This window comes from Malania oleifera, chromosome 1 (assembly GCF_029873635.1).
Source record: "Malania oleifera isolate guangnan ecotype guangnan chromosome 1, ASM2987363v1, whole genome shotgun sequence".
Lineage (NCBI taxonomy): Eukaryota > Viridiplantae > Streptophyta > Magnoliopsida > Santalales > Ximeniaceae > Malania > Malania oleifera.
Genome location: NC_080417.1, coordinates 16,252,309 through 16,324,397, shown reverse-complemented (window position 1 = coordinate 16,324,397; position 72,089 = coordinate 16,252,309). Strand labels below are relative to the sequence as shown.

General features: G+C 36.4%; 2 protein-coding genes across 3 annotated transcripts; one reads left to right on the top strand and one right to left on the bottom strand.

Annotated features, from left to right (window-relative positions):
* Window positions 1-37,859: 37,859 nt before the first annotated feature.
* LOC131160731 (protein IN CHLOROPLAST ATPASE BIOGENESIS, chloroplastic-like) lies at window positions 37,860-57,331 on the top strand. The gene is made up of 11 exons (XM_058116610.1): window positions 37,860-38,254; window positions 38,753-38,836; window positions 54,507-54,581; window positions 54,688-54,730; window positions 54,818-54,875; window positions 55,025-55,189; window positions 55,263-55,325; window positions 55,414-55,508; window positions 56,441-56,522; window positions 56,671-56,781; window positions 56,866-57,331. Exons 1-11 carry the CDS (start codon window positions 38,134-38,136, stop codon window positions 57,004-57,006), a joined length of 1,038 nt encoding a protein of 345 aa, XP_057972593.1. The 5' UTR covers window positions 37,860-38,133; the 3' UTR covers window positions 57,007-57,331.
* Window positions 57,332-57,436: 105 nt separating this feature from the next.
* On the bottom strand, window positions 57,437-67,507 carry LOC131160719 (filament-like plant protein 7). 2 transcript variants are annotated; one of them, XM_058116599.1, is made up of 7 exons: window positions 67,340-67,406; window positions 67,054-67,233; window positions 64,032-64,159; window positions 62,006-62,144; window positions 59,324-61,823; window positions 59,118-59,178; window positions 57,437-58,188 (listed from the first exon to the last, which is right to left on the bottom strand). In XM_058116599.1, exons 3-7 carry the CDS (start codon window positions 64,113-64,115, stop codon window positions 57,655-57,657), a joined length of 3,318 nt encoding a protein of 1,105 aa, XP_057972582.1. In that variant the 5' UTR covers window positions 64,116-64,159; window positions 67,054-67,233; window positions 67,340-67,406; the 3' UTR covers window positions 57,437-57,654. The 2 variants fall into 2 exon arrangements, with proteins under 2 accessions (XP_057972582.1, XP_057972572.1); XM_058116589.1 differs by having other exon boundaries at window positions 67,054-67,507.
* Between the last annotated feature and the right edge of the window lie 4,582 nt (window positions 67,508-72,089).

Genomic DNA, 72,089 nt, shown 5'->3' with positions numbered 1-72,089 from the left:
TTCAGTATGTTATGATATAGCCGGTGCAGATGCCGTGATTTACAGTCGGCGTAGATGCCATAATTATGCATGTTATATTAGAAATCCAAAAAATATTATCATGTCAGATTACTTTGAAATATGTAACAATTATGTATCAGTAATATGAAATGTACTATATGTTATCAAAACCCGGATGACTTAGTTTAGATTTTACAGTACGGTATCGTAGCTATCAGATAAAGTTCAAGTTCAAGTACAAGTTCATGTTAATGCTACCACACGTCTTAGATAGAGTGTGGAAGATGACAGTCGATGTGGCTTTAGTGTAGTACAGGTGTCCCCGTGGCAGTCCGGACTAGGTGGGGCAAACCCATCATACTTACAGACTAATGTTTGACTTAGCGTGGTTGGCCAGCCATTACTAGGTCCCGCCTACGGGCCGCACAACCCAATCATGTGGGGGTAATACATGACATCAGCTAACTATTCATCCTTGGTATTATTTTAGTATTGTACAGTTATAGAATATGTTTACATGATTACAGAATTTAGTACGTTATTTATTATGATATAATGAATCATGTTTTACTCAAAATTTATACAACCAGTTTTATCATATATATATATATATATTATGTACAATTCAGGTTTAAGCACGATAATATTCATGTTGTCACACACTGATATTAGTTTATCTCCCTTATTGAGAGTTGTCTCACCCCAACATTACAAGCATTTCAGGAAATCTATATAGAACGACAGATAGAGCTCCGTAGGAGTAGAGATTGATTGAACTACCTTGTCAGAAGGGTAAGTAGTTGAGTTAGGGTCAGATTGGTTTTTGTGTTATGACCCTAGGGTAATTTTTGGTCCTTTTGTGGATGTTTGTATGTATATAATAGATTTAGTAGAACTCTGGTATTGTGTCCGATGATGTATGGCATGGATATAATTTATGTTTTTCGCTGCTTAGATATCAGAGATGTTTGACAGGTATATCTTTGGTACCCACAGGTCCAGGTTGATCATGACTATATCAGTTTAGCAAGATTTCAGAGTTATTAAGAATGTTGTTATGTAGAAAAAATAAATAAATATGAATATATGTATATAGTAAAAATAGGAAAGTCTTTACAGGTAGTATATGTATTGAAGATCTGGAGGCACTACCTGTACAGTGAAAGGTGCGAGATTTTTACCGATCATAAAAGTCTTAAGTACTCTTTCACACAAAAAGAGATGAATATGAGGCAGAAAAGATGTTTGGAGTTGATAAAGGACTACGATTGTATCATTAGTTACCACCTAGGAAAAGCTAATGTGGTAGCTGATGCTCTGAGTTGGAAGTCAGTAGATGCATCAGTGTCAGTAGTGGAAGTTCAATATTAGATTAGTATGGACCTGGAAAGGTTAGGCATGGAGTTGGTGGAAGGAAATCACCAAGCCTTCATTGCTAGCTTGGTTGTGTAACCGACTTTATGGGAAAAGATCAAGACAGCTCAGACGAAAGATACAGAGCTGGTAGAGGTTGTAGAGGGAGTGTAGAACGGGTTGAAACCAGATTTCAACATCTCAGATGATGGGGTGTTGAGATTCCATATCAGGATTTGTGCACCGAATGACGTCGATATTAAGCGGGTCATTCTAGAGGAGGCATATCATTCGCTTTACACGGTACATCCAAGGAGTACGAAGATGTATAGGGATCTGCGAGAATCTTTCTGGTAGTCTAACATGAAAAGAGAGATCGCCCGTTTCGTAGAGCAGTTCCTGACATGCCAGCAGGTGAAGGCCAAGCACCAAGGGCTAGTGAGACCGTTACAACCACTTCTTATTCCTAAATGGAAGTGGGAGCGCATCTCCATGGATTTTGTCACGGGATTGCCATTAGCACTTCACGGACAGAATACGATTTGGGTAGTGGTTGATAGATTAACGAAGACTACCCATTTCATCCCGATTAAAGTCAGTTATTCCATGGGTAAGCTGGCAGAGCTTTATGTTCAGGAGATAGTCAGGTTGCAAGGGGTGCCGGTGTCGATTGTCTCAGATAGAGATTCATGATTTACTTCCCGGTTCTGGAAGAGTCTTCAGGAAGTGTTGGGATCTAAACTTACGTTCAGTACTGGGTTTCACCCATAGATCGATGGTTAGTTAGAGAGGATCATCCAAATTCTAGAGGATATGCTATGGATGCATGTGCTGGATTTTGGAGGCAGTTGGATTAGATATCTGCCATTGGTTGAGTTCGCCTACAACAATAGTTACTAGACTAGTATTGGGATAGCATCGTATGAGGCACTGTAAGGTCGGAGGTGTCAATCTCCATTGTACTGGGATGAGGTTGGTGAGCGACAGATTTTGGGGCCAAAGCTAGTCCAGCAGACCCCATAGAAGGTCAAGCTCATCAGGGAACAGATTAAAGCATCTCAAAATTGGCAGAAGAGTTACGTAGATACATGCCAATAGGAGCTAGAGTTCGAGGTAGGTGATGCTATATTTTTTAGGATTGCTCCTATGAAAGGAGTGATGAGGTTTGGTAGGAAGGACAAGCTGAGTCCTAGGTATGTCAGACCGTTTGAAATTCTGGAGAGAGTCAGTTTGGTGGCGTACAGGATAGCATTACCTCCCGCATTGTCTAGGATTCACGACGTGTTCCATGTGTCCATGCTTAGGAGGTATTGTAACGACCCGTTAATTTTTTTTAAAATATTTAATATTCATGTATACTGAAATTTTACTCTGCTCTAATACCTGTTAATATAAATTTAACTATAACCTAAGAGGCGAGAAGTTGAGTTCACATGAATCCACAACCACATATATATAATACAATACCAGAGTGCTAGACTATTCTCAAAATACACATATACACTGAACAAGGCTATACAAAAATACTCCCCTCCCCAAAAGGACTCACCCTGCTGACAGGGCAACACTATAGCCCTTCTACCTGCGAGCTTGGTCTGTGAGCCTAACTAGATCACCTGAAAAATGTTAATTTATTGGGATGAGACGACGCTCAGTAAGACAAAATACGTTATTGCTAGTGTGTGGCAAGTGAGCTACATGCTTGTAAAATCTGATTTAGAAAAATACCATAAATAACACGACTGAATAAAACCAGTATACTTGCTGCAAAATAAATCATACATAGGTTTCTTAACATAAACTGATTTTTTTGAATATTATTTTCATAATACTGCTAATATCTATAGGTAAGACTATTTTCTGTAAAGCTGATCATACGTATATACAATAACTGAGAAAATTCCCTAGATGGATAACTGAAAGTCATGATTTAACCCCTTATGATATGGTTGTGCGGCTCGAAGGTGGGACCTAACCTGGCTGGCCGACCAGGGTAATTCAATTGAACTCTGACATTCAGATCGGCCCCCTCAACCCATATCTGATGGGGAGCCTGTCCACAACATAGGTACGATCGACTTCTAAATACCATATACTATCTGAGTTTTGGTTGCACTCTGAATTTAATATAGCTACGGTACCATGCTTTGCTGGTTGAATATGGTCCATCAGGGTCTGATACTATATATAAATAACTGATATTTCTAAAATACTGCTTTTACCATGATTTTGTAACAACTGAAATAACCATAACATTATATAAACTGATTTGAATAGACTATAATAACTAAATATCTAAGATATCTGCATAACTGAATAACTGAAGTATTTGATTAACAGTAGTAACTAAATGTTATGGTTCTGTGGTTCGTAATCATAATATTATGAAAATACAGTAAAATACAAGTTTTTGTACGTATACTGAAAATCATGGTATTCTGAAAATTTTATAACCTTGTGCTGATATAATATTAAACTCATGCCACACAACTAAATATTAATATTACAAGGCTCTGAAAACTGTATATATGGTCTGAATAATAATTTTCTAAAACATATGATTTGTACTGAATCATAATAGAATTGCCTAGCATAGCATATTTCCCTTACCTGATTCCTGCTAAAATCCCCTACTGTGACAGGTTGTACACCTGCGGGGTTCCCCACTCAACACCCTGAAAGCAACATTTATCAGAACAAAATATCACTATTTATTCAACTACTACATTTCCTACAACTGCTGGAAAGCCAAATTTTGCATAAAAGACCATACCCTGAATCTGGGATGAAATCCAACTTCGTCCCACCAACGATCGCTCCGGCAGAGTTGGAGAGAACTTTCCCAGAAGTGTCGTGGTGGCCTCAGATGATCGATTCGGTGACTAACGGAGCCAAAATTGAAGAGAGAAGGAAGAACCGTAGAGGAGAGAGAGGGAAGAGATTTTCTGATTTTCTTGCCACGTCACCTCGTTGATGAGGTCAAGAAGGTATCTCGTCGACGAACTCTCCCCCTTGTCGACGAAATTTAGATTTTCCAAAAACATTCTCTCGGTATTTTCTCGTCGACGAAGCGTACACTTGTTGACAAGCCTAAAACACCACGTCGTGAAGTCTGCTGCTGCCTTTATTATTTCCATTTTTTCTCTCTTTTAATTATTTAAATACAATTATTCTTCAGGTCATTATAGGTATGTTCCAGATCCTTCGCATGTGACCAATTATGAGTCTTTGGAGATCGGGGACACATTAGCATATGAGGAGAGACCAGTTTAGATCCTAGATCATAAAGAGCAAGAGCTACGTACGAAGAGAATTCCATTAGTAATTAGAGTCAGAGATGCATCAGAAGTACCCACAGTTGCTCGGAGACGTTCAGAGCTAGACAGGTAAATAGAACGGTAAGTAAGTGGTATGTATGTATAGTGGTTAGAGTAAGTTTGGTTATGATTTAGCGTATAAGTTTGGTTATGATTTAGCGTATGTTTGGTCTTTGGGAGAGTTTTGTTTGGATATTGTAATCTCCTAAGACATTATGTGTTTCCACGGTATTCCCCCGCCATAAGTGAGAGTAGGTAATAAATTTGGGATGGGGCTGCTATGTGGGCGGCCACCAACTCTTCCTAGAGTCAGAGCTATGATAGTTCAGATGATGTGATAGAAAACAGTTAGTAAATTTTGAGGATGAAATTTTTATAAGGAGGGGAGATTGTAGAGACCCAAACCCGGCAATAAAAAAAGTAAATCAGAAAAAGGAAAAAAGGGAATTCAGCAGGCTTCGTCGACGAATCCCCTATTTTCGTCGACGAAGGTCCTTCTGAGGTTCATTGCCGAAATTTAGAGCATCATCAACGAAGAGATCCAGAATGACCGAAAATATCAGGCTTAGGGTTCGTCAATGAAACCCTTGTTTCATCGACGAACGACCTTCTGTATTTCGTCGAAGAAGGCGCCATTTCATCGATGAATTTGACTGGGTCAAGGAGGCTATAAATAGGATTTTGTTTGCTTCTTCATTAAGAAAACTAAATCTCTAAATCTCTCTCTCCCTCTATCTCTCTCTCTCTCTTTCTCTCTCTCTCTCACCCACGCCCATCGTCTCTCTCTACAATTTCTTTCCGATTGTTGTCCGTATCGATGATCGAAAGTTACCACGAGGATCAGGGGGCGAATCTTTACAAGTCTAGCGGAGTGAATTCTTAAACTCGGGAAAAAACTAAGGTTAGGTTTTCGAGCGTAATAGGTAAGGGGATTATATTATGTCAGTTATGTTTATGAGTTCTAACAAAATGGAATGTTAAAATGGTTTTTATATATATAGTTATGACTTTTCTAGGGTTTCCAAGCCCAGGGTTCGTTTAACCGACTTTATTTCCAAAACCAACCGTGTTAACCTAAATATGATATTTTTAAAGTATAGTATCGAACTTTCTGAACGTTTTCACTGGTTAGGAAATTGTTATTTCAAACCATAGGTTTGTTTTAAAATCAACCAAAGACGGTAGGGTTGATTACCTCAATCTTTTTCCATATTTTGCTATATATTTATATTTGGTAAAATAACAGCCTGAAGATATTCATACCCCAGTTTTAGCAGCAATATTTACTTTCACAAGAAGATGATTTATTTATGAATTACCAGATGAAAAATTGTGCGGCATAAGTATAGTTTTAATTGGCATTAAATGAGTAGGTTTTGTGTAATATCGAAATGTGACGGCTATATGTCGAGATATGAGATATAACGGCTAAAAGTCAAGTTTATGATACGCCAATTTTAACCGTGGTAGTATCTGACAGACATTTTACAGAGATACGTATAGTTTATGTTGTATACAACTTTATGAAATGAATTTTGTTTCAGTTTTTTAATGATGTAAATTGCCATATATGCTTTTAGAGCCCTGCGTATATCAGAGATATGTTATGAGCACGGTACCGGGGCCATATGTGGAGAGAGGTGCAGTCACACGTCTTGGTTAAAGTGTGGATATGGAAAGACGATTAGTGAACTAGGTAAAGTACTCCCTAATGCAGTAATTCTGGGGCTTAATCCGATGCAGTAATCCCGGATGACTCTACCCGGGTAGCATCTCCAGGTAAGGGTAGGCACCATCGTACTACTATAGAGATTGACTTAGTTGTAGTCAACTGGCTATATGCTAGGTCCCGCCTTTGGCTCGCACAACCTATCATGGGGGGAAGCATGTCAAAGCAGAGTATGTGAACGCGTGTGATGACGCTAGTTCTACAGACCGGGTTGTATCTTCTAGGCATATATGAGCATATTTACTGTAGAGAGGCTATATTGAGCTAGCTGTAACGACCCCAAGAATAATGATATTTAAATAATAAAAGGAAGGGAAATGGAAACAGGAATAGAAGGAAATTCGTCGACGAGGTTGCATTTTGGAAGGTATAATCCCAAAAAATTTTCAAGGCCTCGTCGACGAACACAGGGGTTTCGTCAATGAGGGTTCTTCAGGGTCTCTTCGACGAAGTTCCATCTCGTCGACGAGAAGATATCGAGAGAGGATTTTTGAAAGTCTGAAATTCGTGGATAAGGTTCAAGTTTGTTGACAAACTTTCTACAGGCATTGTCGACGAGGTGACATGGCTCGTCGATGAATCCCTTAGTATAAATAGCCTAAAACTTTGTCTAAATGCACAAAACTCAGAAATTCTCACGCTCTCACTCTCCTCTACGCCCCTCCTACCTTCTCCCTATGATCTCGGGCCAGATTCTCGCCGGTTCGATGATCTAAAGCCACCACGATGCTCTTGGCGAAGTTCTCTCCAAGTTTACCAGGGCAGATCGTCGGTGGGGCTAAGTTGGAAACCATCCCAAATACAGGGTAATGCTTTCTACTCAGTATTTGATTTCTTGACCGTTATAGAAACCATAATACGCATAGAAATACTGAACTTTAGTTCTAGGGAATGTTGTTTTCAAGGTGTTAAACGGGGAACCCTACGGGTGCGGGGCTATTTGTTTTAAGGCCTTTTCAGGAATCAGGTAAGGGGATAAACTAAGCTAGATGTTTTTATGAAAATGATAAGTATGATTTTATAGCATTTGATTTTAAAGAAATATATATGTGTGTGTGTATATATATATATATATATATATGCATTATGTTGGGAAATACTATTGAAAATGATACTATATTCTGATTATACAAAATACCCAATTTGTGTGGCATGAGTAGAAATTATAATGAAAAACTGTTTTCTGGGAATGTGTTGATAATGCGGATTTTTATAATGAAAAATCGGCGTACGGGCCGAGCTATGGGTATGATTTGCCGGCGTATAGGCCGAGCTATGGATATGTTTTGCCGGCGTACGGGCCGTGCTATGTATATGATTTTCTGGCATACGGGCCGAGCTATGGATATGATTTTTCAGCGTACGAGCTGAGCTATGGATATGATTTGCTGGCGTACGGGTTGAGCTATGGTAAAATGTGAAATATTGGCATACGGGCCGATGATTTTCATGATACACATATATATATGCAAAATGATATAATTGATTTGATAATTATTGATATGAAATATCCATGTATCACAATTTCAGTATATGTTATATGATATCAGAACCTAGTTGGCTTAGTCTAGACTAGCACTTGCATGGTACCGCTGCTATGTGTCCATGGTTATTATGATCATGATATCTGTGTTAACGCCACTGTATAGAGTGGTGTGAGATTGGATGGTCGAAGTGGTTTTTTAGAAATGTGTGAGCGCCCCTGGTGTACGGACCATGTCTGGTAGACCCATCGGACTTACAGACTGTACTTCTGACTTGGCAGTGGTCGGCCAACCATTTTCAGGTCTCGCCTTTAGGCCACACACCCCAGTTATGTGGGGGTAATACATGACAGTAGCCAGCTAACCTACCAGGAATGTTTTTGTATTATATTTTATGAGATGAAATATGGTTATGAAAATGCAGTATGTTCTACCATGCTATGTTGATATATATGTTTTCTTAGATATGACATTACAGTTTACTAAATATGTTTCTATATGGTATATGTATAATACGGAATACTCATGTTGCCACACACTAGTATTAGTTTATTTCCCTTACTGAGAGGTGTCTCACCCCAAAATTTTATAGACATTTTAGGAGCCCCTAATAGGAGAGCGGATAAAGCCCCGCTGATCTAGTATGATTGATTTACCCTTCTAGAAGGGTAAGTGTTTTGATAGGGTCGGATGTATTTTGTGGGATGGCCCTAAGATATCTTTTGGGTTGTGTACTGCGTGTATATAAATACAGTGGATGTAATGACTCTAGTATTATGATGGATGATTTTGTATTTATGATATTATGATTGTATGTTTCCTGCTGCTTAGGCTTCCGTTATGTGTTACTGATGTATCCCTGGTACCCACGGGTCCAAATGGATTATGATCTGTTGATTTTTGTCATATTAGTTATATTTTATAATGGAAAAAAAATATATGTGGAAATTAATCAGGTTGTCACAATTTGGTATCAGAGCCTAGGTTGTTAGGTTCTGTAGACTTTAGAATGTAGTGGAAACAATACCAGAGTATAGGAAATGATTTAAGGTTTTGTTCTACCGACTAGAGGCAGGACTTCAGTGGTAGTTTCTGTGTTTTTCCTGGGGTGATGATTTCAAGAAAACCATAGTAAGCTATTGTCGGGTTGTGTTCCTAGAATGTTGGATGGGGGATTAGAAATAAGTTGGGAATGTTAAGATAAGTGGTGAGGTTAGGTGGGTAAATTATAAGGATAGGATTTCTAAGTTGCGTTTGTTGTTTTCAGGATGGATCTAGGAAGAAATAGTGCCCATGCGAGTGGCAGTGATGGAGTAGGGCCATCAGGTGCAGTTGGGACCGACTCTAACGCAGTATTACGTAGCGTGGTTCAGCAGGTTATGGCTGAGATTGCTAGGAGCTCTAGGGAGCAGGGTGGTCTGTCAGTTGGCCATAGGTGCACTATTGAGAAGTTCACGAAGATGAATCTTCTGGCCTTTTCGGGAGGAGTTGACCCTGCAGCCGCTGAGAATTGGATGCAGGAGGCCGAGAAAGTCTTGGTTGTGTTGTAGTGTACTAAGGAACAGAGGGTCCTCTTTGCCACCTATAAACTGACGGGAGAGGCCGAGAGGTGGTAGAATGCGGTGAGACTGCTGGAGCAATAGAGAGTGATTCTGATAGCCATGACATAGGACCGGTTTAAAGAATTGCTCTTTGATAGATATTTTCCAGCTATTGTCAGGGAGGCTAAAGTGGAAGAGTTCCTGAGTCTGAAGCAGAGACAGTTATCCATCAAGTAGTATGCGGCGCGTTTCATCGAGCTCTCTCGTTTCGCCCCGTACATTGTTTCTGATCAGGTGAAGAAAGCGAAGCAGTTTGGGAAAGGCTTGAGGTGGAGTATATTCAAGCAGGTGGTGGTGCTGCGAATCTAGGACTTAGCTGAGTTAGTTGACAGGGCAGCTTTGGTAGAGATTGGTGAGCGTCTCAATGCAGAGGAGCAGGGACAGAGGAAGAGATCTGCATCTACAGGTTATTAGCAGGGTCATAGACTGGGTCAGTGGAGGAGAGGAAACCATGGCAGAGGGCGGAGATAGGAGATTGGTGGACACGAGGTTCAGGTGGGGCAGGGTCTTCTAGTCTGTCAGATGTGTGGTAGGAGACACTGGGGAGAGTGTCAAGCAGGTGGGGTGGTATGCTATCGCTGCGGTAGACCGGGGCACATGGTGCGAGACTACCTTACACACTTGTTTGTGTATTTAAAGTTATTGCATTATTTGATTCAGGTGCCACACACTCGTTTGTGTCTTCGGAGTGCACTAGACTATGTGGGGCAGAAACACAATTGTTAGATACTGAACTGTTGGTATCTACACCGACTAGGTCGGCAATGAGGTGTAGTAGGGTGCTTCAAGGTTGTCCAGTTGATATTCAAAGGAAAATTCTGTCTGCTGATCTGATAGTGCTAGATATGCATGGATTCTATGTGATCTTCAACATGGATTGGCTAGCAGCTAATTTTGCCAACATAGATTGCCGAGCACGAGAAGTGATATTCAGACCTCCGGGGAAAGCAAAATTCAGGTTTGTAGGATCGCAAGTGCAATCCCCGCCTCGGCTAGTTTCAGCTATCCAGGCTAGTAGACTACTGCTGAGTGGTTGTCAGGGGTTTGTGATTGTTGTAAAGGAGATGTTAAAGAATGAAATGAAACTTGCTAGCATGCCTATAGTAAAAGAATTTACAGATGTTTTCCCAGATAAGTTACCAGGCTTGCCACCCGATCGTGAGGTAGATTTCCTTATTGATTTACTTCCAGGTATAGCGCCGATCTCTAAAGCACCGTATTGAATGGCACCAGCGGAGTTGGCAGAATTGAAGAATCGGTTGCAAGATCTGCTTGATAAGGGCTTCATATGACCCAGTGTATCTCAGTGGGGAGCTCCAGTTATATTCGTGAAGAAGAAAGATGGATCTATGAGGATGTGTATAGATTATAGGGATATTAATAAAGTGACGATCAAGAACAAATATCCTCTACCCCGTAAGGATGATTTGTTTGACCAACTCTAGGGTACATAGGTGTATTCAAAGATTGACCTCAGATCCGGCTACCATCAGGTAAAAGTGAAAGAAGAAGACGTCCCGAAGACAACCTTTAGGACCAGGTACAGGCATTATGAATTTCTTGATATGTCATTTGGTTTGACGAATGCTCCCGCGGTATTTATGGACTTGATGAACTGAGTCTTCCACCAATACCTAGACAAGTTTGTTGTTGTTTTTATTGATGATGTACTGGTCTATTCAAGGAGCTATGAGGAGCATAAGATGCACTTGAGGCACGTTCTGTAGACGATTCGGGAAAAGAAGTTGTACGCCAAGTTCAGTAAATGTGATTTTTGGCTTGAAAAGGTCGTGTTTTTGGGACATGTTATATCTGGAGATGATATTTCTGTGGATCCTAATAAGATTGAGGCGGTTGTGAATTAGGTTAGACCGAGGAATGTCCAGGAGATCAGGAGTTTCTTGGGGCTAGCTGGGTATTACTGTCATTTTGTAGAGGGATTCTCAACGTTATCGGGGCATTTGACACGACTGTCTAAGAAGAATGTTAGATTTGAGTGGAACGACAGCTGCGAGCAGAGTTTTCAAGAATTGAAACAAAGATTAGTCACAACACCAATATTGGTCATCCCGTAAGGGGGTGCGGGTTTGTCATTTATAGTGATGCGTCCTCAAAAGGACTAGGTTGTGTACTGATGCAGCATGGTAGGGTAGTGGCGTATGCGTCCAGACAGTTGAATGAATACGAAAAGAACTACCCTACCCACGACCTTGAGTTGGCTGTAGTGGTACACGCATTGAAAATTTGGAGGCATTACTTGTATGGCGAGCGATGTGAGATCTTTTCCGACCATAAGAGTTTGAAGTACTTTTTCACGTAGAAGGAACTGAATATGAGATAGAGAAGATGGTTGGAACTTATTAAAGACTTTGACTGCACTATCAGTTATCACCCAGGGAAAGCAAATGTGGTAGCAGATGCGTTGAGCAGAAAATCCAGGAAACCAGTATTGGCGGCTATGAAGATCCAGTATCCGATCATGATGGATCTGGAGAGACTCAACATTGAGTTAGTTGGAAGTGGTTCTCAGCTCACATTGCCAGTTTAGTAGTGCAGCCTACTTTACAGGAAAGGATTAAAGCTGCCCAAAAAGAAGACCCGAAATTTGCAGAGGTGATGGATAGAATGCAGAATGGTCAGGGGGAGGAATTCAGTGTTGCAGATGACGACGCTTTGCGGTTCCGTTCAAGATTATGTGTTCCTGCCGATGTGGATATTAGGAGGACTATTCTAGAGGAGGCTCACATATCTTTATATACAGTTCATCCAGGCAGTATGAAGATGTATAGGTATCTGTGAGATTCATACTGGTGGAGTGGTATGAAGAGAGAGATCACCGAGTATGTAGCCCAGTGTCTGACATGTCGGCAGGTAAAGGCTAAGAGCACCAGAGGCCGGTAGAACAGTTGCAGCCGTTATTTATCCCAGAGTGGAAGTGGGATCATATATCTATGGATTTTGTGACAGGACTACCGACGGCGTTACACGGTTAGAATGCCATGTGGGTGATTGTTGACCATTTGACTAAGACTGCCCACTTTTTACCTATCAAGATCAACTACTCCCTTAACCGTTTGGCGGAGATCTACATTTAGGAGATAGTTTGTTCTCATGGGGTGCTAGTATCGATGTGTCAGAGCGAGACCTGCGCTTTACGTTACGATTTTGGAGGAGCTTGCAAGAAGCTCTAGGGTCTCAATTATCATTTAGCACGACATTCCATCCTCAGTCAGATGGGCAGATTGAGAGGACGATACAGATATTAGAAGATATGCTCCGTGTGTACGTGGTTGATTTTGGGGGTAGTTGGACTCAGTTCACGCCGCTGATAGAGTTTACGTATAATAACAGTTATCAGACCAGTATTGACATGGCACCATTTGAGGCGCTATATGGTAGAAGATGCCGCTCTCCTTTATTTTGGGATGAGACAGGTAAGCGGCGAGTTGTGGGACCAGAGCTAGTACAGCAAGCGCGTGATAAAGTTTGACTTATCAAAGATAGAATTGATGTGGGTAATCATGTGTTTTTGAAGATAGCTCCATTAAAAGGGGTTATGAGGTTCGGGAAGAAGGGTAAACTTAGTCCTAGGTTTATCGGTCCATTTGAAATTCTATAGAAAGTGGGGCCGATAGCCTACAGGTTAGCTTTGCCACCTGTGTTGTCTAGGATCCACGACATATTCCTTGTTGCTATGTTGAGGAAATATGTCTCAGATCCTTCTCATATAATCAGTTATGGTAAATTAGAGCTCAGTGATTCACTGGTGTATGAGGAGGTACTAGTACAAATTCTATATAGGAAAGTGCAGGAGTTACGTAACAAGGAGATTCCTCAGGTAAAAGTTTTGTGGAGGAATCATACAGTTGAATAGGCTTCTTAGGAGTCCGAGGAGCAGATGAAGCAGAGGTATCCGTATTTATTCCAATAAGTTTGAACGGGTAAAATGTAAGTAGTTAGGTAGTATTTCCTTTGTAGGTACATGTAAAGGTTTAAATAGTGTAACATTTTAGTTTTGGGAGAATTTTTCTTTTGTATATGTAATCTCCCAGGACTTGAAATGTAACCACGGTATTCCTCCGCCATAAGTGAGGGTAAGTAATAAAATAAGTAGACCCTTTTCTGTTAAGGGATGATGAGTTTCGTGAACAGTAAATTTCAAGGATGAAATTTTTATAAGGAGGGGAGAATGTAACGACCCGAAGAATAATGATATTTAAATAATAAAAGGAATGGAAATGAAAACAGGAAGAGAAGGAAATTCGTCGACGACGTTGCATTTTGGATGGGATAATCCCAAGAAAATTTCCAGGCCTCATCGACGAACACTGGGGTACAAGGGTTCTTCAGGATCTCATCGATGAAGTTTCGTCTCGTCGATGAGAAGATACAGAGAGAGGATTTTTGAAAGTCTGAAATTCATCGACGAGGGTTCAGGTTCATCGACGAACTTTCTACAGGTATCGTCGATGAGGTGATGTGGCTCATCGACGAATCCCCTAGTATAAATAGCCTAAAACTTCATCTAAACACACAAAACTCAGAAATTCTCACACAGTCTCTCTCTCCTCTATGCCCCTCCTACCTTCTCTTTATGATCTCTGGCCGAATTCTCGCCGGTTCGACGATCTGAAGCCAACACGACGCTCTTGGCGAAGTTCTCTCCAAGTTTACCAGGGCGGATCGTCGGTGGGACTAAGTTGGAAACCATCCCAAATCCAGGGTAAGACTTTCTACTAAGTATTTGATTTCTTAACAGTTGTAGAAAGCACAATACGCGTAGAAATACTAAACTTTAGTTCTTGGGAATGTTGTTTTCAGGGTGTTGAACGGGGAATCCTGCGGGTGCGGGGCTATTTGTTTTAGGAGCTTTTCAAGAATCAGGTAAGGGGATAAACTAAGTTAGATGTTTTTATGAAAATGATAAGTATGATTTTATAGCATTTGATTTCAAAGAAATATATATATGTATATATATGCATTATGTTGGGAAATACTGTTGAAAATGATATTATGTTCTGATTATACAAAATACCCAATTCGTGTGGCATGAGTAGAAATTATAATGAAAAACTGTTTTCTGAGAATGTGTTGATAATGCAGATTTTTATAATGAAAAACCGGCATACGGACCGAGATTTTGATATATTTGCCGGCGTACGGGCCGAGCTATGTGTATGATTTATCAACGTACGGGCCGAGCTATGGATATGTTTTGCCGGTGTACGGGTCGTGCAATGTATATGATTTTTCGGTGTATGGGCCGAGCTATCGATATGATTTTCTAGCGTACAAGCTGAGCTATGGATATGATTTGCCGGCATACGGACCGAGCTATGGTAAATTATGAAATATTGGCGTACAGGCTAATGATTTTCATGATACACGTATATATGCAAAATGATATGATTGATTTGATAATTAATGATATGAAATATCCATGTATCACAGTTTCAGTATATGTTATATGATATCAGAACGTGATTGGCTTGGTCTAGGCTAGCACTTGCACGGTACCGCTGCTCTATGTGGGTCATTATAATCATGATATCTGTGTTAACGCCGCTGTATAGAGTGGTGTGAGATTGGATGGTCGATATGGTTTTTAAGAAGTATGTGAGTGCCCCTGGTGTACGGACCAGGTCTGGTAGACTCATCGGACTTACAGACTGTACTTTTGACTTGGCAGTGGTCGGTCAACCATTTTCAGGCCCCGCCTTTGGGCCACACAACCTAGTCATGTGGGGGTAATACATGACAGTAGCCAGCTAACCTACCAGGAATGTTTTTGTATTATATTTTATGAGATGAAATATGGTTATGAAAATGCAGTATGTTCTACCATGCTATGTTGATATATATGTTTTCTTAGATATGACATGACAATTTACTAAATATGTTTCGATATGGTATATGTATAATACGGAATACTCATGTTGCCACACACTAGTATTAGTTTATTTCCCTTACTGAGAGGTGTCTTACCCCAAAATTTTATAGACATTTCAGGAGCCCCTGATAGGAGAGCGGGTAAAGCCCCGCTGATCTAGTACGGTTGATCTGCCCTTCTAGAAGGGTAAGTGTTTTGATAGGATCGGATGTATTTTGTGGGATGGCCCTAAGATATCTTTTGGGTTGTGTACTGCGTGTATATAAATACAGTGGATGTAGTGACTCTGGTATTATGATGGATGATTTTGTATTTATGATATTAAGATTGTATGTTTCCTACTGCTTAGGCTTCTGTTATGTGTTACTGATGTATCCCTGGTACCCACGGGTCCAGATGGATTATGATCTGCTGAGTTTTGGGATATTGGTTTTATTATATTATAATAAAAAAAAATATGTGGAAATTAAGCAGGTCGTCACACTAGTAGTATGTTAGTATGAAAGTATGTATTTTCAGTTTACAGAGCAATACATATTTTAAAATGCCAATTAAATGTATTTAAATGTTAGTAGTATATGTACACACGAAATCTCATGCTAGCCACATACTGATTATAATATAATCTGTCTTACTGAAAGGTGTCTCATCCTAGCATACAAATGTTGTTTCAGGTCTTGCGAGGGATCGAGCCTAGCGCTCTGCCAAGCTGAGTTTAGACAGGTGACAGTCCTTTCCAGAGCTAGTGAGATGTTAGACAGTGTCCGTCTCTTTTGTGAATTGTAATAGCATATTATGTTTTTAGTTATGTATGGATGTATATGTGAGACAGTTAGATGCTCTAGTAACTTTTTAGAGGTTGTTTGTTTTCCGCTGTGTATGTTTATACATATCAGTACGGAACACCCGTTTTTCCCTTGTTTGGGCTGGTTATATATATATGGTATCAGAGAGATGTATGTTATGTATGTTTAGTGGCACTCCGGGCCCACCTAGAAGGTCGGGGCGCTACATGCATGGCTAATGCTGTGAGTTGTGTATTGTATGCTGATAGTTTAGGTAATAGGAGTGTCTGCTAATTGAACTGAATGCCACCTGCATGGCTAATGTAGTTATTTTTAGGTTCTCGCATGCTTAATCTGAATTACTTGCTATAAACAACCAGGTTTTCAGAGCATGCCTTTATGAGGAATGTCCTATTTATAGAGGACATGCTACCGATATTTTGTTAGAATTTTTCCAAAATAATCAATAGTCTATAAACCAAGTGCTAAAATGAGTATGCTATACTGCATGCTAAAATATTCTTGAAAGTGATGTTTTTATTTCAATCAAGTCTTGAATTATCTAATGTGGATAGTTTTCATGGAGTTCATTTAACAATTTAGCATCATAAATTTATTATATGAGCATAGAAGAGTTTATTTACATATAAAGCTTTTGTGTAAGGATCCCACATTGCGTGTGTAGTACGTATATCTTGGCCATATAAGGATAATTTGAGTTCCAAATACATGAGGCATCTTTTAGAATACCTAATTACACAAAACATCAAATTAAAAGATGCTAATATGAAAAGGATTAATAGAATCACCTCAAGATCAGTGGGTGGGTTGCTCGTGAAGATGAGTACATTTTAGCAGGGTCATTAAGAGACTATCTTCGTAGTAGTGGGCAGATGAAAACAATTCTTGATATTATCCTTAGAAGCAAAATCGGATATATACAGGTGATATATTGGCAAACCTCACCAGCATTGTTGACATCATAGATTAGAATTTGGAGGAGTTGATGATAAAATAGAACGAGCAACCCATGTCGTTTTAAGTAGAATGCTTGAAGAGAAAAACCATCACTAGTAGTATGAAATTATCTGCTAGCTTAACCTTTATAAGTTGACTCAAGATCCCCAAAAGGGGTGGATTATTAGTGATGGTTTTTTAAAATCATATCTAATAATGCACGTTAACGAAAGAACAATCTGTGTTTGATTGGTTGAGTTTAGACGACGAGCTACGATATTTTATTAGGTGTTTGGGCACTTGTGAGCTTGTTGGGATTCCGATGTGTAGTGAAGTATCTGATCAAGAAAGATTGCACAGGGAAGGTTGCGATTCCTCTGCATCGAGGAATCTTAATAAGTGTAGTGAAGGACCTTCTAAGATGAAGGTAGAGACAGTAAATGAATGGAGCAACGAGTATAAAGATTTCTCTAGATACAGAGGTTCAACCCAGTGATGCAAGTGAAATTAATGTGAAATCAAAAGTGGCACTAATGGTTCCACCCGAAAAGGGTGAAAGTAGTTGTCATGACCCAATCGCATGAAGGAGTACTCTAAGACCATCACCATGCAACTGTCCACAATCAACCCCAAGGCCTCATTCGACAAATTTGCGATACCAAGGCATATCAAGTTTCAACAACTTGATATGCCTCATCTAGCAAGTGACATGGATGTGTAGTGGCCAACCTATAAAAAAGTTGAAGAAAGCCCTATGAGATATCATAATGCGACATTTTAAGAGAAAACAAGCTTGAAATTATTTTCACAGAAAGTTCAGGTATGAAGGAAACATGTTGTTTCATATTATGGTCTTTGACTCAACTGCCTGCGAGAGGAAATACCGACCGTTTGATCATCATGTGAAATTAGAAGATGATGATCAAAGCCAAGAGAATGATCAAAGTTTCAAACCAGACCCTGTGTAGGATTTCAGAGGTAAATAATATTTTGTATTATGGTTTCTTCCTTTACCCGCCAGTGCTTCCCGATGCTGCTGCTTCTCAAGACATCTCTTCATTACACCATGGTGACGGTCTTAGAGTACTCTTTTATGCAATTGGGTTATGACAACTGCTTTCACCCTTTTCGGGCAGAACCATTGGTGCCACTTTTGATTTCACAATAGTTTCACCTGCATTACTGGGATGAACCTCTATATCCAAAGGGAAATCTTAATACTCGTTGTTCCATTCATTTACCGTCTCTACCTTCATCTTGGAAGGTTCTTCACTATGCTTGTTAGGATTCCTCAATGCAGAGGAATCACAACCTTCCCTGTGCATTCTTGCTTGATCAAATACTTCACTACACATCGAAATTTCAACTAGCTCACAAGTGCCCAAACACCTAACAAAAGACCGTAGCTCGTCGTCTAACCAATCAAACACAGATTGTTCTTTCATTAACGTGCATAATTAAAGACGATTTAAAAAAATTGTCACTAATAATCCACCCCTTTTGGGGATCTTGAGTCGACTTATAAAGGTTAAGCTAGTAGATAATTTCATACTACTAGTGACGGTATTTCTCTTCAAGCATTTTACTTAAAATGACATGGGTTGCTTGTTCTATTTTACCGTTAACTCCTGCAAATTCTATTCTGTGGTGTCAACCACGCTGGCAAGGATAGCCAATACATCACCTGATGTATATCTGGTTTTGCTTCCTGGATAATATCAGGAATTGTTTTCATATGTCCATTGCTACGAAGATAGTCTCATAATGACCGTACGAAAATGTACTCATCTTCATGAGCAACCCACCTATGCGCGTAGGCAAAGAAAGGAGGGAGGAGGTTCAAGGTGCCCAAAACATGTACTATGATTATTATTATTGTCATATATATATATATATATATATATATATATATATATATGGGCAGGGAAACTTCATTTATGAATAGAATCACTGGCTATGACCATTTCGTATTAATTGACAATTTGGAGAAAGACCTGTCCCCAAGAATAGTTGTTGAATTCATATAGAAGCAGATGACCATATCAACACAAGTCTGCATTTTCCCAAGCTTGTCTTCAGAGACATAAATGAGGGGAATCATTGTGCTGGATTCTAAAGAGAACCTGGAGAAATTATGGGAATTTTTGGAGAATCCAAAGCACATTATAGCATCTTCAACAGGAAGGTATCAATTTAATACATTATTATTGTTGATTGTACATTGTCCACTTTTTGCTCTATTTCTATATCGAATTATATTGGATTTGGAGTAATTGCTTTCATTAGAACTTATATTTCCCTTTTTAGTTAGCTTTCATTGTTTTGTTCATTTTCTGCAGGTCGTGGGTGATAACTAAAAAGATACCAAGGCATGGATTGTTTTAACCATTAATTGGGAACCTGAAACCAAAGTCCTTGGCAAGTTCTTTCATTTTATTTTCATTAATTTTTTAGGAAATATCATCAACTATAAAACTGAGATTTTGTGCTACTGTTGGAACTTTGTTGTGGAATTGCATAATTGATTTTATGATTCTCATATTATAGCAAGAATTACAGAGCACAAATGTAATAATTGGTGAAGAATTAAAGCTCTGTCACTCAGGAACTGCAGAATACACGATAGCTAAGGAGTTAAGGGATTTATTTGTGGAGTTTGCAGATCATCAGAAGCGACTGCACAAGAGGCTTGCATTGGAAGAGAGAAAAAACCTGGACACATCTGTCCCATAAGTGCTTGTAGAGTTTAGGCATGTTCTTGGATGGCCACTCAAATAAGCAGGTGAAAATTTGTGTCTCATTTTTGCAAACCGAGTGAATGATTACATTTCTTTGATGGATGGTTTATATTTTGTATGAACAATTATTTGAGCTACTAGATTACATGCCTTATATGGAATGCCTCCTGCATGGCTAATGCAGTGATTTATGTTTCGTATGCTATAGAAAACAGTTAGGCTATCTGGTATACTCTCTTTGATTTACAGATTTGGGAAATGTTTTATTTACAGACGACATGCTACCGAAATTTTGTTAAAATTTTTCCCAAAATAATCAAAGCCCAAAAATCAAGTTCTAAATGTTTATAATATGATGCATGCTTAAATTGTATTGAAAGGATGAGTGATTGCTATATGAAGAATGATCTTCATCCTAAGTTGAAAATGCATGCATAAGAACATATATAGAGGAGCTGAGCACCATTCTTAGAAATAGAGCATGAAGAACCCATTTGCATCACGTGCTTTGCTTTTTGAATATTGAGGCTCTTCCGAAAACTCTGAACATCGTACCCAATTCTTAAAGCTTTATGATTAAATATGGATTGTTCTTTGGTTATAAACACAAAATCATGCTATGTATATATAAGTTCAAACATTGTATACTAGCTAGCTAATTTCTTATAAAATTATTATTTTGTTGGGTTTGCGGTTCTCAGAACACTACGACGATGTTAAACACTTCTGTTGGGTCAAATGCGTGCAACTTTTGACTTTTCCTGTATTTCTTGTTAACTGAACAAAATTAATTTGTATATTTGAATTTGAATTTGTACTTGTATGTATTTTAATTTTGAACAATTTTTATTTTAAATTTAATAATTTATGAATGTTTTAGTAATTTTGGTTCAATTTTATGTATGTTAAAATGTAATTACAGGTTTTTACAAGAATTTTTTAAAAAAAAAATTTAATTTTTTCAAAGCATTAGTGACGGTTTGCAAAACCGTTACTAATAATGGGAATATGAACCTTATGGGGGCCAAATATTAGTGACGGTTCTATAATCGTTACTAATAGTTAATTATTAGTAACGGTTTTAATAATCTCCACTGCAAAGCGCACTATTAGTGACGGTTTCTTGACCGTCACTACTATAGTCATATTAGTGACGATTATTAAATCTATCACTAATACATGAGCTTTAGTGACAAATTTGAGCCGACTATATGTATAATTTATAGTGACAGTCGTAGGATATTAGTGATGGTTTGAATATTCTGTCACTAATAAATATTAGTATCCGTAGATATGGTGACAAAGTTAGAACTATCACTAATACTGAGAGAACCGTCACTAATAGTATTAGTGATGATATTTTGATTATTAGTGACAGTTTAAAACCGTCACTAATAACCTTATTTCATGTAGTGATTGTGTCAAAACATGGTTTAAGTCCTAAAGCTTCAAAGAAGTCAAGTATATTTTCTATATAGGACATACAAAGTATATAAGATATCGAAATAAGCTTTCAAATGTGTTTTATTAATCAAGATATCTTATATTCAAAAGGAAACTCATTTGGACAAGTATTAAACTTTATTAGACTTAATATATTTCATATACTTTTGTCCAAAAATGTTTTAAGTCATTAAAAGACTTTTTTATAAGGAAAAACAGAGCACTCATCGACTAATGCATAGCACTAGTCGACTAGAAAAACCAATAGCTAGATCTTGTCTCGCAGCCCAGGCACTAGTCGACTTGTGCAGGACACTAGTAGACTGGTGGGTGAGACTAGTCGACCAGTAGTCAACTAGTGGCCTCGAGCCTAGCACAGAAACGGGGATAAAACAGCTAGAACTCGAGCCACCCGAATGGGATTCACTCTCAATGGTTAGATAATGGCTAGAATGAGTTCTTGGCTCTAAATACAAGTCTTTAGACTTGATTTGGTTTTGAAGGTTTTTAATCATTCTTAGTGAAAAACATCTTAATTACAAAACCTAAACACTTTGCATTTAGTTATTCATTTCAAGTGCTCATTCTCTCTTGCTCTCCAATCTTGTGTGAATCATTACTTGAGAGATTAAGTGTGAGGTTTGTTTTGTATTTGAAATTAGCTCATTTGAGGAGCATCTTGTGTAAATCATCTTTTTGTTGTAAAGGTTCTTTGTGAACCATTTGTTTAAGGTTCTTGGTGAACCGAAGGCTCTTGGTGAGCGGGTAGGGATTCGTTCCTGAGTGTATGGATTTGTTCCCGAGTTGTAAGGCTTCTCCACCGATGAAGGAGTTTCTTTGTGGATTGTGGAATCCTTGACTTGGTGCTAAGGCATGGACGTAGGCTTGGTACAACACCATTTTAAAATATTGGTGTTAAGTTTTCTCTCCCTATGCTCTTTATTTTACGTCTTGTGCTTGATTTACTTTATATATTGTGATATAATTGCTTGCAATCTTGCCGAGTATTTTATTCTGTAGAGAAAGCCCAAATATGCGAAAAGAGTCCATTCACCCCCCCTCTTGGACTATATTGTAACGACTTGCCTATTTTACCACATATTTTTTTTCTTCACATAATAACATACATAATAATCTTGATATCCTATTAAACAGTCATAGTTGTGATCAACCTGGACCCATGGGTACCAGGGATATACCTATCATACAACTCTGATACCTAAGCAGCGGAAAACATAAAATTACATATATGTCATACAACACCAGAAACCATACTAGAGTTCTACTAAATCTATCACATATATACAATCATCCACAAAAGGCCCAAAAAGATATCCTAGGGTCTCAATCCAAAAACCCATTAGACCCTAGCCCAACTACTTACCCTTCTGACAGGGTAGCTTGGACAACTTTTACTGCTGTAGGGCTTTATCCACCCTCCTACCTGGATTTCCTCAAAAATCTGTAATGCCGGGGTGAGACACCTCTCAGTTTGGGAGATAAACTAACATCAGTGTATGGCAACATGAGTAATCTCGTGATAAATAGAAACAATATATAAATCATATCAGGTAAAAGTTGTCTGTATGATTTTTGAATAAACATAATTATTTGTAACATAACATATCATACTATATTTCTGAATCATGTAAATTATCTTATATAATTGTACAATACTTGAAATAATACCAAAGATGGATAGCTAGCTGATGTCATGTCATACTCCCCACATGACAGGGTTGTGCAGCCCAAAGGCGGTACCTAGCAATGGTTGGCCGACTATGCTAAGTCAATATAAGTTTGTAAGTATGATGGGCTAGCCCCACCTGGTCCGAACTGCTAGTGGGACACCTGCACTACCATGAAGCCACATCGACTGCCATCTCTCACACTCTATTTAAGATATGTGGTAGCAATAACATAATCATGATCTTGAATATATAGTTACGGTACCATGCTTCATGAAACTAAACTAAACCATCCAAGTTATGATAACATATAATACATTTCATGATACTAATGCATAACTGTTTCATATTTCATAGAAATATTTGAAATGATCATATTTTCATAAATTCTGAAATAACATACATGATTACGACATTTATGCCAACATAAATCACGGCATCTGCGCCCACATATCATAACATGTAAATCACGGCATCTGTGCCGGCATATCATATCGCATAAATCACGGCATCTGCGATGGCAAAAAACATAATATATTGAATCTTGATATTTTTGTACTGTTTAACATAATACTTCAAAATCATAATTCTTGTGTTGTTTTTATGGTTTTTCTGAAAATTGTCATAACATGCTTATTTCGAAGAAAACATAATATTTTGGTATAACATAATTTTCATGGAAAATCATACTCATGCCACACAAACGTGAATGTTATTCTAAATATAAAATCTGAACTGAAACCATGTTTTTTGTTAAAATATTTAAAATTCATTTCCCTATTCAATAGCAGTATTCCCAAATACTATATTATATCATACGTAATTTCTGAAAATAAATGTTGTATAATAATAAATAATTTCATGAAAATGTTGACTTAATTTATCCCCTTACCTAACTTACTGAGAAGCCCACAAAATTAACCAAACCTGTACCTGTGGTGTTCCCAACTCAACACCCTGAAATTCACATTTTCCCAACAAAATTCCAGTATTATAAACTTCATGCCTGAATTCACCACTCTCGATATATTTTCTTCGACGAGACACGTGGCATATGACGAGCCAGTGAAGGAGTTCGTCGACGAGACCAGAGGGCTCGTCAACGAACCCTGCTTTGTCCCCTTTTTGAATTTCTTTTCCTTCCACCTATTTTCTCTCTCTTTATTATTTAATGGCTATAAATTTTCGGATCTCTACATATATACTCCCCGTTGGGATGTTTAATATATACCCTCTTATTGAGAAGTTAGAGAACATACGTTTTTTTGAATATCCAAGTGCTTTTACTTTGGTTCTCTCTTAGTATCTCTTTGTGTTTTATTTTTCTCATCATTGAGAGATATTCTAGAAAACTATTGAGTTTTATTTTGATTATTTTTTGAAATTTTATTTTTTGAGCTTTGATTGTGTATCATTCCTTGTGAGGAATTCTCTCTTGTAAAAGTTTGTTGTATTGATTCTTTGGTAAAGCTAGTTGATAGGCAACTGACCCCACTCTCTCAACTATCTCGAAAAGGCCAATAAACCTAGGGTTCAGTTTACCCTTCCTCCCAAACTTCATAGCTCCTTTCAATGGCGTTATTTTAAAGAACACATGATCTATTATATCAAATTCCAATTTTTGGCGGAGAGTATCAGCATAACTTTTCTGCCGACTCTGAGCTACACTGATTCTTTCTTTGATAAGTCGAACTTTACCGTATGCCTGCTGCACTAACTCTGGTCCCAATACTCGCCTCTCTCCCATCTCGTCCCAGTATAGTGGAGATTGACATCTCCAACCATATAAAGCCTCAAAAGGTGTTATGTCGATGCTCGCCTGATAGCTGTTATTGTATGCAAACTCTACTAGCGGCATATACTGGGTCCAACTACCCCTAAAATCCAGTACACATGCCCATAGCATATCCTCTAATATCTGAATTGTCCTCTCTGATTGTCCGTCCGTTTAAGGATGAAACACCGTGTTGAATGATAACTGAGACTCTAAAGCCTCCTGCAAGCTTCGCTAAAATCATGACGTGAAACGTGGGTCTCGGTCTGATACTATAGACACTGGCACACCATGTGATCGTACTATCTTTTGAATATATATTTCTGCCAGTCTGCCCATGAAGTAGTTGATCTTGATAGGGATAAAGTGAGCAGTCTTTGTCAGTCGATCTACAACCACCCAAATAGTATTCTGCCCCTGCCTCACTGATAGTAAACTTGTCATGAAGTCCATAGAAATGTGATCCCATTTCCACTCCGGGATGTAAAGTGGTCGTAGCTGGCCCACCGGCCTCTGGTACTTAACATTTACCTGTTGTTACGTCAAACAATGCTGCACAAACTCGACAATCACCCTCTTCATGTCGCTCCACCAGAAAAACTCTCGCAGATCCCTATACATTTTAGTGCTGCTAGGATGAACCGTATACAAGAACCTATGAGCCTCCTCTAGGATCATTCTTCTGATATCCTCATCTGTAGGCACACACAACTTGGTACGGAATCTCAGAGCTCTGTTATTAGAAATACTGAACTCCTCTCCCTGTCTGTCCTGCACCTTAACTATCAGCTCTTCCAATTCTACGTCATCCCTCTGAGCAGCTTTAATTCGTTCCTGTAGGGTAGGATGCACCACCAGGTTGGCCATAAATATCCGGTGATCACTTTCTACTAACTCCACGCTAAGCCTCTCCAAGTCCATTTGGATCAGGCGCTGAATTTCTACTGCTGACAATACTGCTATCATGGACTTTCGGCTTAGCGCATCAGCCACCACATTTGCTTTACCTAAATGGTAGCTTATAGTAAAATCATAATCCTTGATGAGCTCTAACCATCTTATTTGCCGCATATTCAACTCCTTCTGTGTGAAGAAGTACCTTAAACTTTTATGGTTCGAAAATATTTCACATCTCTCTCCGTACAGATAATGCCTCTATTTTCAATGCATGAACCACTGCAGCTAATTTTAGGTCATGGGTGGGATACTTATTTTCATATTCTTTCAATTTTCTAGAGGCATAAGCTACTACTCTACCCTACTGCATCAATACACATCTGAGCACCCTCAAAGATGCATCACAGTAAATCACGTAACCATCTCCTCCTGATGGAATAGTCAATATTGATGCAGTGACAAGCCTCTGTTTCAATTCTTGAAAGCTCAGCTCACATTCGTCATCCCATATAAACCTGACATTCTTCCTGATTAGACGCGTTAGAGACCCTTATAAAGCTGAGAATCCTTCTACAAACCGATGGTAATATCCCATCAGTCCCATGAAACTCCTGATTTCCTAAACATTCCTCGGCCTAGCCCAATTCACCACTACCTCTATCTTTCTAGGATCTATTGAAATTCCATCCCCTAATATAACATGCCCTAGAAACACAACTTTCTCTAACTAGAACTCACATTTGCTAAACTTAGCATACAATTTCTTTTCCCTAAGCAACTGAAGTACTAGCCTTAGGTGCGTCTCATGCTCCTCAAAACTCCTTGAGTAGACTAGTATGTCATCAATGAAAACCACAACCAACTGGTCTAAATACTTGTGAAATATTCTATTCATCAAATCCATTAATACAACAGGAGCATTCGTCAGACCAAATGGCATAACAAGAAATTCATAATGCCCATACCTAGTCCTGAAAACCGTCTTCAAAACGTATTTTGCTTTAACTTTCACCTGGTGATAACCTAACCTGAGGTCGATCTTGGAATAGACCTAGGTCCCCTAGAGTTGATCAAATAAATCATCTATACGGGGTAGAGGAGACATGTTCTTAATAGTTACTTTGTTTATTTCCCTATAATCTATGCACATCCTCATAGACCCGTCCTTTTTTTTCACAAATAAAACTGGAGCTCCCCAGGGTGATACACTAGGTCTAATAAACCCTTTATTCAATAAATCCTACAACTAGTCTTTTAATTCTCCCAATTCTACTGGAGTCATTCGGTGAAGAGTTTTAGAGATCGGTGTTGTCTCTGAAAGTATGTCGATAGCAAAATCTATCTCGTGATCGAGAGGCAACCCAGGTAGTTCCCTAAGAAAAACGTCTAGATACTCCTTTACCATTAGTGTACAAAAAAACTTTTATTCATTTTCTGTCATCTCCTTTATATAAGCCATAAACCCCTGACATCCATCCCGGAGTAATCTCCTCACCTGCATTGCTGACACTAACTGAGGCGGGGAATGTACCTGTGACCCCACAAATATGAATTCTTACTTTCCTGGTGTTCTGAAATCACCTCTTTCAAATAACAATTGATACTAGTATGGTTAGTAGCCAGCCAGTCCATACCTAGTATTAAATAGAATCCATGCATATCTAGCACAATTAGGTCAACTGGTAATACTCTCCCCTAAATTTATACTGGATAGCCCCTGAGCACCCTACGACACCTCACCATTGACCCTATTGGTGTTGCTACTGACATTTTAACATCTAATATCTGTGTCTCAACACCATACAATTTAACATATCCCGCTGACACAAAAGAGTGGGTGACACACGAATCATATAAAACAATAACTTGATATGATGAAGCAGTGAGGGTACCTGTCACGACATTGCCTGCGGTCTCTGCATCTCTCAGCGTCAAAGCATATACCCTCTCTAGAGCTACATTTCTCTGCTAGCCTCTACGGGGCGCCTAATAACCTCCCCAATAAGGTCTAGGAGCAGGAGCGGTACCAGGTGGTGTAGGGCAATCTCGTACCAAATGTCCTAGTCTACTGTAGCGATAATAGATGCCTCTTCCCACTCGACACTCTCGTAAGTGTCTCTTTCCACATATCTGATATAGGGGTAGGTCTACACCCCTAGAACCTCATGACCCCCAATCTCCTACCTCTGTCCTCTGCCATAATTTCCTCTTCTCCACTGGCCCCGACTAGATCCCTGCTTAAAACTTGAAGGCGTGGATCTCTTCTTTTATCCCTACTCCTTTGCACCCATCCGCTCACTAGCCTCTACCACAACTGCTCTATTTACCAACTTAGCAAAGTCCTGCACTTTCAACACTACTACCTGCTTATAAATTTCTCGCCTCAGACCTCTTCTAAACTGTCTTGCCTTCTTTGCTTCATTGGGAACGATATATGGGGCGAAGCGAGACAACTCTATGAACCTCGCAGCTTACTGCTGGACTGTTTGCTGTCCTTGCTTCAGATTCAGGAATTCCTCTACTTTGGCTTCTCTAGTAGTGGCTGGGAAATATTTTTTGAAGAACAATTCTTTAAATCGACACCAAGTCATAGCTATAGGCACTGCCCTTTATTCCTCCAATAGTTTTACGACAGTCCACCATCTCTCGACCTCTCTTGTCAGCTTATAAGTGGAAAATAATACTCTCTGCTCCTTCGTGCACTGTAGCACCGCCAATACTTTTTCTATTTCCCACATCCAATTTTCGTCGATTGTAGGATTAGTCCCTCCTAAAAATGCCAGAGGATTCATCTTGGTGAATTTATTTATCGTACACCCGTGGCCTGCAGACGGGCCTCCCTGCTCCCTGGAGCTACATGCGATCTTAGCCATGACCTGCTAAGCTACACTGCGTAATAATGCGTCTGAGTCAGCACTACCTGCACCCGAGGGTCCTGCACCCTCACTACCGCTCGCATGAGCATTGCCACCCCCAGGGTCCATCCGGAAAATACAATAAACATGACTCAGGGACCCTACCCTTATAATTCACGTATCTAACCAAAATCTCATATTATCCTTCCATCTTGACATCCTTATCTTAATTTGAAATTCAGTCCTACACTTTAGAAACACAACTCGACAATAGTTTACTATGGCTTTCTTGAAATCATCACCCCAAGAAAGACACAAAAACGACAATGGAAGTCCTATCTCCAGACTGCAGAATAAAACCTTAAAACCTTTTCCTATACTCTGTTATTGTTTTCACTGCACTCTAGAGTCTACAAAACCTAGCAACCTAGGCTTTGATACCAAATTGTAAAGACTTGCCTATTTTACCATATATATTTTTTTCTTCACATAATAACATACATAATAATCCTGATATCCTGTTAAACACTCATAGTCGTAATCAACCTAGACTCATGGTTACCAGGGATATACCTATCATACAACTCTGATACCTAAGCAGCGAAAAACATAAAATTACATATATGTCATATAATACCATAAACCATACCAGAGTTATACTAAATTTGTCATATATATATACAATCATCCAAAAAAAGGCCCAAAAAGATATCCTAGGGTCTAAATCCAAAACCCATCTGACGCTAACTCAACTACTTACCCTTCTAACAGGGTAGTTCGGTCAACTTTTACTGCTATGGGACTTTATTCGCCCTCCTACCTAGATTTCCTGAAAAATCTGTAATGCTGGGGTGAGACACCTCTCAGTAAGGGAGATAAACTAACATTAGTGTGTGGAAACATGAGTAATTTTGTGATAAATATAAACAGTACATAAATCATATCTGGTAAAAATTGTCTGTATGATTTCTGAATAAACATAATTATTCGTAACATAACATATCATACTGTATTTCTGAATCATGTAAATTATCTTATATAACTGTACAATACTTGAAATAATACTCAGGATGGATAACTAACTGATGTCATGTCTTACCCCCTACATGACAGGGTTGTGTGGCCCAAAGGGTGGGACCTAGCAATGGTTGGTCGACCATGCTAAGTCAACATAAACGATGGGCTTGCCCCACCTGGTCCGGACTACGAGTGGGACACCTACACTACCATGAAGCCACATTGATTTCCATCTCCCACACTCTATCTAAGATGTGTGGTAGCACTAATGTTGACCTAACAAGGTTTTTCAATTGGTTTTGGTGATAACAAACAAGGGATGGTTTAACTTGAAAAGGTTGAGTTTTGGTGTTTCAGGAAATATGGATCAAGTGTGGTTCAAGTAAACTTCAAATATAGCTCAAGTATGGTGTAAGAGAAGATCAAGTATAAGTCAAGTACGAAGACAATTTTTCAATGATCCAAAGAGAGTCTAACATATTTGAAGCTCAAGCAAATTATTCAAAGAATCTCAAGAGCAATGAGAACTCAAGCATGATGGCTTAGGAAACATATTTGTAAGTATTTCAAAAGCCAAAATATCATTTGAAATATGTTTTGAAGCTTTTTCAAGAGTTTATAAAGATTTAAGGACCTATTTAAGAGTATTGAATTAAGTTTTATAAAGATAATAAGAGAGCAAATTAGTTTTTAAAAGAAAGATATTTATAAAACAGGATTTTTAAAGGCTCAGGAGACTGAACTTTTCAGTTCAGATGACTGAAGTAGAGACTTCAGATGACTGAACTTTAAGTTTAGACATCTGAAGAATTACTTTAGACGTCTGAAGATTAAGTGCAGACGTCTGAAGAATTAATGGAACAAGACAGAAAGTTGCAGTAGCAGTTCAAACGTCTAAACTTGCGATTTCAGAAATCTGAACCCAGACTTCAAACATCTGACCTTATATTTAGTTCTGTTTTAAAGGGGATTCAGGAACTTCAGACATCTGACCTCGAATCCTCAAACGTCTGAACACTGTTCAACGGGCAAAAATTTTAAAACTCTTATTTTTAAATTATAGCCGTTTGAACCCCAAATTTTCTAACAACTTGGGAAACTCTTTAAGGAAACTCTTGCAATAATGAAACCTACTTGGAAGCCTATAAATACATGGTTCTTGTGAATCAAAAAATTATCCCAAGCATTGAAATTCTCTCAAAGCTCTCTTGCTCTCAAAATCTCTTTTGATCAATCTCTTGCAAAGCTGAAAGTACTGTTATTCTGATATTTTTGTTCATCAAATCCTGAAGAATTACTGATTTCTCATCTAGAGAAAAGGATTTTGGTGAATTCTTTGAAAAGCTTTATTTCATTCTTGATATTTTATCTTTTGAAGTACATAATTTTGATTTGTACTAATTGGCTTTTGTGTGAGCTTCTTTTGTACACCAGATTTTGATATTTCTCTTGTAGATTTTGGACAATTCCAGGCTGTTGGAACGTTGACCAAACGAGGGCATATTGTTTGGAGAAGGCGGGCTCTAGCCTTGATCAAAGGAGTGGTTGTAAACAGGCGTTGTTCCACTCGGTAACGGAACTATTATAGTGGAACCCTTCGGTGTTTTGCCAAGGGCGAGGACGTAGGCTGTGTTGAAGCCTAACCTCATAAAAAATCTTGTGTCTTTCTCTCTATTTTACATACTATACTTGCTGTGTTGTATGATTTAAAAGTGCAGGTCACAGGTTCCAAAGAGAAAGAAACAAAGACTCTTGGTATTTAGAAAGTATGTTTCGATTAACCGTTTGCGGAAACCCAAAAGGGAGTACGTTGGATAATTTGCGGAAATCTTGATCAAGAGAGGCGCATACTAAAAGATTATTCAAAGAAGATGATAAACATTCACAGGGAAATCAACAAAAGCAAAATTATTCTTGATTGAGTGATTAAATTATTTTAACTTTATTGATTGTCTTGTTCATTTAAATTACAAGTATTCTAAAGTGTGATTATTAGTTATCTATTGTGCTTTCTTTAGTATCTTAAGAAAAAGATTAAAAATTATCAAAATTAAAAGATTCCAATTCACCCCCCCTCTTGGGAAGCTATTCCTAATTTCAACTAACATAATCATGATCTTGAACATATAGTTACGGTACCGTACTTCATGAAACTAAACTAAACCATCCAGGTTATGATAATATATAATACATGTCATGATACTGATACATAACTGTTTCATATTTCATAGAAATATTGGACATGATCATATTTTCATAAATTCTGACATAACATACATGATTATGGAATTTATGCCAACATAAATCACGACATTTGCGCCGACATATTATAACATGTAAATCACGGCATCTACGCCGGCATATCATATCGTATAAATCATGGCATCTACGTCGACATATTTATACACCTGGATTCATCGACGAGACACATCAGCTCGTCGATGAGGCCAAGAAGGGAGTTCGTCGACGAGCTCATAACCTTCGTCGACGAACTTCAAGCCCGACTTCACCATTCTCGGTATATTTTCATCGACAAGACACGTGGCGTATGACGAGCCAGTGAAGGAGTTTGTCGATGAGACCAAAGGGTTCGTTGACAAACCTTGCTTTGTCCCCTTTTTTAATTTCTTTTCCTTCCACCTATTTTCTCTCTCTTTATTATTTAATGGCTATAAATTTCAGGGTCTCTACATATATACTCCCTATTGGGATGTTTAACATATACCCTCTTAAGCCTTGAGAAGTTAGAGAACATACTTTTTTTTAATATCCAAGTGCATTTACTTTGATTCTCTCTTAGTATCTCTTTGTGTTTTATTTTTCTCATCCTTGAGAGATAGTCTAGAAAACTCTTGAGTTTTATTTTGATTATATTTTGAAAGTTTATTTTTTGAACTTTGATTGTGTATCATTCCTTGTGACGAATTCTCTCTTGTAAAGTTTTGTTGTATTGATTCGTTGGTCTATGAAATTAAAACAATTATTGTGTTTTGGTTTCTTTGTCTTACTAGAGAACAAGGGTTGTAATTTGGTTTCCTTGGACTCCGAAAAATAAAGGGTGTAATTGGTGCCTTTGTCACAGTGAAAGCGAAGAGAATTAATGGAACCTCAAGATGGTTGGCCTTGAGAGAGTAGACATAGGCTGGTTATCAAACAATTGTAAAAGAGTTTGCACATCTCTGATCCCTTCGTTCTTTAATTTAATTTTCTTTAATATTTTGTGTGATTTGCTTGATTCGTTTAATTACTTTAAATTTTTTATTAAACTCATTTAATTTTTTTAAACCTAACTCACCCTTCTTTTGGGTTGTTACTTGGGCCAACAATTGGTATCAAAACTAGTGTTGAACTTATTCTAATTTTTTGGGACTTAACTATCCTCGAGTGATCCATGGAAACCAATACTTTTTTATTTGGATTTAAGGGATCTTTTATAACTACCATTCTTTAACGGAAATAATGTTTCTTTTTTGAAGTCTAAGATGAGTATATACTTTTGATCTCTTGATTTTGAAATATGAAATATTGTCCAAGAATGGTATACTCCTCCAACGATGGTGGTATGTGGAGAAACCATGCATAAACTTAGAAATAGGTGGGACACAAATGAGAAGCATTTGCATACCAACAATGAAAGAGTTACGCAGATATTATATAGTGCCTTAGATTGTGATATTTTTAACAAAATCTCTATTTATGACCCGCTAAGGATATTTGGAATGCTTTTGAAATGTTATATGATGATAGACATGATGAAATTGCTAAATTGTTTGTATATCATTGTAAGATGGCAAAAATGGAGGTAAGAGATGATGAACATGTAGAAATCGAAGATCATTGCCTCATTGACCTTGAATATAAAGAAAAGACAAGGGACAAAGAGAAGATGAATGACAAGGGAGAAGAAGAAATATCAACTAATTGCCTCATAGTTATTGAAGATAAAGACGAGGTAAAGGAGAAAGAGGAGGTAAATTCTTTTCAAAATGAGCAATTCTCCTATGATGAATTACATAATACTTTATTTGAAAAGCATAATAATCTTGAAAGCATTAGTTTTTAATATATAAGTTCAAAAATATGTTGAATCTTTTAACAAATGAAAATGAACTATTGAAAAAAGATAATGATAATTTGAAAACTAAGATTTACGTTTAGTAACCCTATAAATCAGTTGATATTGGAAAACGATTTTTTAAAAAAGAAAGTTAATAATCTCAATCATGCTCTTTCAAAAATTGTTCAAGGAGAGGAGAACTTTGATAAAATATTAGCTAATCAAGATTCCATTTTTAACAAGTCTAAAAAGAGGCATTACCCATACAAAAAAATTTATGTGCTAAAAAAATTTGGGTACCAAAAGGGTCAAGATTAATTTTACATGATAATACCCTTAAATTCGAAATTTAATTGAAAATGATTTTCTTTTAAAAGTAAAACTTTAAAAGCTTTTACAATTTCTAAAACATATTGTTTTCACCCAAGATTTTATAGAAAATAAGGGATTAAAATTGCTTTTAAACTTGTTTTTTTGTACTTCCCTTAAAAATGTTATATCATATGATATTTTGAGAAATTCTTTTGTTACTTTTTGAAATTTGATGAAAGATTTTCTGATTTATTCCTTTGTGATGTTTTGATGACAAATGAATGCTTTGAATGATTGAGCATGCTGATAAAATTTTGAAATTCTTCTATATTAAAACGTTCATTATGAAAATCTTGCTTTAATCTTGAATTTATATGCTTTGATTTAGGGGGGCATGGTTAAATGAATATTGAATATCTTGTTAAGTAAGTTGAGTATATAATTGAACTTAATTGAATATCATGATAAGTTGAGCATACTAAATTTATTGAAAATTAAATTGTTATAATTAAGCTTACTATGAATTTGAATATATTGAACATATTATTGATCATATTGAAAATATTGATAATGTGAAAGTTATGCTTAAATTAATATATTGAGCATAGTAGATATATAATGTTCGAGTTAAGCATATCAATGGTTTGATGCGCATTTTGAGCTTATTGGAAATTAAGCATATAAAAACATCATTGTGAATGATTTTTTTAAGATCTTCCTCCTAAAAATCTTTTGATATTTATCAAGGAGGAGCAAGCATGAGTAAAGAAAAAAAAAATTGAAAACATGAGCATGATTGGAATCATTTTCAAAAAGATTGTGAATGGATTTTTGAAGATTTTTAAGGGTATGGCTTTTGTGAAAATTGAATTTTGAAATTTTTGCTTGAAGTTCAAAATTTTGAATCACTATTTTTTTTTTGGCAAAATTCAGACTCCCATATTTTCTTTTTGACATTGGCAAAGGGAAAGAAATTTTTAACTAGGAAAGTTTTTTTTTTTTAAAGAATTAATTGACATCAATTCTCTTTTAATTGACTTGTGATCATTAACAATTAGCATTAGTTTTTTGAATGATGTATGATCCTACATTAATTTGGTATCACAAATTATCTCTTTTTTTACTATACTAAAATTTTTATATGTGGAGTATATTAGCATTTTTTTTTATGAAGAACATATTTTTGGATAAAATTAAAATTTTATGCTTAAGTGTTTTAATCTTTTACTTTATCCCTCTTATTTTGATTTTGATGATGTTAAAAGGGAAAGATAAGAAAAGTAGGAACCTGTACGTGAACTTAATTGATTTATATTTATTCATTTTTTTTAATAGTTTGATATCATAAAAAAGGGAGAGATTATTAGTTCTAAGGTTTTATTAACCTGATTTTGATGATAACAAACTTTGTTGACTAATGACAATGATCTATAAAATTAAAATCATTAAAGTTGACAAAAAGTTGAAAAATTGAGAGAAGAATTTGAAGAGTTAAATTCTCATTTGTTTGTAGTTTTATTCTCTCAATTGTAATATACTTTAATTTGTAAAATTATAAGAAAATATAAGGCGTAGCACTATAGGACTTAAATCGGAAAATTGGGATAAAAAAATGTCTAGACCCTAGCCTTGTACTACGGGTAGTCGACTACCCCAATCGCCCTAAGCCAAAGCTAGAAGCGATCGATCGAACCCTAAAGGCGGTTGATCGATTTGACAGCTCTTACCTGCAACATTCTTTTTCTTGTCTCTAACAACTAATAAGTGGTCAATCAGACCTTGTAAGTGATCAATCTGACCAACCAAAAGACTTCAATAGATAGAAAACAGTTAGTTTCATCCAAACTCTATATATCCGCCCTCCTAAGCGTTGAGAAAATTAGATAATAGATTTGTTTTGAATATCCAAATATTTTTACTTTGATTCTCTCTTCGTCTTTCTTTGTATTTTATTTTTCTCATCTTTGAAAAATAGTTTAGAAAACTTCTGAGCTTTATTTTGAAAATTCTTTAAAAGTTTATTTTGTGAGCTTTGATTGTGTATCCTTCCTTGTGAGAAATTCTCTCTTATAAAACTTTGTAATATTGGTTCTTTAGTCTCTGAAAAACAAGGATTGTGTTTTAGTTTTCTTATTTCCGTAGAAAATAAGGGTTGTAATTTGGTTTCTTTTATCTCCGAAAAATAAGCAGTATAATTGGTATTCTTGTTGCATGAAAGTAAGGGGAATTAGTGGAATCTCAAGATGGTTTACCTTGATTTTCCTTAGAGAGTGGATATAGTCGGTCGCGGAACTACTATAAAAGAGTTTGTGCATCTCTCTTCCCTTCTCACTTAATTTAATTCACTTAGATATTACATGATTTGTTTGGTTTGCTTAATTATGTTAAATTTTCTATCAAACTTATTTAATTTTATTAAACCCAATTCACCTCCCCTATTGAGTTGCCACATGGGCCAACAAGCTAGACTAGTTCTTGATTTTGCTGAGTAACTTGAACGAAAGGGATGCACAATTTATTATCAGAGTAATTAAGAACATGTTTAATTATGTTAATTTACTTTTATTTTAATTTTATAAATAATTATAAAAAAATTAATTAATTTTTAAATTATGTGTATAAAACAAATAAACAACAATAGAAGTTTTGATCCTATTTGCTTGTCACAATAATTTCATTTTTTGTCTTTATTTTTTAAATAATTACAAAAACTATCAATTTGTTTTTTATTTTTTAAAATTTATATAGAAAAGTTGGAAACTATTTTTTTTTTTATAAATTGTTTGACTTCGTACTTTGCATAAGGGGAGTATGAAATTCATATATTAGACTTTGATTTATATGGATATGTATTGATTTTCTTCCGAATTCACATAAATTCAAATCTAAACTCCAAAATTTAAGTCCCAAATGCTACCATTTTATAACTTTTAAAAAATTTAAAAATAAAGTTATATGCTTTGTAATTATTTTAAAATACAGAAGTCAAAAATAAAAAACTATATAATAGAACTAAACAAATAATTATTTTCAATATGAATTTTAGAAAACTAAAAAGGAAGCTGAAATTTTTATAATCATTTGAAAATTTTAAAATAAAAAATAAAAATATTTTCTACAAGTAAACAAATTGTAAGATCTCTCTCTTCGATAATTTCAGCTTGCACACTCATTATTTATCAAAAACACACACACACACACACATGCACGCACGCACACACAAATATTATACCCAAAAAATTAATTAGAGAACCTTAAGTAGATATTTCTCTTTTTTACTATCACTTTTAGTGTCAATTGGCTGTGAACAAAATAGTTGGACAATGCTCCCACGGGCATGACGCGGTAGAAAGACATCAACACATAAGGAGCATCGGAGATTCAATTTCAGGTAAATACACTTACGGAACCAGCGGTACCTATAAATGGTGGGAATTTACTCTGTGAGCAGCAAAGACCGTGGATGGCAAGAGTTCGTTCTATGAGTCAGCGGGGATCGTGGATGGTGAGAGTTTTTTGTGAGCTAACGGTGACCGTTGATGGTAATGGAAATATATCCCAGGGGTCGGGTTGGCCGAACGTCCAACTGATGCACGGAAGCCGTGTCCGCATTTCGGACTTTACATGATCTGCGAGACTTAGGAGGAGGACGCTGATTCGTAGGTTTGATGCCGCACCAAGGGGTCCGAAGGACTTGTTGGTGGCTAAAATTCTTATATAATTAAAAAAAAATAGTTGGACAACTAATATGACAGTATTTATCATTAATTCTTATTTATGTGAACACAAAATTATTGTGCCCAAAACTTGCAACGACATTTTCCGTCGGTAAAAATTCTCGAAGAAATGGCTACAAAGGCATCTATCACAAATATCGCCCCAAAAATTAATTTAGAGCAAATAAAGTAACTGTTTCGGTTTAGCGACAACTTTATTTTAAGATTTAGCGACAACTTGTTTATGATAGTGGAGGCCGCCAACTAATGGGCCGATTTAAATACTGTAAAGCTTGAAGACAAGGTCGGGGACTGGATATCGTTCCGTTAATGGGTATTATCCAACAGAGCACCATGAACCAGAACATTAGATGACCTTATTCATTTTGATGGTTATTCTTAATTTTTCTGTTTTCTAATCCCATTTCTTCCATCAATCAATTACACCCATTTTCGCAGTTTTCGAAATTTGTTTATCGAAGCACATTATTTTGGGTTGAGATAACGGCGAGGAGCTTCCATGAAGATTGGCGCCGGAGCGATGTACGGAGCTTCACGCGCCCCCGCTCTGCCCACCCTAGTCCTGGGAAGTTACCGAACTAGCTCCCAATGTTCTTCACCATCCTATTCATATATTAACGGTAGTCTTATCATCTTCTGCTTTTACCTTTTCGTTATTATTGCAAGATTCAAATAAACATGAACCCCCTGTTTGTTCACACAAATGTGCATGCCCATCTGTGCCTTTTTGATTAAGACATAGCGAGCACGTTTAGGGCTACTTGGTTGCATTTGGAAGTACTTTGCTTGCTTTTAGGAGCAAATTTTTTTCAATTGCTCTTACTAGCAAGCAAGAGAAGTGTTCCCAAAAGGCAAACAAAGCAGTAACATAACCAATGAACCGTTGATTGTCATTTATGATTTTGATTAAAATTGTTTGGAATGAGGGGAATTTTACGGGTTTAGGGCAGCGGAAATTACCCTTTGAACTGTTTCTTACAGCTATACTCAGTTGCCATTGCTCAGAACTTTGGTTTTGATTATGATGTATTTCGAATGAGGGTCATTTGGTGAGATGAGTGCGGATGGAAACTATACCTTTCTTGTTGCTTTCAATTGTTATGTTTTGCCAAATGCAGATCATGCCTCATTCATCAAAGATGTGGCAGCAACTCAGCCTCCTGAGCATTTGCATCATTTGTTGAAAATGCTGCGGAGTAGAGGTCAGTCAATGCTTAACCTTCTGCATTTTTTGCACTGTCTTTTGGAGATTCTATAATTTATTCTTCGTCTGTGAAGCCACGATAAACTAAGCACTTATTTACTTGTAACCTTTCTTTACGTGGTTATTTATATTATTCAGTTGTGCTTAAAGGCCAGTCTTGTTTTTACTTTCTTGCTGGTTGAGGAACTTAGTTGAAAATGTGGCTTTTAAAAAGCTGTATGTACATTTGTTTTGAAATGTTGAATGATGAGTTTCTGGCATCATTAGAGTTAAAGTTTTGCAGACACTGTGCCTGCCCATATTTAAACTGTGTACTTACCATGACAAGGAGGTGTGAAATGTGCAATGTGGGCAGTGAGAGAGATGTTTTTTAAATAATTACAATTATAGCTTATAAAAAAATCAACAATATACTAAAATACCTTTTTATAAGGATATATTGGATAATTAATTTTTGAATTTGAGAGTGCACATTGAAATACCCCTTAATTAATGTACAACACGTGCACCATAAGCTCAAATTTTGTTGATCTCTCATCTTCCTTTACTCACTAATCACTATGCCTGTGAGTTATGTTTAATGAGGCATTTCTAGCGGTCCTATTGCATGATAGGATTGCTTGGTAATGCTACATATTTGTTTGGATGCTTTAACATGTTGGCATCTTGTTTTGGACCTTGCGATCAATTATTCCAAGTCAGATGCTGGGCTATTAATGTGGTTATGAAAAGAAATTTGAAGTTAAGAAAATCGTACAAGGGAACCTGCAAGTTGGTTTTCATAAGGAGAATATAAACCATAGTAACCAGGGATGAATTATAGAAAGCCACATTAAATATTCATTTTTGACTTAAAAATTTTCTTTTAATTTAATCCATTGCAATTTTCGCATTGAACGCCCAATGCCTGTATTTTTGAGTTGCATCAAGATCATTAGAGCTAGCCCTGAATTTGTGAAAAGAAATGATTCATGATCGCATAAATTGGCGGAAAAGGATTCATACAGCCAATCCCACCTAGTGGGACTTAAGGCTTGGTTTTGTTGTCGTATCAAGATCATTAGAGCTTTCTTTTATAGTTAAATTAGTACCGTTCATGCTAGTTTTGTGAAAAGAAATGATCCATGATCGCATAAATTGGCGGAAAATGATTCATATAGCCAATCCCACCTAGTGGGACTTAAGGCTTGGTTTTGTTGTTGTTGTTATTGTTATTGTATCAAGATCATTAGAGCTTTCTTTTATAGTTAAATTAGTACCATTCATGCTAGTTTTTGTGCTGGGATACACAAGAATGGTGAGGTTGATTTAATGCTTTGTGAGAATAACTTGTAAAAAGAAAGTTTAGATGCAGATTATTTCACAATTTCAAATATTTGTTAATTTTGATTCCTAAGCATTTAAATTACTTGTCTCTTGTGTGCCTTTTGTGATCTCTTTCTGCATTGTTGGATACCCTAAATGTGCATATCTACTGTTCCATATGTTTAAGGGCTTCTTGTTTTAGGGTGTTGTTTTTTATGCATTAAAAAGTTGAAGGTTGCTTGTATTGTCGATAGTATGGGGCTGACACCTTTTAGTCTAAACTTAGATCAAGACCATGAACCTAGTAACAAAATTTTTTTGATTGTGTTTAGTAGGTGTCCATATTGTGGTAAAGTTAGAGATGGAGAATAGAAGAAGAAAAGAAGAGTAAGAAGAAGAAGAAGAAGAAGAAAGCAGCCTTACATTCACCTCCTGGTTTGCCCTCTTATATATTAAAAATAAAAAACATGAAAGACCAAAATACCTCCACTTACAACACATAATTACTAAAATAGCCTATCTCTTCTAACTCTTGCCCTCTAGATGGAGGTGTATAAATATGACTTTACCCAGCTTGTTATAACCACTAGACAAGGTAGGCTTAAATAAAGCCTTCGTGAAAACATCACCTAATTGATCCTTTCATGAATGGAGTCCTTACAATCTTCCTCAGCATAGCATCCTTTACAAATGATAGTCAACTTGCTTTGCCCTCTTATGAAACACAAGGTTGTTAGCAATATAAATGGCAGCTTGATTATCACAATCACATTTATCAACTTCTTAGACAAGAATCCATCTCTGAAATAAGAGACCTCAACCACATAGGCTCACTCACAGTATGAGTCATAGCTTGATATTCTATTTCATACTAGATTTAGCTATAGTAGTTTCTTGCTATGCAACGTAACAAGATTACCTCCCTTAAATGTACATTATCCAATAGTAGACCTTTGATCATCAATCGAGCCATCCTAACTATCATGATCTCATTAGTGTATATTACATTTATATATCAAACCTTTACCAGGAGAGCCTTTGAGATACCTTAGAATCCTACAAACAACACCCAATTGTTTGGGTTTTTGATAAATCGACCGACTCTTTACCCTCATACCAAAGGATATGTTAGACCTAGTGACAATCAAATAGATCAACTTGCCAACCAACGACCTATATCGGCATCAGCCTTGAAAGTCCAATTGAACATTCCAAGACAACTTCACATTGGGATCCATAGGGGTTGTTTAGCTCCTAACACACTAGACCCATGTAGCAAGTCCATGGTATATTTTCATTGAGATAGATTAACCTATTATTACACCGTATAATCTCAATACCGAGAAAGTAATGCAAAGTACCCAAGTCCTTGATTTAAAATTTTTCTTGACGCCACTTCTTGACATCCATAATCTTGCTTTGGTCACTGCCATTGATGGTGATGTCATTAACATAAACCACTAGAAGTACCACACTTTTGCCTCATTTTGGCGGACAAAGACTGAATGATCAAAGTTGCACTAAATGAAGCCAAATTCAAAGACCACCTTACTAATTTGTCAAACAAGTCTAGAAGAGACTACTTTAAGACCATAAATGGCCTTATGCAACCTACATACCTTACCATCCTCCCAATGAGCAACATACTTAGGAGGTTCTCCATGTATACCTCTTTTGCAAATCTTCATACAAGAAGGCATTCTTCACATCCAACTAGCGCAAGGTCTAGCGAAAATTAACTATGAATGAGATCAATACATATGCAGAATTTAGTCTAGCAAGAGGAGAGCAATCTCAAATTAATAAATATCATATTTTAGTGTATCCCTTGGCAACCAATCGAAACTTAAGCCATTCAATAGAGCCATTAGGGAGATATTTGATGATATAGATCCAATGACACCTAATCAATTCCTTACTAGGAGGAAGATCCACCAAATCCCATTTCCCCTGAGTGGTCGAGGTATACATTTCTACATCCATTGCATGTTCCCAGCCCAGGGTTAGCAAGTGCTTTAGGATGTGAGGAAAGGATAGTGATAGAGGACATTGACAATGCTAAAGAATGCATAAGACTTGGAAGGTGTCGAACTAAAACAAAATGAGCAATAGGATAAGTAATTAATGATTGTTTACATGTTTGGGTACCTTTCCCTTGTGTAATTGGCAAAACCAAATCACTTTGGGATGGATCTCTAGAGCTAGAAGTCTAAATAATGAAAGGCGAAAGAGGTAGCTACATGGTGGTGGCGATGTTTGTGCCTTCTTATAGTTGTTCGTAAACCCTAAATTGTTTCTTTGGGTCAATTACTAATGAATTTGGAGGAGTAGAAGCTTTTTGTATAGGGATAAGGGTAGGGACAAAAGGATGAATGCATGTCGGGGAGCCAAAAATCATTGGTGGACTCAAAATATATTCATCCAAGGAGGACTTTAACATTAGAGAAATAGAGAAATAAAGTGTCTCTTAAAAAAGGTGAGATTTGTACTAACATATTTTCTATGAGTGTAGGGGTTGTAACATTTATATCCTTTATGATATCTATAGTAGCCAACAAAGACACATTTACAGCACAAGGAGAAAACTAGTCACGACTCTTATCTAGAACATAAACAAAACATGTGCACTCATAGACACAAGGCACAACAGAGAACATGGAACCAATACACATTTATTGCACAAGGAGAGAACTAGTCACGACCTGTATCTAGAACATAAACAAAATATGTGTACTGATAGACATGAGGCACAATAGAGAACATGAATGTTTTTGGGTACACGATAAAAAAGGGATTTTGTCCCACTAGAACGCTGCAGCGCATCCTATTAAGCAAAAGCCAGGTTGTAAGGAGAGCACAGTCCAAAGGGTTATAGGAACATGCATATGTAAGATTAGAGACCTTGTTATGTAAAAATGTAAAATAAATGTCCATTTTTCCAGCTACTCCATTCTATTAACTGGTTTGTACACGTGATGTTTGATGAATAATTCCTTTGGCCAAGCAAAAAAACTGAAACTCATTTTGAACAAATTCAAGTGCATTATCAGATTGAAAAATTTATATTAATGTGATGTAGGACAAAAAGCAAGGCCCTAGGAAGATCCTTTTTAAAGAATGCTTAAGAAGAATTGGATTAAGGATTGTTGGGTTTAGTTATTAGTTTATTATGTGTTTAATATTAATTAGTTTAGGATTATGCGTATTTGGGGGTTGTTTGTAATATTTGTGTAATATAGGGGTTTGTTAGTAACTCATGTTGTTTTAGGGATATACATGTAATTTCATGTGCAGAGGCTTTCTTATAAATAGTGTGTGAAAGTTATGTTGTGAGAAATTGATGTTGAATTTGAATTGGAAGTGAATGTTTCTCCTATCTCCCCTTTCCTCTCTTCCCCTTCTTTCTTGTCTTCAATTTCTTCTAAATTATCCCATGGCTGCAGATCCTTGAAGTTGCCCCTGCATCATAATGCCAAATTGACCTTGAGAAAGCATATAGGATACCTAGGGAAGTTCTATGGTAGGTTTTAGAAAAAAATGGTGTATGTTGTAGGTATACCGATGTCATTAAGGATTTTTACGATGGAGTAATGACTAGTGTAAGACTATAGATGGAGAAACTAGAGAATTTCCAATTACCATAGGTGTACATCAAGGATCTGCTTTGAGTCCTTATCTTTTTGCTTTAGTGATGAACCAATTGACTAAGAGTAATTAAAAGGAGGTTTTCCATGGTGTATGTTGTTTGCAAATGATATTGTATTAATTGACGAAACTAGGGATGGAGTAGAGGCAGAGTTAGAATTATGGAGAGAAGTTTTGGAGTCTAGAGGCTTTAGGATAAGTAGAAATAAAACAAAATATATGAAATGTAATTTTAGTAATGATAGGAGGAATATTGGAGACAAAGTTAAACTTGATGATGAAGAAATAAATAGCACTTGTCGATTTTGATACCTTGGATCTATTATGCAAGCTGAAGGAGAAACTGAAGATGATGTAATGCATTGAGTTAAAGCAGGTTGGGTAAAATAGAGAAGTGCTTCAAGTGTGCTATGTGATCGTAGAATACCCTTAAAATTGAAAGGGTAGTTTTATAGGACAGCTACAAGACCAGCTATGCTATATGGATTGGAATGTTGGATGATGAAGAAACATAATTCAAAAAAGTAAAAGTTGCCGAGATAAGATTGTTTAGATGGATGAGTGATATAACATTGAAAGATAAATTAAGGAATGAACATATTCGTGGTAAGTTAGGTGTAGTTCCTATAGAAGATAAGATAAGGGAGGGACGACTCAAATGGTATGGACACTTGCAACGTAGGCCACATAGTGCACCTATGAGGAAGAGTGACTTAGTTACTATGGGGGGTAGTAGAAAGGGTAGGGGTAGACCTAAAATAACTTGGGAGGAGATAGTGAGTAAGGATTTAATATCCTTGAATCTATCAAAAGAAATGGTCCATGATTGCATAAATTGGTAGAAAATGATTCATATAACCGACCTCACTTAGTGGGACTAAGGCTCGGTTTTGTTGTTGTTGTTGTAATGAGTAAATGCATTGAGAAATTTAAACTTGTTTTTAACTGATAACTCGAGGTCATATGCGAAAAATCATCCAACAAAGTCATGAAATGTTAATGACTAATCAAATTCATGACTCTATATAGACCTTAAATATCTGAATGAATTAGAGAAAACAATGATTTACTACAAGACTCAACTCTAGACAGAAAAGATGTCCTACTGTGTTTTCCTAATCAATACACATAACATGTAAAACGAGAAATAGACGTAATTTTGATGCAATGAATGACCCAAACAAGCATGCCACTGATCTAGAGAATCACCATGAGTAGAAATTGAAGAAGCCATGTCTCAAGAACTTGATCTGCCACCAACACACCACCAAAATGGTGACTATCCAATTGAAGCCCTCCACCAATCCTCTTCCTTGTTTGGAAATTATGAATGACACAATGAGAAGGAAATAAAGTCAGAAAACAATTATGAGACGTAGTTAATTGGCTAATTAGTAACAGGTTTGAGGGAATTTAGGCACATATATAACATAGAAGAAAGAGGAATGGAAGGAAACGAAAGAATATTGCTAGACTGGTGTTATCATGGTTTTAAATAACGGCCGTTACGTAGCGTAACGGCCGATACGTAACGGAAATCAGAGGGCCTGAAACCGATACGGGTCGATAATGCGGTTCGGAAAAAATTCACGGCCATAACGGCCGTTACGGAGGCGTAACGGCACGTAACGGCCGATACTCCAACGTTACATGTCGTAACGTCCATTACGGACCGTTACATGGCCGACAGGTAGCATATTCGCTGAAGGGCAGCAGGCAGCAGCGCTGCTTTCCCCCTCTCCCCAGTCCCCACACCCATCTGCCATTCAAAGGGTAAAAAGGAAAGTTACAAACTGACCTTGAAAATTTGTTGGCCTTCGGCAATAAGAAGGCTTCGAAGCCTGAGAGTGAGCACACCGAGGCTACTGAGCAGATCTACTCAGAATTGCAGACTTGCAGTTCCAGGCTTCCAGTTCCAGCAACTTGGCGAGTCACCGGCGACGGCGAAAGGTCTGCAGCAGCTCCGCCAGTCGTCGCAGTCGGCACCTTCCTCCGCCAGTCGTCCCAGTCGCCACCAGCCAGCCTCTCGATTTCAGCTTCGGAGGCTCGGAGCTTGGAGTCATCGCTGCTTTGTGCTTCGCTCCTTCGACTCTTCGAGGCTCCTCCGAGTTCCCTCGAATCCCTCCCCTCTCTCGGTCTGACTCGACTACCAGGCCTCATAAGCGTATGAGACACTCTAACACCCACAGCACTCTTCATTATGTTTTTTTTTTTTTTTAATTATATTTTGTTGTACCACAGCCCTTTTCATTCTGTTTATTTTTTTAAATTATATTTTGTTGTAAAATAGGTTTGTTAAATTGAATTAAAAAAAAAAAATTTAATAGAGTAAAAAATTAGAAATCATTAATAATTATGTAAAATAAAATTTTCTTAATTTATAAATATTTTAATTGTATTATATTTTTTGAAAGATAATTATGAAAATTAATTCCATGACATAGCAAGCAATTATTAATATTATATAATTAATATTTTTTAAGGTTAGTAAATAATTAATATTTACCAATAATAATTGAAGCCTTTTTTATAATAATATTTGAATATCAATAATCCACTACTACATTCACCATCTAAACAAAGCATTAAAATAATGTATGTACACAAGACATCCATGTGATGGCATTTTATATTATCTAGGCTTAATTGAGCTCTATTTTTCACTATTCTTAAAGAATTCCAAGGAATACTCTGCACAATTATTATAATATTTAGTCTTAGGATTTGCCAAACTTATAGAAATAAAATTAATTCATGGCACCAATTGGCTAACATACTATTTATGTCAGCTGGACAAAGTGGTCATTTTGATAAAGAAGATATCATATTCACTCCCATCTATTGAAAAAATATTAAATAATTTTCATATTATAATAGAAAAAAAAATTAAATAACATCTATCACCCATTTTATGTTACATGTGTATCTACTTGCCATTTCTTGAGTAGGGTGACCCTGTTTATTAATATTTTTTAAGTTTTAAAACATCATTTTGACTTTAAATTTAAAATTAGGTAAAATAAATGTTTACATCTATTTTTTGTTTTTAGTTATCAAATAAAGTAAAAATTAATAACTTAATAAAAAAAAATTAACCTAATAGTTAATACGTTAATAAATTTGATTTTTACTAATTACTACTGGAATTTGTAGAAAAATTTAATTTTAATCCATATACTGAGAAAATGCTTAAAAAATTAAATAGTCAATTTGTAATGTATGGATCTCTATTTGTGATGCTATGATGTATATGAAAGTAGAGCAAAAATCTTTTTCACCTGTTAATTTCTTATAGTTATAAATGAAAATAAAATCAAGCTATAAAAAATAATGAAAATATCTTTTTAAAGATAAAGGAATATATTTTTTTTGTAATAAAATATTTAATATTTTATAATTTTGTTTATTTAAATATAAAAATAATAAACATTACTTATTATTTTTAATCAAATATTATACTTATTTTTACGTAATAAGTATTTAAAATTAGGACTATTTAGTACTTATTATTTAATATTTACTAAATTACTAATTATATTATTCCTGTCATTGTAGGAAGGTTGTAACTTTATATTTTCTTTATATTTTGTGTAGAGATCATCAAATTAAGTCTATCAATATGTCACGTGATAGAGGAAATGAAAACTTACCTAGTGAGGATATTGGATGGCATTTTGGTACTGCGGTAGACGGTAATAGACATGTTATTATGTGTAAGTTATGTGGGAAGATAATCAAAGGGGGCATTACACGCTTGAAACAACACTTGGCACATAAAAAGGGTCAAGTAGCTGGATGCTCAAATGTGACCACACAAGTAAGAGAACAAATGATGAAACATCTACAACAGTATGCTGAGAAGAAAAGAGATAAACAAAAAAGGCAAGAAGAAGCAGAAGTCCAAATTAGAGGAGATTTTGAGAATTTGAGCGATGAAGAAGACTTGGAAGAAGAAAGTATGAGATTTGCTCGACAAGAAAGCATGCGATCACAACAACAATGGGAAGAGAGACAAAGATTTCGAGTAAGAACAACTGGAAGGGGTAATATTTATGAAGAGGGAGGTGGCTCTGGCAGTGGTGCTACCAGTGGTTTCAATAGAGCAGGAGCTCGATCTTATAGTGGTCGAGAAGCTGGAGGTAGTGGACGACAATGGATCAATCCTGATGCCCCTGAAGCTAGACTAAAGGCAATGGATCCTATTTTAGAAAGAAGCAAGAGTGCGAAACAACCAAAACTCAACACAAAGTTACTGAAAGGTTTAAGAAGTAAATTAGGAAAAGCGGTTGGAAAATTCCTAATTTATAATCGGATTCCAGCGAATGTAGCTGACTCTCTATTTATGCAGCCTATGCTTGATATTGCTGCAAAGGTTGGAAAGGGGGTGAAGGGTCCATCACCCTATGAGATATCTGAAATTTATTTGGAGCAAGAGTATCAAGAAATGAAAAATTATATAGCTTCTTTTGCTGGAATTTGGAAGGAAAGAGGTGTAACACTTATGTGTGATGGTTGGTCAGGACCAACTAGAAAACACATTATAAACTTTTTAGTTTATTGTGATAAAGGCACCGTGTTTCATAAATCAGTTGATGCCTCTGATGTGCCAAGCAGAACAGCTGAATATTATTTCAGGTAATTTTCTAATTTTAATTGTATATGCAAATAGTATTATGGACTTGCATGTTTTTAATTAAATAGTAGTAATTATTGAATCTATAATTTGATTTCAGATTAATGGATGAGGTGGTTGAAGAAATTGGAGAGGAGAATGTTGTCCAAGTAGTGACTGATAATGAAGCTGCAATGAAGGCAGGAGGAAAATTATTAATGCAGAAGAGGCCCAATCTCTATTGGACAGCATGTGCAGCTCATTGCATAGACCTTATTCTTGAAGATATTGGTAAGAAAAGTAACGTGAAGAAGGTCTTAGAAGATGTAAGAACAATAACCTCATTTATTTACAACCACACATGGACAGTGAATTTCATGAAGAAATTCACAAATAATAGAGAGTTACTTCGCCCTGCCATCACTCGATTTGCCACAAATTTCATTGCTTTGGAGACTATTGTCAGGCATAAACAAGCACTAAGGGAAATGTTTACATCTGATGCTTGAAAAAACTCAAGGTTTGGAATGGCAAAATCAGGCCCAGCATATGATTCAAAGAAAATTATCTTAGGCAAAGAGTTTTGGCAAAAGGCCTCTGATATAATTAAAGTGCAAGAACCCTTGGTGAAAGTTCTTAAATTGGTTGATGGTGATGAAAAACCAACCATGGGCTTCATATATGAGGCAATTGATAGGGCGAAGTTGGCCATTCAAAAAGATTGCCGGTTTTACAAAGACTATTGGAAAATTATTGATAACCGGTGGAGTTTTCAGTTGCACCAAGATTTGCACGCTGCTGGTAAGTGTAAATCAAATACAATTTCTTATTATTTTAACTTTTAAATTATGCATAGTTGCATTAGAAAACTATTAATTAATATGTTTCTAAATTTAATTGTAGGGTATTTTTTGAACCCACAATTTCTTTATGGTGCCCCACCCTCTCCTGAAGTTGCTAGAGAAGTCATTGATGGAGTTAAAAAAGTGATAACCAAGTTGGTACCCGATATAGATACTCAAATTCGGGCTATTAATCAAGTAAGTATTGGTTCCATTAAATTGAATAATGAATTGTTCTAGTATTCTGTAATACTTTCAAGAATAATTATTAATACATCTAATTAATTAATTATATTTCACAATCATCCTTTTTTAGTTGTTGCTATATCGAGATAGGCAGGAGACTTTTGGAACCCCGTTGGCTCAAAGGGCAGTGAAACAAACAAGTCCTGGTAAATATGGCTATATAGCTAAATAATGGAGAATTACTCTATTTTCTCTCTTTGTGTTCAAATTTGACTTTTGAAATACGCTATACTAACATAAAACTCTTTTTAATTATTCATGCAGCTGAATGGTGGATTCATTATGGTTTGTGTGCTCCTGAGCTCCAAAGAATAGCAATTGGAGTTCTTAGCCAGACCACATCAGCTTCGAACTGTGAGCGTAGTTGGAGCACCTTTAGCCTCATCCATACGAAAACAAGAAATAGATTAAAGTACATGAGACTACAAAAACTTGTTTTCGTACATTACAACATGAGGTTAAAGTTAAGACGTACAATGAGAAGAAGCCAACGAGAAATTGAAGAGGGTTTCAATCCTATCAATTTGGACTACATTTTCGAAGAAGATGATCCTTTAAGTCAATGGTTAGAGGAGAGAGAGACACCACTACTCGACGGTCAGGACAATTCAAATTGGTTAAATGAAGAGGTTGGTGGTACTACAGAAGGAGGTGATCAACCACCAATAAACGCGCATGATGATTCAGGTTCAAGCCCTGAACGTACACAAAGTGATGACAATCTTGGTTTGAGCCCACCAAGTGATGATGATGGTAATAGTGATGCTGGAGCTGGGGTTGGGGGGGGTGGCAGTGGTGGTGGTGGAGGCGGCGGTGTAGAATATAATTATGGATATGATACAGGGACATCATTTGGAAGGGATATATATCCTTCTGATCCTTATGGACTACATGACATACCTGAAAATTATGACTTGGGTATTCCTCCAGGGAACCAATCTTCACAACCCAGGAGAAGGAGGAGTGCTCATGGTGACCCTAGCGATTCTACTGAAGATTCATATGGTGTGGTTCGTAGTTTTGGCGACTTTGGTTTAGATGGTTCATCATCACAATCATATGGATCTCATCCAGCATATCCACATTATGCATCTCGTGATTCACATTTTTATCCCAGTGGATCAGGAATCTCAGGATCTAGTGAGTCTTCTTCTACACACTACCCAGAGCCAGCCCCTGCCCCAACTTATAGACATTATTCAAGAGAATTTTTATCACCAGTACATTTTCAAGAGCAACAACAAAATGACGCAAACTTGAGTTCATTCAACTATGTATTTCCACAAGGATGGGGAGATAATTTCCCATCCCAATCTCAAGATACAGATGCAAATTATGAAGACCCTCCACGTCATTCTTTTTGGTGGTGACATGTGTTATGTTATAAATTTGTAATATTGTATTCATGTATTTTCAACTATTTATTGATATTTGATATTAATCACTTTTTAAATTCATGTATGTGTAATGTGTATATTGAGTATTAAGTCTATTGAGTATTGATTCATTTTTAGTAACTTTATGACTTTAATTAATTGATTCTTACATTTCTACATCTTTTTACTCATTAAAGTAATGTAAACTATAAAAAAATATGCTTTTTTTTGTAAACAGCGCACTAAAATTAATATAAAAATCATAATGCCTATTAAAAAGCATTTGTCGGTTGAATGAAAGCCTTCAAAATTCATTAAAAATCATGTATTAATGGATTTCATGCTGATTTTTTAATTTTGGCATGGTTGTGCATGCGTGAAAAAAATTCACGACCGTTACGCCCGCTTCCCGTTACGTAACACCCGCGTCTCCCGCGACCCGCGACACCCGCGACCGTTTCGCGACGTTACCCGCAACCGCAATTTCGAACCATGGGTGTTATTGAACCATCAACAAGAGTGGATGGAATTAAATTAGGACTACATGTCATATGGGAGGAGGCACCATATTCAGTAATCCATGGTGAGAAAGATGAAGTGCAAGAAGCCCAATTGTACTTGGATGGGTTGTAGAAGTACTAGATATTGACCACTGGGTTTAGAGTTGTTGAACTATGCAAACAAGATTGTTATACTCCTCTCGGGACATTGTAATGATGTATTCAACTCCCTAGTAGAGTGGCCAGGTGCACTTGAAGTGTCAACACTTAATGGTTGAGTCACCCTTAGATAGAGAATTATTGGCCCAAAAATATTTCCCATGGAAATCCACTACAAACTCCTTGTCCTAATGCACTACTTTTGCCACGACCGCCATCCAAACCTTGTCCTCATCCTTCAAGACTTTCCTGACCACAGTTAAACATAGTGCTAACCATGGGTGAATTATCATGGGAAGAAGCTTGAGAAGAAGACTATGAGCCATCTTTGGTGACCCATTGGATTCTAGCATATGCTTCATTAATAGATGGTATGGGTTCACCCATAAGAAATTTGATCACGGATGGATTGAAGCTCTAGACTCGACCCAACCAAAAACTTGGTAGCCAAGAACTCTGCACATTGCTTTTTAATCATGTCAATGTTGGAACTAACTGGTTGATAGATGTTGAGTTTATCCTGAAGGGGGTCAGGGTGCTATAATATTCACAAATGGACCTACCTTCTTGGTCATACTTGAAAAAATTCTCATGTAGGTCAAAAACACGAGTTTGATTTTTATCTTGTGAGAAGCTTTCACAGAGATCATTCCATATGACATTGGCTGTTCTATGAGATATCATGTTTGTAGCAATTCGTGATTCCATGTTATTCCACAACCACACAAGCAATATGTCATTCTCTTTCATCAAATCTTCATAATCCTTGGAGTTTGGAGGCGGAGGAGAATGCAACAACTACTTGGACTTCCCTTTTGCGTTAATATACGAGCACTGCCTGAGACCACAGTTGATAGTTGAAGGACGCAACCAATTTGATTGCCGTGATCTGTGCATTAACAGCATCATTTGAAACTCTCTTTCGTAGAGGCCATCAAAACCACCCCCAACATGCTACAATAAGGGGCACCAGTACTGAGAATGAATGATGCAAGTTACGCAACAACAAATTAACAATGCAAAATCAGGCAGCATACACAAGCATAGAGCGTAACTTCAGAACTTCAAAGAGGCTGCTCTGACTGCAGAACATAAGTCACAATATTGAATATCCTATGAGGAATTACTTGACCATGTGGAAGTGGGCAAACCACTAGCACTGTAGGCACTTGATAAACAACATGGCAGCACAGCAGCTACAAGTATGATGGCTGGCTGCAACTAGAAGTGACTGCTGGAAAGAGCAGGAAATAGAGTCATGGAACCCCAATCAAAACCACCAGCAACTGATACAAGATTGCCAATAATCAACCACAAATATACAGCATCATCATCCCACAAACCAACCAATGAACAGCAGCACAGCAACAACAGTATACCAGAAACAGAGCATAACTCACTTTAGATCAGCAAATCACCATGAACACACAGCATCCTACCAAAGATGCTGCACAGTAAACAAAGATGAAAATTGTTCCTAGACAACTCTCAGACCAACCATAAAATCACATTTGGGATCTGATTAGGAAGATAAGGAGGGAAAAAATAACAAAAAAACAAAAATGGATTGCCAAAAAAAAAGCTCAGTAGGATATTAACACTCTGATACCATGTCGTAAAGTTAGAGATGGAGGAAAAAAAATAAAAATAAAAAAAAGTAAAGAAGAGACGAAAAGAAGAAAAGAAGGGAGCAAGAGAAAAAGGCAGTGGCAGACCTTGCATTCAGCTCCGCCCTCTTATATATTAATGATGAAAAAACTTGAAAGGCAAAAAAATGCTCACCCACACAAAAAAAAAAACCCACTTACACAACATAATTACTAAAATAGCCTTTCTCGTCATACATATGGAGTTGATTGGACTTGCTTGCCTACTACTCAAAGACAAGTCCAGGAAACTAATCAACATAGAACTCAACTTTATGATACCTGTTACGCTGTCTGGATTTGTGAGTCTGTTACTTGTTGGAATTTTTTGCTTGCACTTCTTGCCCAATATGCTACATGAATGAGTCCTTGATCTTTGTTATCTTTGTCCAGTAGGCTTGTCATAGGCAACCATATAGCCTTTAATGCAAACTGGGAATGATGTACTCCTTGAAGATGATTGGGATTGTATGAGCTTCTGGTTTGGCTTATTATAAATTTCTATCTTAATTGATCTTTTTTTTTCCTTACAGTTTTTGGTGAAAGCATCCAATTTTCGTCTTCTGCATATTGTTCTTGGGGCTGTTGTGTCTACGATGTTACAATTGGTTCACAGAATAGAGTTGGGTGGGAATGGAATATTTGTTTTATTGAAATATAGTAGTTTATAAAAAGATGTGGTGCTATCCTGAGGCAAACAACCACATTAGTTTTATTCCAATTAACATGGAATAGCATAGGATTAGAGATTCTTATGGTGAAATTTGGGATTGGGGTATTCCTAATCTATTCCATGTTGGTTGGAATAGCACCAATTTTACCATAATCATTTTCCTTGGAATAGCATCAATTATTTTGTAAACTACTATAGTCCTACACAATAGCTATCTTTTTGCTAGTGATATGACTCATTTATGTACAACACTAAGCTGTTATTGGTTTTTCAAGTTCTCAAAGACTTATGCTTGCTTTTGAGGTTTTCATGAGCATGGAAATGCTTTTCCGTGTTGATGGTCACAAATTTGAGCTGTCAAATGAAGTCCTCAATTACATCCAGTCTAGTGAATTTCCAATTTAAAAGAATACCCTATGCTAACCAGGAAACCCTTGAAGCTGTACACAATATATGTAGCAAAATGCCTTCTTGTTGGTCTAAAGGCTTTGTTGTTGTTTTTGTTAGTTTGTTTTCACTGCTATTGCTGTTCTTCTTGTTGTTGTAATGCTCATCCTTGCCACTGTCCTTGTTATTGTTCTTGTTATAATGAAATGCATTGCATTTGGTTTTCTAATAATGAATGGAGTTTCGATAACATTATTCTTGTTTTATTTTGTAACAGGTGATCTCATTATTTCTCCTGGAGCTAAGCAAGGGTTGATTCCCCTTGCCATTCCTCTATCTAAAAATAACTCAGGTTTGGAAAGCACTCCGTATATTTGGAATTAGACATTCAGAAGAAATAACTAAGTTGATGTTGTACTCTATTGTCCCGTACTCCTGTATTTTTCATTTGTTCATAGGTGTTATAACTGCATTGCTACGATGGCCAACAGCTCCGCCTGGGTAAAATATGCAAATATTATTGCTTTTTTTTTCCCTCCTGTTTTGGAAAAAATAAATTCCTCCACTTTTTTTCTCCAATTCACTCAGGATGCAGATGCCAGTGGTGGAGGTTCGTAAGCATGGAGTGTGGCTTTTAGCCAAGAATGTAAGTTAACCATCTACAGTACCATGCTTAAAGATCATTTTGTTTCTATGGTAGAGCCCCACAAAAAATCCAATCTTCATGTTTTTCCTCAGAAGGAGAGAGAGAGAGAGAGAGAGCATCTTACCATGTGCCCTCTCATTTTTATACAGGTAGACCAACACATTCATAGAATACTTGTTGAAGAAGATGCCAGGGATTCTGTGAGGAGCAATGAACTATTTTATGCTTCTGCTGATGCAGGGGAGAAACTTTATAAAAAGGGTGACTTTGCCAAGTCTCAGATTTCAAGTCTAGATGCCTATCTTTTGAGAAAGGTACTGAGTGAATATCTAATCATATTTTCATGGATGGTCATTCAGATAAATTGCTGTAATTACAAAATTTCAGGTCGGGTTGTTTCCAGATGTATTAGAACGCAAGGTGATGCAACATGTTGATAAAGGAGATCATGTAAGACTTACTAGATACATGTCACTGTTTTTGAACAATGGTGGTGCATAAATTTATGGTGTTAATTATTTATACATGCTCATGGAAGGTTTCAGCTTTGGTAACTGGGGAGTTCTATACCAAAAAGGAGCACTTTCCGGGATTTGGACGGCCTTTTGTATTTAATGCAGAGGTTTTATTGAAGTTCGGTGACATTTTCCCATAGTACTTTGTCCAAGTAATTAAGATAGGGAAGTATCATTGCAAGATATGTTTGTTGCTTTTAGTGTTTCATTTTAAGATCAACTTGTCAAATTATTTAGAGGAATGGTAGGAGCAGTTGCTCCATGCACTGTCCTCGTAAAGAACAAAAATAGGCCCCTGTTTAACCTAGTTAATGAATGAAATAAAGTAAATAGATAGCATTGAGAATTTAAAATCGTTTGAAGCGGTTTTTCCACATTATGGTTGAAGAAAATGGCGAAGTTGCCCGATTAGGAGAGTCCGTGAAGAGACTGTGTAGAGCAATCATTGCTACCATTCCTCAATTAATTATTTTGAGTCGCCTTGAAAACACCAGTGCCTTCAACACAGAAAATTTTCCAGTTTTACAGAAAATCTGAAAAAAGTTTCTGTAAAATGGAAGAAGTGGAGGTTCGTGTTCATATGTTTTTTTTTTTTTTTCCGTCTTTCCAAATGGATACTGGACTTTTTTTTTTTTGGAAAATGCTTTCCAGGCTTTTCCAAGTTTATTTTCCAACACCACTACTCATCTGTCTGCCTTGTCATGGCTATTGCCACGATCACCATAGTCCCCCAATATATATTTTACTCTGCTGCTGCATAAATAAATAATTTTTCATTTTCAACAAAGGAACACATTCATTACGCTTTTAAAGTTTTCCATAGAAAGGGAAAAATGAAGCGTGGATGAAATCTGGAAAAGAGAATGGAAAATGTTTCTCACAACTAAATAAACCCAAAACATCTCTAGCAATGTCCTATCTTTGAAGTATTCTATTGCTTGTTTGTGTTGGTTTTGTTTTGGGCACAACACCCCCCCCCCCCCCCCCCTGGCGGGGGGCCAGGGGGGCCTTTTTTCATCTGAGAATCATCTTTCTCTGCATTTTTAATAGGGTTGGGCGTATTACAGAGGCTAAAGATGCTGCAAGGGTGGCCCTAAAATCACCATGGTGGACGTTGGGATGCAAATACCAGGTATTGACCCTTGAGTACTTCTGCGCTAAATGGGTTTTTCTCTAGCATTGTGGGTTTTTCCTAGGGCCAATCATGCTATGAGAGGGATAGAAATTTTGGGTTCCTCGTCATATAAAAAATCAGATGGTTTTATCTAATTGACATTCAGGAAGCTGCTAAAATAGCACAATGGGAGGATGAGCAAATAGAGTACATGAAGGAGAAAGTGACGGAAGAGGGGAGGCAAGAAGACTTAAAGCAGGGAAAGGCTCCTGCTCAGGTTCTGCATATTCATAATTGGTTTATTAGCAATTAGCACTTGTGGTATCTTCTGCGTAAAGAATAAGTAAATTCTCATTGGCAGGTCGCAGTGGATGAAGCTGCTTTTTTGTTGGATTTAGCGTCTGTTGAAGGGGCCTGGGATGACTTTGTGGAGAGGATTGCTGAATGTTATAAGGAGGCTGGACTTCATGATGTTGCAGCATTTGTACTGCACATGGATTGAGTATTGTTGAGTATAGTTCACTGAAGGCTAATTTGAAATATCAGTGACCGTTCCTAGTTCATTTATTTGGAATATATACAGACAAATTGGTTCAAAATGCTTGGAGATCAAGAGTTGTACATCTAACCCTGTCCCAGTGTGTGCCATTAGAAAACAGAATTCTTACACTTGAGTTAATAAGGGGTGTCAACCCAAGCACTACTAACACAATTCTGCAAATTAATCATATCACATGGTGATGTTTTACCCTCGTTTTAACTTAAGCTTGTGTTCAGCTTACCAAATGTTTATTCCTTTCTTATTCTATAAGTGACTTCATTTTAAATTATTATGCTTCTATATAACGTTTTATTATTTTTATTTTTCGCTGGACATGGCTTGCCTTGGCAAGTTGGGAAGTATATTAGTAATTAGTCGATGACTCCATATCTGGGTGAGCTCACTTTCATTTTTCAGTACTTGGTATATGTTTTTTCATTTTTTTGGTTTTCCGTCAGTTATATACAGCATTAATACAAACAATACCATGCAAATCACTCTCTCTCTCTCTCTCTCTTTCAAACAACCAATGGAAGCTAAACCTCTTTAGTTCCCACTCCTAGGGTGCGACCAATGGACTGGCACCAACCTGTATATTACTCACTACTTTTAGGCAGGAAGGGGAAGGGCCATTTTCTTGCTGTTACCTTTCTTTCTCCTCCACAATAGCTTTCTCAACAAACCTCCACCTCCTTGCTTTTTGCTTGGCACAATGGCCAGAGAGCCGACAGCAGCTTCATCACCCTTGTGTTTAATACCATTTACAATGGGAAGCATTTCTGGAAGCTCTTTCAGCCCATTGGGAGCAAAAGCGGATTTAAAATCGCCATCTTGAAGGGCTGTCGACTTCTGAGGGTTCGACGTGCAAATGATTTCTTTAGTCTTGGGGGAACTGAGATCCATCACTGCAGCATCATCCTCTGCCAACATTTGATCCAGTAGAGAGGACCGCTGGTTCGTGTTCTTATTCTTGGGGGTGGTGGTCGTTGGGGTTGTGATATTTGTATCTGCAGGGGTCGAGATGACCTTATCAAAAAGGGCGGCTTCCCTTGGTGATGCCAAGGCCTTCAACTGCTTCCCTAGGTTGAGGATTGTTTCTTGGCATTCTGCCAGCTTTTCTGATGCTGCTGTGATCTCCCAATCCTGACGAGGTTTGTAAAGTCCTCATTTAGAACCAGGTCATAAGCAAAAATTGTAATTCAATCACTTGCAGATTTGCCAACATGAAAATCTGAATTGCAACGTCAGTAATGATTAAGTTATTGAACCACAATCCACCCATTTCTTTTAAAAATGTCAAAAAATCCAATGGACTATTATTTTCTTTCTTCAACAATCCCCCCCTCCCCCAACAAAAAATAAAATATTGCCATTCTTGTTTTACCATGCTACTCAGAAGATGGGAGTGTACAGTATATCAAGGACAAGATATGGATTTCTATTTATTTTCAAAGATTTTGTTAACAAATGGCACTTGCTAAGAAGCCATTTTATGAAATGTAATTACATTAAATGTAGTTGTTGACCAAGAATGTGGTGATTTTTCCTGCATAGAATGGGGAATATTTCTTAAAATACTAAAACAGCAATGTTATCAACTGCCCCAGGGCAGTTGATTGTATGGCCCTATTTTCAAACGATATTGCTCAGAGGGAAATTATAGGGTGCCAGATAGCCAGCTATTGTCATACTAGAGACCAACAGACAAAAATTAGAAAGAAGCAAACAAGATAAAAATATCATCCTTCTCTCATACAGAGGTTCATCTTTTTTATGGATTCTTGAAGCTTTTTCAACCAAGAAATGCTTATGCATTTCAAACTTCAGATGCTGTAGGAATGAAGGTCGGGTGATATATGTATTCATTTTTGCACACTCAAGCTTGGTGAAATGCATCAACTAACTTCTGAAACAGGACTCATACAAGGGGTGTAGCGTGCTTAAGTTACTGTTGATATTCCAGAACAAAATCTTATGAACAGAAATGTGACTTCCTGAAGCAAAGGATCACATCATAATTTACATAATACAGACATATACATAAATGCATAATGCTGTATATGGGAACTTACCGTTCGGAGTGACTTCTCTTCTTTACCCATGTCATTCTTCGGAATATCCTTCTTCATCAAACTGAAAATTACAGATTTTGAAATCTGAGATCCCTCAACAGTGGAAAGTTGGAGACTAACTTGTTTGAGAATGAAACAAAAGAAAAAAAGTGTACCTACCAAGCAATGAAATAAAATAAGATATAAAAAAAATAAAACAAGGGTACCTTTCTAGCTGGAGCTGTAGTTCAAGACACGTGGCCTCCAATTCTTCACAACTGTTATTTTTGTTCTTTAGTCCTACTTCAAGAGAAGAAAGCTTTTGGCGAGCCTCATTTAGTTCAGCTCTGGCAACTGAGAGTTGTCTATCAAGATCTTCATTCATTGACCTGTGATTTTCAACCTGATGCTCAATCATTCCCTTCGATTCTTTTAAATTTTCTAACTCTGTTTGCAAGCTTGCAGTTTTTTTTCCAGATTCCTGCAGTTTAAACATTGAAGATTCACTCTGATCAGTTGCTGCACGTAACCTCTCTTCCAAATCCTTTTTGGTCAACTCCATATTCATCAACTGATCTTTTAATTTCATAATATCTTCTTTCATGTCAAACTGAAGATCTTCCATTTCGAACAAGATATTATGCCCATTCAAAGCAGCACTTTGGGGAAAACATGACTGTTCTTTAGAAACACGTAATCTCTCTGCTTCTGAAAATTGACTGATCATTCCACTTTCCACTTCACTTTCACTTTCCCAATCAAACTGCTTCTTGATTGCATCCCTCATGCTTGAAACATCTTGAAGAGAAAAACAGTGGTTCACAATCCATTCCAAAGCAGAAGTTAATTCATGGGCAAAATTTTCAAGATTAAGCTTTCCATTCAATAAATTATAACAAGTACGAACAAACTCCTGTAAAACGACACCAAGTTCAGAAGTTTTCCACTGGAAGACACGAACCATGTAGCCTGAAGATGTTTCTGAAATCTTATACGGTAAAAAGCTACTATCCTTCCCTGGCATGATGTCCTGATTATATTCCAGAGAAGGTAAACTGATCCCTTCAATAAGCTCAATCATTTTACTTATTGATTTATTTAGATTTGGCTGGAACTGCTTGCTGTCCTCTATTGGGGAGATGTCAACATCTGTTTCTCTATAGGATGAATCCATAACTGGAGGTTTCCCCTTGAAGATGCCATCCCCATGTAGGGAATTTGATCCATGGGGATGGTTCAAGATTTCTATAGCATCAATTAATCTTCTGGGGCTTGAATGATTAACATGTGCCAAAGCAACTCGAATATCTTCAAGTATTTCATCAGGGTTTCTTTGTGTGAGATGGAATTGCTCTAAGACCACTTTCAGAACATCCTGAAGCCAACCAGGAACCTTGCTGATTTCCAAATCTTTGGACTGGGTTTCTGGCTCTGAGACACTGAGAGATGTGCAGTCAGATACTGGAACTATCTCCCTTCCCACTCCTCTTGATGAATTCCCATCAAACTCTCCTTCCAAGGGGCCAACAATTGCATTATTTTTATCAGAAGAAATCTCAGAACTTCCAGACGTCTCATCTACAGAAACTATAGCCAACTTTTCCATCTCAACAAAGTCGTCCATCAGATTAATTTCCGAAACACCGACTGTTTTACATGATGATGGCCCCTTCTGTTTGCCATTTTTGAAGTGCTCCAATTCAGAAATCAGAGCAGAAGCCCAAGATTCAGCACAGCTAACCTTATCATCACTGCCAATATCAGACACTGATGACACAGAGAGTTCTTGCGATATTAGACTGGACCTATTGGGCTCCATGATTGTTTGGCCTTTTGATGATTCTTCAAGCTTTGCCTCAACTTGTGAGAGCTTTGAAGCTGTACGAGCAAACATGCTTCTTAAGAATTGAAGTTCATTTGTTTTCTTATTAAAGTTTTCTTTGAGAGTCTTGTTCTCTTCTTCCATGGTACATAACTGCTCAGTCATAAAGTTGATGCTTTTGCTGGGAGTATCAGGAGAGTTGTCCTCCACAAAGTCCACGGTGAAACCAAGTGGGCTAGAACTCAACTTTCTTCTTCTTATTTCAGAGGGATCCTTTCCCAGCAATTCAACTTCATTCCTCATTTTTGCCAAAGCAGCAGGCCCTGGCAACCGCTTTCGAACAAGGAGACGTAGCCTCTGACATTCTGATTCTAATTTTGCAATTTTCTTCATACTCTCCAAGTGTTGCTTGTGTGATGCATCAGCTGTTCGACGATTGAATTCTCTCTCCTCATTTCGAATCTCAAGCTCCTTCTCAAGCACTCGAACCTCATATTTCAAAGAAGTATTGCCTTTCTCTGTGGAACCCAGTCTAGTCATCAATGCATTGAAATCAGTTTCTGCCTGAGTCCTACATACATTCAAATCTTCAATTAACTTTTCCTTTTCCGCAAGAGCTTTACTAAGATGGGTATTCTCAATGCCTAATTTGGAAATTCTCTTCCTGCCTTCATCTAACTTCTCCTCCAAAACCATCTGGGTTTTTTGAAATTCTGTTGATGTCCTTGTCACAGCATCATGAATCCTTTGCTCCTGCTCTTCTCGAACAAAACGTAGCTGCTGCATACATTCCTTCAAGGCTGCATCTAAATGAGATGCCCTCTCTTCAAGAGCTACTCTCTGTTGTAAAGCTTTATCCAATTCTTGCTTTAGGGAAACTGCTTCTGTCTCTGCCTTCTCCCATCCTGTACATAGGTCATTTTTCAAAAAGTGCTAAATTGTTAAGACTTAAAGAATCTCAATCTTAACAGAACATCCTAAGACTAATAAAAATTTTGAAGCTTAAAAAATGTTTCTGGTATCTATAATTTTTAGGAACAGAGGAAACAAACATAAAATAGAAAAAAATAATGATACAGTAAATCACCTGCAATGGCCTCCTGTGCAATTTTTGCATTTTTCTTCACCAGATCATCTTTAGCATTACATTCAGAGAGGGCAGAAGAAAGCTTATCACTCAAAACTTTAAAATCTCCCTCCCTTTCTTCTTTTTCAGTCACAATTACCTGAATCAAACCGAACAAAAATATTAGCAGTGTATGATATTTTTATGATGTGCTACGGAGGAGCTCAAGTTCAAGGTGTATGAAATTAATCCTAGTTACTATTTTGTAGTTCTTTGAAAGAGGAGCTCAAATTCAAGGTATATGAGAATTAATCCCAAACGAAAAAATTAACTTTCATATAGAATCATTCATCATTATTGGAAAGGCATGATCAACCTGCTCAAATGAACATGAATGAATGTCATTAGCTTCCAATGGAAGACTTATTTCAAGTTTCCTTACAATCCTGATAACCATTCCCTTAATTATATTAGCAACTACATAGTTGGGCAATCAATGCTTTTCAAGAACAGGTTAATTTTTGGCATTCCAGCAGTCACTTTGGACATCTAATATTACAATTGGAGTGTCCAGATCTAGTGCCTCATCTTTGGGTTGACACTTTGACACTTGATATTTTTGTTGATTTAAGCAAGATAGGGAATATTAAAGTTTAGTACAGTTGATATGGACAAGTAGGTGTTCATTGGAGATCATGGCTGACCAAACCAAACTTTTAGAATACTCTGAATGCTAACATCACTCATGAAAGAAAGCTCTAAAAAATTCTAAAATTTAAAGCTTCCAGAATTTTTTAAAGCAGCCTTCGAGATTGTAACTTGAATAGCCTGACTCTCTTGTCTCTCCTTTTCCAGACTTCTCTTCTTCCAAGCATGATGCTGGCTACAGGTCTGTCTAGATTGATGTGCAGGTGCAAGCTATCCACATGATTCTGTTAATAAATTTTTTTCTTGAAAATGTGCAATAGATGTATCAGAGAATCAAGATGCCATGAGAAGTAAGGACATGCAATCAAACATATGCTAATTTAATTTGTCAGACTCACAATCCACATGGGAGGCATCTGAAAAACCCAACTCCACAGGATCTCAAATTAGCAAAATCCCAATAGAATAGGTAAATCAAGAGTTGACTACTGCTATGACCAGTAAATGGTTCTGGGTATTGATTTAACTTACATCATAAATGAGTACAAGAAAGTACCAAGTACTAAGAACCGGTATCCTTGGAATATTCAAGGACCATGCAAAAGGTGATCAAAACAACATATAGATACACATAAACATATAATCAAAATATTGATGGAAAATTTTGTAAAATTTGTATCCAAGATCAAAATTGATAGTGAATAGGAAATATTTTATGAAGGATCTATAAAAATACCTACTGATTGTTTTCCAAATCTTTGACTGCTAAATTTTGCAATAGAAATGATATGTAAAATTATCTCATGCCATGAATTTAAAGGTTTTGTCACAATAGGTTTTAATATCTATCTGAGGAACCCGAGTTGCATAACATGCTGAAAGTGGACTAACTGTTCTAGAGCAAGCATGTCACCTAATATAAAAGATTCAGGAAAACTGGGCAAGGATTAATTGTAAGCTTAGTGCTCCATGAAGTTCCAAAGGCAGATACGCTATATTTCACAGTTGATACCACATTACCACCCTCAATGAAATGAAAAATTGGTACAAACTAAAAAGTACCAGTAAATAATGCTCAATAGCTTTTCCATGAAGTTTCTTGAAAGAATTTGGTTTGCCCAACATTTTTGGCATTGTTTCTTCATGGGAATTAGCTCCACCATTTACTGTGTCCATGAAGCAAAACCTCACTATGATAATAACATAAATAATGGAAGAACAATAAAAATATTTTACAGCTATATGCCTTTGAACTCCAGATCACATGCATGTGTTCACTGTTCACACACACACAAATATGCATGCTTGTCAGACCTATTAGCACAATAAGAATATAGAGACACAATCAAATGAAATGCCAAACAAAAAACACTAGATAAACATAATGTATTTCAGTTACCTCTTCTTCATTTCCTTTCTTTGCTTTCTCAGTTGCATCCTTCTCAGTAGATTTTTTCCTCCAAAGCCAAGTCTTGTGGTCCATTGTCTCCCAGATTGGATCAAATGAAGAAACTGAATGACAAAAATCTGCAAAAATGGAAAAAAGGAGCACAGCCTTCAGTCTTGAGTTAAGTCAGCAGCTAAGACTGACAATATCTGTACTAGAAGTGGTGGAGAGCAATTCTTGAGTGCAAGTTGTGTAATATCATAATATGATTACTAATGCCTTTTCCTAACCAATTAATATTGACGGTACGAATTCAGTATCACCATTGCAACCAACCAAGGGCCATATCTTGGGATAGTCTGTCATTAGATATTTGATCACCATTCACTGGTCACATTCCCCTTGACTTTGACCTCACCACTCTCTCAGAAATCTCAGTTATTATGAACTAATCCCTTCATAAATAACAATCCTCCACTAAAGAACCCATTCAAAGCACTTTTGTACGTCTCTAACATATGCATATCTTTCCTTTTAACTTTTATTTGGGTAGATAATTTGGTAAGCCATCTGATCGGTAAAAGATTCTCCTATTAGATGGTTCCGAAGGAAATATCATAACTGAAGCTAAAATACTTGAGCATGATCTTCTTTAGCCATCCCACATGATGAAGTTTAAGGTTCAGTTGTAGATGTGCCAATCTCACAGGGTACCTCAACTTTATATAATACTAAGTAGTCACTTTTCAGTATGAAGGAAGGCGGTGTTATATGTCATAGGCTCATAGCATCGTGATCCTAACACTAAAAACATGGCACTGTGCAGGCCACAATGAAGAAAAATCATGATTTTCAACCTAGTAAACCCTAGAATCTACAAACAATCTTGAACGCATGACGAAAATAAAGGGAAATACAGAGTATTATCTACTGGTATTGTCAATTTGTTGTTTGATTGGCATAGTTATAAGAAAATATCCACCTTTTACTAAGAGCAGTAACCAGCTATAACAATTACCATAATTAGAAACAAGAAGAGAAAGTAAAAGTCAGTTCACTGGGGAAATTACAAAGTACTCAATAACTCAAACTGTTTGCTCCACCAGGAGGGGGAACAGTGCATAAAAGCTAAGAATTTTCCAATTATAGTAATTTTTAGGAAAGAATAATTTTATAAGAATAATCATTCTAAATACCAGCTCAAAATTCATGCCTATAAAGCATTTTTTCCACAAGCAATGATTATTTAGGCACCCTGTTTTGATTGTCTATCATGTGCATATTTTTGAACTACCACTTAAGAATTTTAAGCTATTAGATTAAGGTGTAACAATGGTTTAATACTCCTATCCACATTAAGTTTTCTACAACTCAACATGCAGAAAAATTTTAATGACAAGAATTTGAATGCTAGACATTAACCTATGCTGGTTCTACAACCATATTAAACAACCCCTAGGTCTTAAAAATTTTAAGCCATTAGATTGAGGTGCAACATAATGCCATGATGGCCAAGAGTTTTGTGCTAACAACTAGTAAAGGGGTTCCTTCAAGGGACAGCCAATAGTTTGATCATGGGACTTCCATGATGGAGATCATGGGTTTGAAGAGGATGGAGAGAAATTAGGAAAGGGGGATGGCCTATTCTGGTCAGTATAATGGGCCTCCCAATGTCTCACAAAAGGGAAAAATGGCCTGGCACAATGTTTTAGGTGCACTCACCACATTATTTTTTGCTGATAAATAAAGAAGAAAAAATTCAATAAAACAGCAGCAAGGGTGGAATTATAAAGTTTGCAGGAAGTCCTTTAACAGAGATTCCTAGGCATCTCTATTCTAGTCCTTTGAAAATAGAACAGAAATATTTGTTCCTGATAGACACAAAATGACAGCCTCTTACTCTGATTTGCCCCCTCTGTATTTCATGAAGCTGTGATCATGCATATCTATTGTTAATTGGATATCTGGTCTTTGGAATGCCAAATGAAAGGAGGTGGTTTTATTTTTTGCTAGGTGAAAAGGAGAAGGTTTTAGGAAAAGGAAAAATGGGGCGAATAAAATGCCTCCTTGGTCAATGTACTAGCGTGTTGAGGAATATATAATAAACTGGGTTAAAACTTTTCTACATGTAAATGCACTCAAAAATGGGTCCGCAGTTGTGATATGGTGCTCTTCACGTTTATTATACTAAAATAAAAAAATAAAAAAAAAATTGGTGTTTTCATGGTCCAACAGACTTCACGTTTTACTCAGAACCAGTCCATATTGCAAGGTCGAGATGGCCAGATCACAGCTTAAGTGTGTCACAAATTAAGTTGCAGAAGGGGAACACAATACAAAGTCATAGTACCGCATAGTGGCATTACTCTTTTTTGTGTTAGGAAGACAACTTAAAAGATGAATTTTCCCCACACAACATCATAAAAATCCGCTGCTATCTCTGAAACCTTAGCAATGAAATCTCTGGAGAATTATTTTCCATTAAAAAACAAAGTTGAAGAAACATTTAATTTTAGAAGGCAATAGAAATTGTTTCCCTTTGTGCTGTACAATTGAAAATTCATGTATCACATGCAACTAAACCAAAAACAAATATAAAAATTTCACAGCGCTACCATTAATTTAAGAAGTTAATGCAAGTATGAACAAAATTAAAGTTTAGATTCCAATTCAACCAAACATTTGTTCAAATATATAGCACGGAAACATTTTGATCTCAAATGCAGACTCTGAAAAACAGAGAAACGGAGAATCCACCAAATATTCATTCAAAAGAAACTTTTTTTTTTTCTCTCTGAGGAAGAACAAATTCAGGAAACCCGTCCTGAAGATAACAAATAGAAAATGAGCAAATAATCAGACTGAACACCTTCGCACACGCACTATATCAATGACATTGATATCATCACGGAAGAAAGAAATCTCTAGAAAACAAACGCTTCTGCCACTGCAAAACCTTTTTTTTTTCCTTCTATCAAGCTACATTCTAGCACGTCAAACACGTAGAAGAAAAAATCAAAAACCCATAGCGCACCTGTTCACACCAAAACACAAGCCGCCGGAGCTCTCCCCACCGCCGGTTCAGCAGCAAACGAAGTGGCTCAATGCGCAGAAAGCTTCAACGAAAGCAGCAAGCAAAATTGAAATTTGCGAGCAGCAGCGAACCAGAGAGAGAGAGAGGGGCGGATGAATGAGAGCTAATGGAGAAATTAGGCTGCATTATCACGATTAATACCAGATGTTTAGATCCCACCGACAATCTTATTGAGAAGATGAAGTAACAAACTACAACGAGAACCGATGGCGAGAGCAACCATTACCATGCGAGAGAGAGAGAGAGAGAGAGCGAGGTAAAGAGCAGAGTAAGCAAAGAGGGAAAGAGAAAGGGAGAGAGAGAGAGGGGGGGGGGGGGATGGGACCGGGGCCTTGGGAGTGAGGGAAGGGTGAGGTGTCGGCTCGATCTGGCACGTGCGAGGCGTGCGAGAGGTGGGTTGGTTTGTTTTCGCGGTTGCTTTAAATAGAGGGGCCGGGTCTGGAGGGGTATCCTTGTCAATTTGTCCTTTTTTTTTTATAAATTTTATTTTTTTATTTTTTTTTTAATTTGTGGAAGTTTGGACAGGTTAATGAAGGGTTATTAGCTGTAATTACTGTAATTTGTAGGGGATATTATGATTTGGTTAATTGACTAGGAATGGATGATGATCATGATGGTGCGCCCCAAAAATTTTTAACAAGGCTGCATTATGATTATATATTAGTATGGTAGAAAATGAGGAGGAAGAAAATTCAGCATAGAGCTTAATTATTATTAATTATTAATTATAAAGTGTAATTATTATTTATAAGTTTAATTAATTTTACTGTTAATTATATAAGGAAAAAATGTCATTAAAAGTTGGAATGGCATTTCTTGAAGATATTGCTTTATATTTATTATGATTTTTTTATGCCTTTATTGAAGATGCTATAATTATTTAATCATGTGAAATTTAAAAAAAGAAATATGTATTATTAAGACTCCATCAACTTAACAAAGATATAAATTATCTGAAAATTAAGAGTTCGAGTCTTAAATTTGAATCAAATTTAAAACAACGTTGCATTGATTTTTTTTTTTTTTATGAAAAAACACATAATCCAAATTCAAGAGGCTTGATTTGAAAGACAATTTGTATGTAATTAATTTAAAGTTAATAATTTTTTCTTAATGAACAAAAAAATTTGTGAGTATAATTTTTTTTTTTTTTTTTTTATAACCCGAGAACTCCAGCCACCATCACGCCACTTTGGACGCTATGGTGCGGTACCAAATCCGGGGGTGAAAGCCTATTGATGCACCCCTGATCATTCACCGAGTATAATTATTGTATTTGGTTTAATTTTCTTCTACATATATAATTAAAAAAAAAATGTTAAGATCATTGATATTTTGCTTTTCAATTAATTAATGGGGTGTATAAAGGTACACCTACATTTAAATTCCTGCTCTTGCTTTGATTTTTCTCACTTATTTTGGTAGTGGGATTTGGTGGGTGAGATATTTTTCGAGGCATCCCTTTTAGATATACTTAATCTAAATCGATAAAGGGTGAATTATTTGATTTATCGATAACGAGACGTGTTAATCAAATAGACTAATGTCGTAAAAAAGACTTTGTTAGATTAACTAATTTAATAGCAAAAATAATTAATTTTGCAGTATAATAAAAATATCGTGTAAGCTAACATGCAATGATTTAATTGAAAAGTGTTTTTTAATCAAAATGTACTTTACCAAAACTCCAAAAAAATAAATAAATCATCGCTGAATTTAAAAAGAAAAAAGATAATTAAAAATCGTACGATCATGAGTTTAGCATCGATCACCAAACTCCACCTTAATATGTAATTATAATTAATATCGAACCCATATAATTTTTGGATGGTGTGGAATTTACCCACTTGATGATGGCATCATTCCCAAAAAATTTGACTTCCAAATCCCTTCAATCACAAACAAAGAAACTAAGAATTCATTAATTAAGGACCAAGCTAGTTTCAATCTTCCTAGTTAATTATTTTCAATAAGCCAAGTCAAGATAGCTTCTTTTGCAGATGACTGAGACTTGAACCAAACATTTTCCAAACCCTATTGACAATTAAAGTTCTAAACATGCTTAATTAATTAGGATGGAGTTATATTTTAATTTTCATGTTGGTTAATTAACGTAAAAAACAGATTATGTCTTGCCTCTTTTGTGCATGCATCGTGCATGGGGATGCATGCACGTACCGAATTCCACGCATAATTATTATTAGCTGCTTTGTGTCAACTTTTATTGTCACCTTCTTTTGTTTTTGTTTTTGTTTTTTATGTTTTTGTTTTTTGTTTTGCTCTGCATGTTTTATTTGTTTTGTTTTTGTTTTTGTTTTTCCTTTTTTCTATCCAGCCGCAGCTATGCACATCCCTAGCTCCCTCTACTTCACTATATGGGCTAGATTTTTTATTTTATTTTTAATGATTGGAAATTTTAACTTAGGCGAGCCCTTTAAATCCATCCAAACAATACTAAACCGAGATGAAAGTATTGTTACTCACCCATTGATACGGATAAATCATAAGTAAGAAATTGAACCTATAATTTTTGAATCTTTAAAAAGTTTAACTTTGTTTTAATCACTTGAACAAATTCAGTTGGACTATTAAAGGTGGTGTGAACTAGGGGTGTTCATGGTTCGATTACTTGAATCGAACCTTCAGAAGCCGAGCTGAACCAAACTGAAAGTTTTAGTTTGGTGTTTTTGTGAATTGAACCGAAACTGAGCCAAACCCTTCGGTTATATATTCAATGGTCTGATCGATTAACCGACGGTTTGGTTTAGTTATCCAATCCGAACCAATTTTAAAATAATTATAATTTTTTTTAAAGAAAAATAGGCATTTTACTTGAATTTTGAATTAGTGTGTGCATTGACACTTTACTTATATAAAGTAATCACACAAAAAATGTTCAATGCATACTATTTTATAACTTTAAAATATATTATATAAATTAATACATATATCAGTTCAGTTCAGCTCCGATAAATACATAAAAACTGAAACCCAAACCAAAAATTGAAAATCATAAAAAGTATGAACTGAAACCAAACCAAACAAATCAGTTAACCAAAATTTTTGTTCGATTCAAATCAAATTTATTTTCAAATATTTTTGAAGAACCCTAATATGAACACTAATGATGAGGAAGATGATTCTTAATGCTTTATAGGGTTGTTTAAATTAAAGTGCAGAGGACTGTTGCTGCCTGCTTTGGCACTTTCGTTGTTTCCCGTGGGAATAATAAACAATGTGAATAAGTAAGATTATAGGATGTGCTTTATATATGTATGCATAGTTTGTGGATTACTCTTGGTATCATTTTCCAGAGGTTGTTGCTTTATTTTAATTTGATAGTGAAAGTGGAAGGTGATGGATGATGCATGATTAGAGTGATGGAAGGTGGTGGCTTCCATGTCTATCGTATATTCGGTTGGTAAGTAGCTTTAGTAACACTAATAATTAATTAGCATGCTTTCTCATGTTCCACACTTCTTGTTCATTCCTTTTCCTTTTTTTTTTTTTTTTGTCAAACTTGTTGCATTTTTTATAGACTTAGGAGTACGCATATAAATGAAATAAATTTGAATTGAAGGTGAAATTCGGTTACTCAATTTAATTAAAATTCGATTCGGTCAATTTTTAATTTGATTAAATATGGAATTTTAGTCAGTTCGGTTAATGAGACTTTTTTAATCAAATTTTTTTAGTTAATTCAACTAATTAACTAAATTCACTAAACCAATTTAATGCTCAGCCATACTTAGAGTCTTAATTAATTTGATTAATATTCATACCACCAACATCAAGCATCTATCAAATTGATTAAAGCTCTTGCATATCTACCTTTGTAGTGTTGTCAATAGTGACAGACAGGCGGACTCGTGAGTATAGGACGCAAGGCAACAACGAAAGATTTACAAATAGAATGGTGGGTAATTAAAAGGTTGCTAGTGGTTTGATGTAAGATAATTATTGAGGATGTGCTTGAAAGTATGCAAAAATTTATTGTTCTTAAAATTAATTTGTATGGTATCTAATCAATTATTATTTTAGTTTAAATAATATTTTGTAGTGGATATTTAGGTCATTTTATAATTTTTTATTAATTAAAAATACGAAAGGAAAGGGTAAGAGAATTTTAATGATCCTAATGATACCCTCTTATTTTTAAGCCAAATCATATAGAGAGTTTACGTTGTTTTATGTATTTTATTTGAAATTCGAATCTATATTTGTAAGAAGAGAAATACAAGTAGGGGTGAGCATAATTCGGTTTTAACCAAATTAATTGATAAAATTTAGTCGGTTCAATTCGATTAATTTTTAATTTGGTTCGGTTCGGTTTTATAATTTTGGTAAATTCGGTTATTTGATTTTCGGTTTGGTTATGAAGAAAGTTAATTTCAGTTAACCAATTTAACCGAATTATGTAATTATTTAATAATTAAATATAAATTATTAAATTAAATTTTGAAAGCATATAAATTATACAATCATATTTTCTTCATAATTAACTATAATTTGATTTTGTTAACGAAATTAACTAAAAATTCAATTCGGTCAGATACAGTTCGGTTAAGGAATGCAATCCAACCGGTTCGGTTATAATGGAGAGTTAACAAAAAAAATTGATTAATTCAGTTAATTGGCTGAATCGACCGATTGCACACCCCTAAATGCAAGTACCATCTTTGAATCCCCACTTAAATTATAAGAACTTTCACACCTTATGTTAACTAATTGAAACTTGCTTCCGATATAGAGAAAAACATTTTGGTATTAATGAGAATGAGCAAATGTCCAATAAATATGAAAACATATCTAGATAGTTATCTAGTCATTTTTCAATCTATAAATTTATCCATCATTTAAAAAAATGTATATAAATTATAAATTTTTAAAATTTTAAGATTTTTTTTTATGTATAATACAGGAAAAAAGATAGCTAAAAAAATTGCCTTAACTCCCTTTAATTATATGTGTCATTC

What these genes read in the sequence shown, in the direction of transcription:
- LOC131160731 (XM_058116610.1), top strand. Translation starts at nt 38,134, where the DNA reads ATGAAGATTGGCGCCGGAGCGATGTACGGAGCTTCACGCGCCCCCGCT. An exon ending in ATCCTATTCATATATTAACG is followed by an intron (nt 38,255 to 38,752) that starts GTAGTCTTATCA and finishes TGCCAAATGCAG; the next exon opens with ATCATGCCTCATTCATCAAA. An exon ending in ATGTTGATAAAGGAGATCAT is followed by an intron (nt 55,326 to 55,413) that starts GTAAGACTTACT and finishes TGCTCATGGAAG; the next exon opens with GTTTCAGCTTTGGTAACTGG.
- LOC131160719 (XM_058116589.1), bottom strand. Translation starts at nt 64,115, where the DNA reads ATGGACCACAAGACTTGGCTTTGGAGGAAAAAATCTACTGAGAAGGAT. An exon ending in AGAAAGGAAATGAAGAAGAG is followed by an intron (nt 62,145 to 64,031) that starts GTAACTGAAATA and finishes GGTTTGATTCAG; the next exon opens with GTAATTGTGACTGAAAAAGA. An exon ending in CTACAGCTCCAGCTAGAAAG is followed by an intron (nt 59,179 to 59,323) that starts GTACCCTTGTTT and finishes TGTAATTTTCAG; the next exon opens with TTTGATGAAGAAGGATATTC.